Genomic DNA, 72,089 nt, shown 5'->3' with positions numbered 1-72,089 from the left:
GAGTGCCTTTTACCTTTCCTCCCCGGCAACGGCGCCAGAAAAGTGCTTGATGTCTACTTTCCCCCTCCTTTCCTGTAGACAGTGTTGGGCCTCCAAGAGCAGAGGTTTGTAGAACAGCAGCAAGTTTCCCTTAAGTGGATCACCCAAGGTTTATCGAACTCAGGGAGGAAGAGGTCAAAGATATCCCTCTCATGCAACCCTGCAACCACAAAGCAAGAAGTCTCTTGTGTCCCCAACACACCTAATAGGTGCACTAGTTCGGCGAAGAGATAGTGAAATACAGGTGGTATGAATATATATGAGCAGTAGCAACGGTACCAGAAAATAGCTTGCTGGCGTGTAGTTGATGGTGGTAGTATTGCAGCAGTAGTAACGCAAAGAAACAAGAAACAAGCAGCGATAGCAGTATTTAGGAACAAGGCCTAGGGATTACACTTTCACTAGTGGACACTCTCAACATTGATCACATAACAGAATAGATAAATGCATACTCTACACTCTTGTTGGATGATGAACACATTGCGTAGGATTACACGAACCCTCAATGCCGGAGTTAACAAGCTCCACAACTAATGTTCATATTTTAGTAACCTTATAGTGTAAGATAGATCAAAAGACTAAACCAAGTACTAACATAGCATGCACACTGTCACCTTCATGCATATGTAGGAGGAATAGATCACATCAATACTATCATAGCAATAGTTAACTTCGCAATCTACAAGAGATCATGATCATAGCATAAACCAAGTACTAACACGGATGCACACACTGTCACCATTACATCGTGCAGGAGGAATAAAACTACTTTAATAACATCACTAGAGTAGCACATAGATAAATTGTGATACAAAACTCATATGAATCTCAATCATGTAAAGCAGCTCATGAGATTATTGTATTGAGGTACATGGGAGAGATGAACCACATAGCTACCGGTACAGCCCCGAGCCTCGATGGAGAACTACTCCCTCCTCATGGGAGCAGCAGCGGTGATGAAGATGGCGGTGGAGATGGCAGCGGTGTCGATGGAGAAGCCTTCCGGGGGCACTTCCCCGTTCCGGCGGCGTGCCGGAACAGAGACTCCTGTCCCCCAGATCTTGGCTTCGCGATGGCGGCGGCTCGGGAAGGTTTCTCGTGGGTTTCGTCGAACGCATCGTGGTTTTCGTGACGGAGGCTTTAAATAGGCGAAGAGGCGGCGCAGAGGGTCGAAGGGGTGGCCACACCATATGGCGGCGCGGGGCCAGGGCGTGGCCGCGCTTGGCCTATGGTCCTGGGGCCCAAGGTTGCCCCCTCCTGGTCCTTCTCGTGTGTTCTGGATGCTTCCGGTGAAAATAGGAACCTGGGCGTTGATTTCGTCCAATTCCGAGAATATTTCGTTACTAGGATTTCTGAAACCAAAAACAGCAGAAAACAGGAACTGGCACTTCGGCATCTTGTTAATAGGTTAGTTCCAGAAAATGCACGAATATGACATAAAGTGTGCATAAAACATGTAGATAACATCAATAATGTGGCATGAAACATGAGAAATTATCGATACGTCGGAGACGTATCATGCACCTATACATCTGACAAGTGTATTAGGTGTGTTGGGGACACATGAGACTTCTTGTATCTTAATTGCAGGGTTGCTTGAGAGGGATATCTCTGACCTCTACCTCCCTGAGTTCGATAAACCTTGGGTGATTCACTTAAGGGAAACTTGCTGCTGTTCTACAAACCTCTGCTCTTGGAGACCCAACACTGTCTACAGGAATAGAAGCGTGCGTAGACATCAGTATGATCCCAGTTATGCTTGCAGGAGAGGCAAGAACAATTAGGACAGCCTATCACATGGCTATCCTAAAAGCTACCACTAAGATACGCGAGCATAAGACGAAAGATCTTATTGGCTCCGAATTTGCCCATATTCCACATATGGAGGAGGATGATGATCCTACCCTAAACCACTTCAAGTTTGCCAAGAGGAAACCTGCAGAAGCCACAAAATACATGGACAACTGTAGGAACCTTCTAACTTTGTTTATTTCAGTTGAATCGCCACTTGGCGGGAGCAATTGATACAATGTTAGATGAGTTCACAGAGCCTAAAGAAGAGTCAAAAGGTAAGGAGCCTATGGAGAGCGAGCCACATACACCAGTATATTCTACTGGTGATTACATAGACATAGATGCACCTGAACCACAAACAACACCACTAACACCTAGGTACTTTCCTAGTATCTCCTATGGAGGCTATGAGGGAGGAGAAGAATCTGGAAACACACCTCGCTCAGTTACCCCGATAGAGAACTCCACTAGATGGCGTACTGAGCCATTCATGGGTACTTATGCTGATCCGATGAGATGTGACCCGGAGATAGATCAAGATGTTGTAGATCAATACCATAATTTTCACTATGGTATGGGAGATTACCAGGAGAACCCTATAGTGATTGAGTCAGACTCCGAAGGAGGGATGGCACGTAAGGTGGCCAAGGGGGAGTACACCCCAGGGGAGGACTATGCATCGTTAAATAATCATTTCTTGATGACAAATTTCTCCTTGGGATCATCCTAAGACTCGGATTACCAGCCTACTGGGAAGCCATATGTTCCAGACACTATCAGGAGGACGACACGTTCGACCGGATGGATGCCTGGAATGTACCAGGAATAAAGCAACAAGTAGTGACCACCAACGGAGGCGATGATGCAATACTAATGTACCATATGTGTTGTAGTGTGTACTAGTTTGATAAGCTTGTAATTTTCATACAATAAGTGAGTTTGCATACTCACACTACTTATGGGTATTGTAATAAACCGCTTATGTATGTATATACATGGTATATGTTTTGTATGATTTGGACTTGCTTCTTGATTTCCATTGCGTGACTAGTTCTGTGCACAAAGTTGAGCTTAGAAAACTTGCGCATGGAGTAACTATGAGTACCACTTTGTGTTACAGAGCTAGGGGGTGATGTCGGGATCGACGGGAGAGGAGAGCGAAGCTCAGCGCCGTGAGCACGAGGCAAGGCAGAAGGAGGAAGCAGATGCCGCAGCAGCAGCATGAAATTAGTTTCCACCACCACCACATCCGATGACGCAACAGAATTTCCTGCAGTATATGCAGATGCTGGAGGAAAGGCATCGTACAACAATGGAGCAGTAGAACAAGTTCTTTCAAGAACTGCTACAGCAGAACAGGGTAGAGAGGTCCAAAAATCAAGGAGTTACCTTGTCAGACTTCCAGAACACCAAGCCAACGGATGCGAAGGATTGGCTGATGGACACTGAGAGAAAGCTCAAGACAGTTGGATGCACTGATGAGGAGAAAGTAAGATATGCGACCCATTTGTTGTGTGGACTCGCCGCATCCTGGTGGGATAATATAGTGGCAGTACACCCAGCCAGAAAGGTATTCACATGGGAGGAGTTCAAGCAGAAGTTCAGGGAATCAAGTGTTCCTGAAAGTGTGATGGAGCAGAAGCGTCGGGAGCTTGAGAACCTAGAACATAAGGATAAAGCAATCTTGACATATGTTAGAGAGTTCTCAGGGTTATCCCGATACGCATCGGATGAAGTGAGTACCGAGGACAAGAGGAAGAAAAGATTCGTGAGAGGATTGAATCCGTCTTTCAAGATGCAACTCAGGATGTTGAGGGCAACAGAATTCCAAGAGTTGGTTGACGCAGCAATCACTCTGGAGGATGATTTCAAGCAAGTTCAAGAGGAGAAGCGCAAGAAGGCAAAGTTTGAACCAAAGAAGTTTGTTAGCAACAAACCCAACACCAACTTGACCTTCAAGCCTAGATACAACCCCAATAACAACAGGAGGACTCTAGGATCCCAGTTTATGACCAACATCGTTTGCCGTAACTGTGGATTTAAAGGACATTACTTGAAGGATTGCCGGAAGCCAAAAGTGATTTGCTTTGGTTGTCGCCAGGAAGGGCATATGATGAAAGATTGCCCTAACAAAAATAATAGAGGAGGAAAGTCAGGAGGAGGAGGGAGTCGGAATTGAAACTTTGGAGGGAGCTGGAAGAACAAGAAGCCCTTCGGAAAGCTGAATTGTACCAGCCTGGAGGAGGTGATTAACTCGGACAAGGCTATCACAGGTACGCTTCAGATACTTACTCATCCTGGCAAAGTACTTTTTGATACTGGTGCAACCACATCGTTCATTTCTCAACAATTCATCATCAAACATGGGATAAATTGCACTAAGCTAGAAACACCCATTACCATATTATCTGCGGGGGGAACAATATTAGTTACCCACGTTAAGCAAGAGCAGGTCATTATGATCCGCAGATGTGCGTTTGACGCAGACTTGTTTCTCCTACCCATGAAGGATATAGATGTCATTCTTGGTATGAACTGGTTAGAGGAGAATGGAGCCTTGATAGATTGTGCAGATAAGACAGTGTCTTTGAAAAGTCCCGATGGAGGAAGGATCATATATCAAGGAGACAAGCATACCCAGATCGAGGTTGAGTTACAGCTTAATAGTATGAAGGAGGTAAAGCTAGAGGACATACCAATAGTCAATGAATTCCAAGATGTTTTCCCAAAGGAATTACCTGGAATGCCACCAAACAGAGAGATAGAGTTTACCATAGACCTCATTCCAGGAACAACCCCAATTGCCAAAGCACCATATAAGATGGGACCGAAGGAGCTTAAGGAACTCAAAGAGCAATAGGATGATTTGGAACAGAAAGGATTCATACAAGAAAGTATATCACCTTGGGGATCACTAGTTATATTTGTGGATAAAAGAGATGGAGGCCGTAGGATGTGCGGAGATTATCGAAACCTCAACAACGTTACCATCAAGAACAAGTTTCCACTACCCAGAATCCAAGATTTGTTTGATCAAATCAGAGGAGCAGGAGTCTTTTCCAAGATAGTTCTGAGATCGGGTTATCACTAGATAAAGATCAAGAAAGAAGATGTTCCAAAGACTGCCTTTGTTTCAAGGTATGGACATCATGAGTACCTAGTAGTACCTTTTGGGTTGACAAATGCCCCAGCAATATTCATGAACCTCATGAATAAGATATTCATGCCCTACTTTGACAAGTTCGTCATCGTGTTCATCGATGATATCTTGATATATTCCAAGGATAAGGCTAAACATGCAGAGTATCTCAAGATAGTGTTACAAACACTAAGAGAACATCAGCTCTATGCCAAATTCAGCAAGTGTGAGTTTTGGCTAGACCAAGTGGAATTTCTTGGCCATGTGATTAGTAAAGATGGAATAGCAGTAAACCCAAGCAAAGTAGCAGCAGTTTTGGAGTGGGAAGTACCTAAGAATGTCAAGGAAATAAGAGGATTCTTGGGAATGGCAGGATACTACCGGAGATGCATCGAAGGATTCTCCAAAATCGCTGGACCAATGACCAAGTTGTTAAGGAAAAGTACACCTTTTGTGTGGTCAGATGAGTGTGAACATAGTTTTCAAACTTTGAAGGTGAAGTTAACCACAGTATCTGTGTTAGCAGTACCAGGAACTGGTAAGAAGTATACAGTATATTGTGATGCATCCAAGCATGGATTGGGATGTGTACTTATGCAAGATCGAAAAGTGATATCTTATGGATCAAGACAACTAAGACCTCATGAAGTCAATTACCCCACGCATGACTTAGAGTTAGCAGCTGTAGTGTTTGCACTGAAAAGTTGGAGACATTTTCTTTATGGAGCCAAGTGTGAACTTTATACGGACCACAAAAGTCTCAAATACTTCTTTACTCAGAAGGAACTGAACATGAGACAGAAAAGATGGCTTGAATTGATCAAAGATTATGGTTTGACCATCAATTATACACCAGGAAAGGCTAATGTTGTAGCCGATGCTTTAAGTCGGAAGAGTACAGGAGGAGTAGAACAAGAGCTACCAACGGAGTTGAAGAAAGAAATAAGTCAAACACATATACAACTCTGGGAGAAGGACGCACATGAGGGATTATCAGCTTTACAAGTTGCAGAAGAGTTGAACATGAACCTGAAGAATGAGATTATAATGGGTCAGTTGGATGATCCATTTATCATGGAGAAATACGAAGGATCAAAGAAGGAAGACCATCAGAGTTCAACCTGGGCGAGTCTGGATCCTTATGGTTTCAAAAGAGGATTTGTGTTCCAGACATCGCTAAAACCAAGGAAGTAATCCTAAAAGAAGCCCATGAAACACCATATTCAATCCATCCTGGAAGTACTAAGATGTACATGGATTTAAAGGAGTTGTTTTGGTGGAATAACATGAAGAAGGAAATTGCCAAGTATGTGGAAGAATGTCATACTTGTCAAAGGGTGAAAGCTGAACATCAAAGTCCCGCAAGACCATTACAACCTTTACCAATTCCGGAGTGGAAGTGAGAAGAAATAGGAATGGATTTTATCACCGGACTACGCATGACTAATAAAAAGAAGGATATGATATGGGTAATCGTGGATCGGTTGACTAAGAGTGCACATTTCTTAGCGGTAAAGCAGAAGGATACATGTGAGAAGCTTATAGATATCTATATCAAGGAGATTGTGAGCAAACGCGGAGTTCCAAAGAAGATAGTATCAGATCGAGGATCTGTATTCACATCTGCCTTTTGGAAACAACTACACGAAGCTTTAGGATCCAAGCTAGATTATAGCACCGCCTATCATACACAGACGGGAGGACAGACGGAGAGGACAAACCAAATACTTGAGGACATGTTCAGAGCTTGTGCCCTAGATTTTGGAGGATCATGGGAAGAACACTTACCTTTAGCAGAGTTTTCCTACAACAATAGTTATCAAAGCAGTATCAAGATGGCACCATTTGAAGCTTTGTACGGAAGGAAGTGTAGACCGCCCATATGTTGGTATGAGGCAGGATCAAGCAAGGAGTTTGACCTAGACTATGTGAAGGAGAAACAACAAATCATTGATGTGATTAGGGACAAACTCAAGATAGCTCAAAGCCGCCAGAAAAGTTATGCAAATCAGAAGAGGAGGACATGGGAACCAAAGGTTGGAGACATGGTATACCTAAAGGTTAGTCCAATGAAAGGTCTCCAGAGATCGGAGTTAAGGGGAAACTTGGTCCAAGATACATCGGACCTTTCAAGATACTGAGTCAGAACCGAGGGTTAGTCTTTGAATTGGAACTACCGGGAAAGTTAGCCCTGGTACACAATGTATTTCATGTTTCACAACTTTGAAAATGTTTGAAGACACCAGATGAGCCAGTATCCCATGAAGACCTAAATCTTCAGCCAGATTTAACCTACATTGAGAAACCAGCCAAGATTCTAGAAGAAAACTGGAAGCAACTCCGAAACAGAGCTATCAAGTATTGCAAGATACAGTGGAAACCACATCCTAAGAGGGAAGCCACCTGGGTGAAAGAAGAAGATCTAAGAAAAGTATATCCAAAACTGTTCAGGTATTACCAACCACAACTTCGGGACGAAGTTTTCTTTAAGGGGGAACGGTTGTAATATCCCAGGATTTGAGACGATTGCGGGGTAGAATTAGAAAAGGGTTGTGCATTGCATCGCAAAACTAGGGCAAATTTCGCGCTTAATTGCATAAAACCTAAGAGGTAACAAGTTTCTCTCTCGACACCAGCTAGGGTTAGGGTTTCGAGTGTGCGACAAACTTGGACATGATCTCTGAAATTAGGGTTTTGAGAAGAGGGAAACAATTGCATCTCATATTTTGAGTTGTATGATTTAATTTGAAACAAGTTTGAATTGGAAATTCAAACTCAAACAACACTAAGAAAATATTTAATTTAAACAATTAATAATTCATATAATAATAGTATAATTGGATTGTATGAATAAGAAAAGAATACAAAAACAACACAAAAAGCTCATTAGAGAAAACTTGAGCTTTATTGATCATCACACAATAAATACATTGTCTTTAAAATATTCAAATGAAATAATTATTACATAACACATTTCAGAAATTGATAAATGAAAAAGAAAAGGAAAATTACGAAGTATAAAAGAACTAGCTGAACTAGAATTCTTCAACTTCTTGATCTTCATCATCAACAAGTTGAGGGAGTCATCCTTGATCATCTTGAACCATGCATAAACCAAAAACAAAACAGAAAACACCACATTATGCCAAGCGGCAAAGCCACTTGGGAGATCAGTAAGGAAATTGGTAAATAGAGGATAATATCAACCAGGCCGAGCTGATCCTCAGCTCACACAAGTACCAACCATGAGCAGTGCAAGCAGCTCACAAGGTGAGGTGCATGCTCACCAACACACACACACAGGGGGGAGTCACCACAACACAACACGTTGTTGTCGATCAAGGAAGTAACCAAGGGGTGGTATATAACCTTTTCAGCCACCAAAACCCTAGAATCCATCGACACAAGCACCAACAAGGTAAGAACTGTAAGAACAACAAGAACAGGAAGAACACATAGTAGCCAAAACCAACCAGCATCCATTCCACCAGGAATAGATATTTATTGATCAAGAAAATGGTGTAGAAGCTCACAGTTGATCACTGGCCAGAGGAGGAGAAGGGCAAGCACATCACTAAGAGCACATAGCTGAAGCAAAACCTCTACAGCAACACAAATTCTAGCAGCTGGAGTGAGGTATACCCCAAATCCATGAGCAAGCACTGGTTTTGCTCATTATACAAGCATGTGCATCACACACACAAGCCATAGGGTAAGGTTACTTTGTTTGAATCATAATTTGGTGCTAAACCATGTGATGCTGGCAAAATATGGGATAAGCCAGTAGAAATCAATCGTAGGGAATATTGGTCAAGCCAAGTGAATCACCACTAAATCAACCAAATGAATCCAGCAAGGATTTGATCCACAACTAGCCTAGCCAAACTCACCTAGCAACAGATGGTTAGTTAAACCATCAGATAGATAGACAATCTACTGTCTATTTGATTTCAACATCAAAAACTGCTGGCAATCAAATTTGATCACCCAGCAAGCATCTATCCATCCACAGCAAGCCAACAGAGATGGGAGCTACCAAAACAGCAGATAATTACTGCTAAGGTCACCTCAACCACAAAACCATCAAGCCAAATACTTGTATCATCAACCAGGAGGGTTCAAAGAGGAGCTAGGGTACCCAACAACAGTTGGCATCCCTCTAGCTCAATCATTTAACTCATAAGATTCGTCACTGCAAGCAGTTCATCTCATTTATCCAACAAATAGATGATAAGCTATTCAGATAAATGAAGTAAGCAAGCAACCAGAAACAGAAACACTTGCAAATGATCCAGTAGATCACTTCAAGCATAAGCTTGTGCTTTATCAAGCACTAGCAACCACCAGCACATGGTGAGGTACTACACAAGCACATGATCATCACCAGCAAAGCATAAACAGGAGTACAATAAGCAACCATCAAGCAACTGATGATCACATGATCATCAGAGCTTGCTAGAGCCTGCTAGCGCCAAGCATATCATCAGTAACTCATGCTAGTTAATGAATTAATGTAACCAAGCCATAACTGAATAAGCAGATATAAAGTATATAACTTTATAATTGTATCCAAAAGCACATCAAGGAAATGATGTACCACCGAATCAAACCACACAAGGAGGGCACAACAACAGCTAGCACACATCCCTGGCACTTGCACATGCAAGGATTTCTCAAGGAAATCAAGCCAGAGAGGTAAAACCTAGATACACATGTAGATATAGTAATACAGCAGCAATTGGAGCAACATGGCATGGCCATCACAGCATGCTCATGAGCATGAGCATCTCAGTAGTAACACTAGAATAGCAAGGACAAGAGTATTACAGTAGCAGTAAGAGCATAGCATGAACATCAGCAGTAGGTCAAGAACTAGAGCAAGTATAGCAGTACCAGTCTAGCATGAACATCAGCAGTGGGACAAGCACTAGAGTACCTACACAACATCAGCACAAGAGCAGTAGCCATGGCACAACACAAGCACAGGAACAGCATGGCCAGGCCAACACCTCAGTGAGGGAAGCAGGGCCAGTAGCTAGACCTAGGAGAAGAGAAGGAGTAGGGAGAGGAGTAGAGCAGGATGACCTACCTGGAGCAGAAGCACCACGGCGTCACCGTGGCGGCAGGGCGGCACAGCCTGGCCACAGAAACGCCAAGCCGCGGCGAAGCCAGGTGTTCACCGGGCACGGGAGCTCTAGCATCGCACCAGAGAGGCGCACGACAACACCACGACGTCCAGGAACGCCGGCGTGCAGCAACTCGCCGCCCGCACCGCGCAAACCCTAGGAGTAGAAGGTTTGGGGGCGAGCGGAGGAGGCCGCCAAGATCGACGCAGACCAACGGGTGCGCCGTCGAGAGGCGAGACGAATTCGATCGATCTCATCGCCGGAGACCGCCGGAGATGGCCGGAGTAAATCGGCGACGGCAATGGCGACCATAGCGTCGCGGGAGAGAGAGAGAGAGAGAGAGGTTAGGGTTAGACGTGAGCAAGGGAAGTGGGTGCGTGTGACCGAGTGGGCCGGACCAGGCCGAGCTGGTCCGACCTAACCCTCTGGGTGCACCTGACAGGTGGGCCCAAGGGCAAAATGGTGTTTTCACAACTTAATTTAAACAACAACTTTGACATAAATCCATAAATTTTAAATGACTCTAAAAAATAGATTAAAATATGAAGATCACTTAAAATTTGATTCTCTATCATAAATAAATATTGAATAGAATATTTGAACCAAGTGAATATTAATCATTATTAAATCCAAAGAATATTGCATTAATAAAAGCCACTAAAATAAACTTCATTTTTTACAATTAAACAAGTCCATAAATTATTTTGGACTAAAATAAATCTTGGAGTTATTCCAAGAAATTTATTTTCACTCTTAAGGAGTATAATTAATTGTTCTTATTCGACACCTCCGACATTAAATAATTAAGCATCGGGAAGGGGGGAAACAAACCCTAAAATTCAAAAACATGCATATTTGAATCTTTAAACATTGCCCTTATCGGACAATGATGCTATCTTTCAGAAACAGAGGACCAGGGTCAGTCCAAACAATCCAACTGCACTACCTTGCAGTCACCAGGCAAGTTCATCGCTTGCTCATGTCAATTTGAGTATTTTTACCAAATTACTTGCAAAGTACTATACTTATCACTCTTGCATGAAAAGCAAAAATGCTACTTTCATAACTATGAATATGACCATGTGGTGGGCAATGGAACCATGGTATGAGTATGGTGGAGGTTCCATTGCAAACGGTTTGTATCCATCTAGGATTAACAATAAATGTAGTCTAGTGATTCTTGTGCCGTAATACCCGTGTTAACCATAAGATCTGGAGTGGGATGGAGTAGTCAGCTGTATTTCTTCCTCTCGTACATCAATGGATGCGCTTACCATAGCAGTTGTGTCTTGCGAGAACAATCGGTGGGTGGGGATCCCATTCTAATTCCCTACGGTAATGCGGTCTATGAGGGGTTGCAACGACCGGTGAAGGTATCAAGGTCGCGAAACCTGATAGTAGTCGAGGTCGGATGGTATCCAATGGATACGCTGACCGGCGAGGACCCAAGGTCGGAATTGCAACAAAGGGTGGGTGTGCGAGGTCGTGGAGGAATGAAATATTGGACTAGGACCTTATACCGGGCCTCACACAACAGAAGTGTGGACTGGAAAGCTGCCCGGTTGGCACCAAGGTTAAGATCTCTTATGGGTAAAGCAACACACCTCTGCAGAGTGTAATGAATCGTGACCTGTCACTCCCTGTTCCGGGTTTTGGAACTGCGAACGCGGCCGGAAAGGAACTCCATGAAGTTCTAGACACCCGGTGAAGGCTGACGGACATAGCTCTTCGGAATAAAAGCAACCTTTTAAAGAAATGCTTATGAAAACCTGCATTGGTATTAGACTTCCTGGTCTAATACCGTAGTTAGTGCATTAAACACCTCTTTCCTATAATGAACTTGTTGAGTACGCTCGTACTCATACCTCTTATAATCCCATGCTTAGATTGTCTGAATTACCTGGAGGAGGCCACTGAAGGACAAAAAGGAGCAGATGGGATCTGCTATGAAGAACCATACCTTTCTGGAGGAGTAGAGGGGGCTGATTACCTGATCGTGTACGGAACCGGGGAGGTTCCAGAAGAAGACCACGCTTAAGCAACACGAGTAGTAGTAGTAGTCGAGCAGCACGAACTCTATATCATTTAGCTGCTCGAGTAGAATGGTGTTAAGCCTTCTAAGACTTATATGGTGTAAGTTAAGTAGGGTTCACCTAGAACCTAGGAGTGATCCTCTATGGACCCAGGAGGAGCTCCAATGTGATGTATATATATGGTTTGTAATCTTATGTGACTGAAATAAAGACCAGCTATGCTTCTGTTGTACTACTCTGAGGGATGTAATATTTGTGGATTGATACTTCGCATATGTTATGTCAACGACTGGCATACTACAACATGTAGTGGTATGCAGGGTCACCACATCACCGCTCACTCACCTCCACGCACCACGCCTGCACGAGGAGCACATACCGACAACACCACGCCCACCAGTTGGGCCTGCGCCAAATCTTAAGGAGAGGCATTGCACTGGAGAAGAGAGGTGGCACCATGCAGCTACAATGGAAGGCAGGAGGCGGGGGACACCGGCGGAACACAAGTATAGGGGATCGCTGAAATCTTCGATGGAAAATATTACCCAAATTTAGAGTTCGACTCAAGGGGAACACAAGAATACCAATAAGATTTTAGCAATTGAGACGTCACTCTCAACCACACCTGTATATCAATAAACTCACAAAGTAAGTGGTGATTTGCAGAAGTTAATTCAAATAGTAAAAAACAAATAGTAAAAAGTAACAACAGATTTCAAGTTTTCACCGGAAGTAGTATTTGTGTAACTTTCAGTGGCTAAAGCGTAGGCATGCGGCAGTAGTGGGGTGTTGTATGAACGATATTGATCATATAATGTAATCCAACTAACATAGCATCCATCTCTAATTCAGTTGTGTAGGTGCGTGTTCCAAATATAGCTATGCATACTAACAAAGAGAATTTGCGTAACATCTTTTATCCTGCTTGCCCATTTTACCAAGGCCAACTTGGAACTACAAGTAATTAAGGTCTATCCTTTCGAATAGCCCGGAACAAAACATTAAGATTCATGAGCACACAATATCCTCGAAATATCACATATCCCTTGTTTTTTCCTATCTGTCAACTTAGGGATTCGCAGGGTCAACATAATAATAAGCAATACACCTTGCAAATAGATACCAACCTCTATATATGATAGATAAATATAGGTTCAGTACTGAAATCATGTCACTCGGCCCTGGTAACAAGCATTAAACATAGCAAAGGTGTACCAACACTCATACATGAATATCTTCAAGACAAACACCTTAAATCTCGACACATATGGATGATTACATGATCAATCTCATCCAAACCCCTCACTCATGGTGATGGAGAGTGAGCCCATGGTTGTTGGTGATGACGTTGGTGGCGGTGATGATGAAGAAGCCCTCGAAATCCCTCTCTTCGGGGTGTAGAGCAGGATCAATCCGCCCCCCGAAACGAAGAGTGTGGTCTCGGCGGCGCTCTGTTTCGCGAAACATTTCGTGTTTTCAGAGGGGTCAGTTTTTTAGGGTATATAAAGCACCACGCGAAAGGGGGAGACGAGGCGACGGCCGAGGGCCAAAAGGCCCTAGGTGGCGCGCCCTAAGGTACTGGGTGCGCCACCTGGTACCTTTTGGGCCTCGTGGCTCCCCTCTTGTGATCCAAAGCTCCAGGCCCTCTATTTCGATGAAAAACTTCCCTGGTAATTTTCCCGATTTTATTTCCTGCGAAAACAGACAGCACCGATACTTTGCTAAAAACAACGTCACATTCAGCAGTTTCTATCCAAGTATAGTGAGATTCCGAAGCAAATCATTGAGCAAAGTGCTTGAAAAAGTAGATACATTTGAGATGTATCATATACATAGTGGTAAGACAATGGTATGCTCTTGATCGTGACACAATATTGCCGAGGGGATGTTCTTGAATCAATGTGATCATGCCTTGTCTTGCTAATTCATGGAACTGCATTACCCGAATCTAAAATACCCATGTCCCGACCATTGCAATAATTTCCCAATTACCCAATTTGGGGAGTGCAATCATTTGAGAGTCTGGCATTTGCACCGTCTAAATTGAGAAATCTAGAATACACATGTATCACCTCGAGAATCTAACCTACAAACGCATGTATTTCAGCCCTAACGACCTCTAGATGCTGCCGAAAGAAAGCTAAATTGATGGTGGCTACCACCGGTAACAAACCCTAACCGCTGCTGAAATCTAGGAGATTAGGGACTTACCGTGGAGAAATCGGGCGCTCCTGTCGGCAGAGGAATGCTCCAGACCTGGACCGAGCCACCGGAGTCTGGGAAGAAGAGGAGCGAGTGTTGGAGGTTACCGCCAGAGTTGGTGAAAAAACCCCTAACAAATCAGCGAGGGCAGGACATGCAGACGTAGGTGCCTTGCCAGATCCGATGTGCTTCTTGTTCTCTGGTGACCGGGGACTACTGCTGATGACGATCCTCCGGTCAGATCCGTGACCTCTAAGGCGGCCGCCGTGGTCGCCACCCTCGTCATGCGCGGCCTCGAACAAATCGAGGACGACCGCTTCAGTGCGGCTGCGAGGCCGCTAGCTGGTCGACTTGGCACGCCGCCCACACTTCCTAGGCGGACATCTTCCTGATGGTGGGGAGGCCGCCGAGCGGAGGGGGAGCAGGAGGAGCAGCGGCCATGGAGAAATCGAGGGAGGTTAGAATGCCAATTGGGCGTTGAGAGGAGTGGAGTGTGGAGTCAAGCGATACGTCTCATCTCCCATGCTTCCCAATGCGTGCAAAACAGTACACACACGGCGCTCGGTAGGGCCTGTCCCTGGAAAACGCCGAATCGGCCCTTCCTCTCGGGCCAAGTTTTGGTCTGCTTTAGACATCGTACTGTGCAAAATTTCCATGTGACTTGTTCTTCCAAACGGCCATTTTTGGCCCACTGGATACGAGAAAAGCCTTTGTTAACAACCAAACGCGCCGTTGGAGAAGACTGAAACAATACTTGTCTTTGGGACTACGAGTGGTCGCGGTTTTTCTTACCGCCGCCCCCTAAAGCATTTGGGGCATCCTTTATGGGACGCGACTAGTGATGCCCCGAGTCTTGTGTCGCTCAATTCAGGCCGACGTCCGCGCACCCTGAGTCAGCTCGAAACCATGCATCTTCTCCTAGTACTAGATTATGATGTGCGCCTTGGCGCACGACCCCGTAAAATTTGAACCGAGCCACAGATTTCTTGAAGTGCTGCATAAAACAGTACTATTTTCAACGCTTGATAGATCATTTCTTTATGACAGATAAGCATAGGATATGAGAAAAGAGACAACAACCACACTGGTAAACGATTTGTATTACACAAATTTATTTTTTATACAAATCAGCGATAATCAGTTAACAAATAAGTAAATGCGAAGATTGTAAGAAAAAAAATATATACTGGCACTTTAATTTAAAGCCATACATAAGGTTACATTCATGAGTCTCCAGGGTAGATAGTTCTTTCGCTCTAATATTTACAAACCACCAGAATGTCAAATATATATTGCGAAAACATGGAAGTATAGAGCATACGCACTATGGTAAGAACAAACAGTAAAGTACATATACTATTATGAAGACAAAGCTTAACAACTGGTAGGTATGGTAGGCAAACCAAGGCACGTCAGCATGACTACCTACATGTATAGATAGTCTTCTGAGCACCGGTTATCACAGCCATAGCTTCTCATCATCCCGAGAGAGCACTTCATGTTATGTGGCGGGTACCCGGTAATAACCAGGGAACTGATTACCTCATGTAAATTATTTTGATCACACATGCATTCACTAACATAGACATATCTCTTCTTCATTTTCTTGAGCTGTAGCCAGCACCAGTGTTGCTTCACACGGCCCCCTGCACCACCTCTCCTTCACTCGTTACCGGAGAGTCCGAAAAAAGAGATATAATAGTACGGTTGTTAAGACCGAGCACTTGAGCACCTGGGAAAACATGCATAAAATAGAAAATCAAAATTTAAATAGAAAATCATTGATACATACTGTGGCACTCAACACCAAAAAATGGAACATATATAGTGGATGTAAAACTGGGATACATTTCTCTCATGTTACTCCAGTATCCATTCTTAACATAGTATGAGAAATTTAGAATTATATATTGTGTGAAAATGGATTCGATCTGCCATGCTTCCTTTTGTTCACATAGATGCAAATGCTCAGGTCACTGGAAAGAATCTGGGATTCTCCAAGCAACCAAGATCTGTTCGGCCTCACAAAGCATGAGGGGAGGGGTGAATGAGTTCTGCTGCGTACCTAGAGTCAGTTGAAAAATTGCCTCTCGCACCCCCTAGCTGAAACCCATGTAGTGCAGTCCGTTCAGCCGCACTAATTTGCCGCACAATGCATGAGGGGAAGGGGAAGAAATCTATTTGAAATTGCCTCTCGCTGAAAAATGATTGTTTCAATCAGTAACCATAACATAAAAAATATCAAAGAAGCAAAGAAAATAAATCTGAAAACTGTTTAAGTCAAATAACACATCTTCAGTAGCAAGCGCGCGGTGAGTGGGCACCACCTCTCCTTGGCTCTGTGATCTCGTCCATCTCTTTAGCAACTCTGAAAAAAAATCACAAGAATGATCTTAAATATTTTTTTTTATAGAAAATCTAGAGTCTGAACCTGAGCCATTTGTATACAAAGGATGAATCTCTACAAAATTGAGTGCAGCAAGGTATCCAAATCCGAGAACTATTATCTGATATGTGAGTCTCAAACAATCTAGCACAAATGTATTTTCCTATGAATGAGTCATCCATTTAGCGATAAATAGCAAGCACAACTGATTAACATAATGAAGTGAGGCAATTTTTTTCTACAGATTGATAGGAAAACATTGAACCAGGAAGCTCTTTGTTGGTTGACTGTAGCTAAATTTCAGAAAAAATGAAGCTATATTGAGTAGAATGAATATTACATGGATTAATATTTCAATGCAACCTGCTTGCCTTTTCATCAAACACCTTCAATTCGAGACTCAGTGCTTGCTTTGAGATCATGGTGCCTTCGACTACAACAACAAGCCAATCTTTCAATAAGTGGTGGAAACCTATACTGGACATATACGAACGGATATAAAGGAGCTGCTGGTGGCATCATAACATACATCATTTACGGTGCTTGGAAAGAAAGGAATGAGAGAGTTTTCCGAAATTAGGCTCTTTCTTTGATTCATAGTGCGGCTTATGCATTTGTAAAATACATACCGAAAACGAACACTATCCTTATTTAATGATTACTTGATCGAGTAATATAATTACTTCATTATTATATATATTTGAGTTCACAATCCTAAAATCATACCATTACAGAAAGTTGTGACCGGACCAAAAATATCTTTAATCTTACCAGTGCATAACCTTGATTTTTATTCATTCTGTAGAAAAACCAGACAATACTATTTTTCTTAAGTAGCAAAGGGGGGACCATAGCAATATAGTGTATATGAGATGGTTGGTTACTCTGCATCCGTTTTGCAGAAGTCATTGTTACTATGTAATGGCATGAATATATTAGTTCTCATGGTTTTTCTAAAAGAACTATTCCAGATAAGTAGCTATTTCAACGTTTCCGAGAATATATATAACATAAATACAAACAAGCTCTTATCCAATCTGATGGCAATGTAACACTAATATCGAACATGATCCAGAATAATGTTCAGAGATAGTGCCAACAGCGATCAACCAAAAACTGAAGGTCAAGTAACAAAGGCAAGCAACAAATATTAGTATAGCAATTTGTCCATTTGAGCAGCTAATGGATTTATGCATGCCTGTCTTGTAACTCCATCTTAATAATTGCATCAAGGAGATCTCAGCGAGAATCTCAAGGCCTGACAAAGATCTCTCATGATAAATTAAAACTATTATGGCCTGAGGAAACTTCACCAGTTCACATGCCCAAAATCTAGTCAGAACGGAAGATATTATCTCCAGAATATATCTGAACCAATGAGAGAAGAGGATACATTTACTTTGTAGACAGTGTTAAAAATCATGCATGTTTTTTTCTAGTAAATGTCTGAGATACATAGAGGAAGGCACAAATTAGTTTTTGCATCGTCTTTCTATATTTAAAAATAACCGAGCCCTCAACAAGAAGACAACATAGAGAAAAACAAATTTATATTTTAGATAGTAGATGTAAAAACCATGAGCACAGTTGCAGATTGTTACTCCAGGATATAACAAAAATCTCAAGAACTAAAGGTTGTTAGTATGGCTCACATTTAGCCGTATTTGAAGACAACAAATCTGCAAAGGTTAGATTATCAAACACCGGAAGGTCCAGCCAGCGGTGGCGACATCTAATGGATCATGATAACAACGAAATCCAAGTCGGTTAGGTCGCACCTGTGGTAGTCTTATATGCAATTCCTTCCAACTCCCAATACAACAATGCAAAAATGGAACGATTGCACGAAATCCACAATCATAGCCCAGAAATTATAGAACTAAAAAGTAAACCTTATAGGTATATATTATAAATATCATGAGAAGGACAATTCACACATATATCATATCAGCATCAAATTCATTTGGAGCTAAAATAATTGGTGCACCCCAATGGGATCAGAAACCTAAAGATGATAATAATTTTTTTTTTTTGAGATGAGATGATAATAAAATTCAATGGCATTGTACTGCAGGGTACCACTATAGACTACGCAGTGAGAAAAGGAAAACCATTGTTGCAACAATATTTATGATGCAAGGATGTTAAGTTACACAGAGCAAATAGGAACACCATACATACAAGAGAAGACGGAAAATTTACATATGCCAGGATATATGGCAACATTTACACGAATAATTTGATTTTATAGCAATAATATAGTAGATATTATGCTAGTGGTAGAAAAAACCAAGTAGACAGATTGGAGCCGAATGGAATGATCTTACTGTGGATCAAGGTTGTTGTCTGGATGTGGTGAGATGCCTTGACATTGCCACCACAATACCCATGAGAGCAACACCAAACGCCTCCGCCACAACACCCTCATGTGCCTTCTCCAACGGCAAGCGTGCGGTGAGTACAAAAGTAAAACACCTGTTATCCAGTACCTGTTGGGATATTTACTTTAGCAGATGAGAAGTGTTCCTTCAAAAAGCAAAGAAACAGGTACGGTATCACTAACAACAAATGCCGTGTACACAACAAAAGCTACCAAGGTAGGAAATAAAAATCTCAATCTATTCACTGGCCATGTTTAAATAATTAACAAATTTAAATTATATTTTCTGAAGTCACTAAAGAAAACATAGATGAAAGGTGTCATTGCCGGGAAGAATATGAATTTATAGAACAAAGAGCAATGGTTTGATAAACCATCTAAAGCAGCAAAATGGAATCTTGAGCTGCAGTCTATTAGCTCAGTAAATCAATGTGGATCATGTAAAATACTAAATATAAAAATGGACAATAACAGCTACACCAAAGAGGCTTGAAGTAGCAAACATTCTTAGGTCTCTCGAGATGGAAAAGAATATAACCGGTTGCAAAATATTGACACGAGCAGGAGAAAAAGAAAGTACCTGAGAAAAGAACCTTACATCTACACCAGAGTCATTTGACGAAGCAATTAACCTGCGGTGTGCCAACCTATTCATAAGACAAACTGTTATGTTAGCTCAACTGGTAGAGTCTGCAAAACTTTGCAAGGATACAAATTATTATACAGTCAGAGAAGCTAAAACACATATAAGAAATTTAGATATGGCGCATATTTGTTGCACTCACCTAAAATGAGTAACTTCACTATGATGCTTTTCTGAGGTACACAATCATCAAGCTCCAGTTTTCTTGGATGTAGAAAATTCCAAGTGGGATAGCACCGTCCATTCATAATTCCAAGAGGAAAAAAACAGTAATTTCAGCACCACCCATGAAGTCCTCTTGCAGATCCTTTAAATGAATTTCAAGGTGCAGCTCTCCAGCTCCATCAATAATATGCTCAGCACTCCTCCATGGAGCACATGACCATAGGATCAGAATTTGCCAGACGTTTCAAACCTTGCAAAGGGCTTGGGAAATGAACAACGGCTCGCCTTGGATTAAGTAAAGCATAGGGTCAGAATGCAAGGCAACCTTGCACTGAAAGGCAACCTATAATTAGAGAAACCATTGAAGCATCAATAAATTAAGTAAAGCACATAATAATATGAACAGGAAAAAACTACAGCGAATCGACAACGGCTCACCTGGGGTTAGCGAATTCCGACGCCGACCGTGGTGTACGGCGGAAGCGCAGGATCCGGACATGCATCTCTCCAATAACCTCCACCGCGTTCAGGTTATACCAGCAGTTGTTGCTCCAGTCTGTTTCACGACATTATATAATCAAGAAAAAGAGTATCTCAGATTAACCAAACTTAAATCATTGAAAGTGCTATTACCATGAACAAATAAACAAGGCAGAAATGACTAATGATGTGAGAAATTCTCACACCTTGTGTTAGGATTACACGGAGAACTACAAAAATAAAATTCATATCCTCCGTTCTCTTGGATTTTCTATTTCTTTGGTTTCTAAATTTCCTCAAGCTTGGTACACAAGTTGCAATTGGACCAGAACTGTTTTTTTTGGCAAACATTAGAAGATAAATAACCCGCCATACAAAGTTCGCATCTTGGTTCTCACTGCAGGTGTAGCTATAGGATTTGTAAACACAACAACAAATGATAAATCTAAAAAAATTAGGTTTCTAACCAAATAAACGATAAATCTATGTACAAAGCATGCACACACAAATCTCTTTTACAATAACCTGTTGTGTAAAAGCATGAAGATTGTAGGTACACCAATAGAAGGCTACAAATCAATTAACTGTTAATAATATATGTAAGGTAACCACATATGTAAAGCAAGGATTCATATTTAGAGGATTAACTGGCCTTGTAAGCATGTCCCTTATGAACTCGAATTTTTTCCTCCTCTTGTAGAAACGGATCTGCAAAAGGCAAAACGTAATGTTCAGGAGGCTAAATCAAGAAAAAGAGTCTCCTTCCACTTTTAGTTCAGCCTATAGAAGAGCATGAACCCATGTAGAAACGGATCTGCACAAACCAAAAAAAAATGTCCAGGGGACTAAATCAAAACCAGAGAAATCTGCTTCCACGTTTAGTTCAGTACTTGAGCCTATAGGAGAGCGTATTTGAGAGAGAGAGAGAGAGAACGAATCTGAAAAATAAGAGGCAAAGTGGGCTCTAACTACTCAACCTGTCCCGCGCCGGAGCTCCCTTTGCCAAAACTCGCCTGAGCTCAACTGAGCTAGCCGGAGCTCGCCCTGCCGGAGTTCGGCCGCGCCACCATGGAGGAGCTCACCCGCGCCGCCCCTGCTGGCCATCCTTCTACACTCCTCAGCAGCCGCGCCATCCTCGCCGGAGTAACGGAGTTCGCCCACGCCGCCCTGCTGCGCCGGCCCCTGTTGAGGTCGCCCGCGCTGCCTCTATGGAGGCCGCCGGCGCGAGGTCGAGTCCGCCATCACCATCAAGGGCGGAGCTCCAGCAGCCCCTCCTGCTTGCCTGCGGCGGTGCGCTGCTCCTTCTGGCCGGTAGACGTCCAGGGAGGCAGAGCGGCGCGGGGCTGGGGGTTGGGGGTTGGAGATGTGGCGTGGAAGAAGGAGAAGGCTGGGAGACAGGGAGGCGGAGCAGCGCCGCCATACGCGACGAGAGGGGATTGGGGAGGAGCTGGGTGCGAGGCGATTGGGTGAGCTAGGGTTTCGGCTCGCGGAGAAGATATTTTGCACGGCCGGCGCGAGGAGATCGGAAGCCAAAACGACCCGCAGCGACTGTCGCGCGGACCCGACCGACCGTAGGGCCCAAACGCAGCCAGACGCGGGTAGAAAATGGCCATTGCATGGCTTTCGCTAGCCCTCAGGATGGACAGTACCAACCACTGCTGCCATAGAACGGACGGCTGGGATCGAATTTCGGCCAGACACTGTAAAAATCGGACGGTGCACATGCTCAGAGCGCTGTGAAGCCCCCTATGGGGGGCATCGTTTACACCTTTAGATTTAGTTTCCTCTTTTGTTTCTTTCCTTTTCCTTTTTGTAATTTTGTTTTTATTATTTTATTTTTTCTTTTTCACTTTTCCCCCAAAATAAATATATTTTGAATCCCCTTTATATAGATACATGGAAATATTCTACACATATAGACACATTATTTCGGATATCAACATTTTTTACATATTACGAGTAAACATTAATTTGTAAGTATGTAACTATTATTTTTTATGTATACAAACATTAATATAGGAATATATTAATACATGTTATATGTAAACAAATTATTTAGATATTATATTTTATATGCATTACTCCCTCTGTCCCAAATTAGATGTCATATATTTTTCTAGATTCATATATATTTATACACTAGAATATGTCAAGATACATGCACATCTAGATAAATATGCAGTCTACGTCGAGATTTTTATATTTACGAAACAATTATTGGTATAGCAATTCCGTTGGCCGGATGGCCCTATTGCTTGCACGCTAAGAGCATCTTCATGAGAATACAAAAAAATAGTTTCTCAAATGCGATATGGGTATAACCGTATAAGAGAGATAGAGAGAGTATTTGGGTACTAAAAAAAAAAACTGATTTTGTACACACACCAGGATACCCGTAATTTGAGTTTCAAGTTCTCACATCTATTTGTACTGAAACGGTACTAAATCACGGACGCTTATGGTTATTATAGATAGATCAAATCAAAGGGAGTAAATAGCATAAACATAGACATTTCACCCGTTCAGGCTGACACTGGGCGCTGTCCCAGGCCCATGTCGTCATCCCGGTAAGCCCATATTCGCTGGTGTGTTTCCTTTGCCCTGCTCTCTGGCCTGTTCAACCGAGGTGCTTCTTCTTCCCCCAATCCAACCGACGGCGGCGACAACGGAGCTAGCCATGAGCGGGAGCAATGGTACTACAGTACAAGATTTAATCCCGGCGCCGAGAATGATACGCGGCCGTGCTGTTGGCCGGGCACCGGGTGCAGGTAGTGCTCGCGTTCTTCACCCTGTTGCCTCTGCAATTGTTTTCTGAACTTCCAGTACTTCACTTTGTCTGGAGTGATGTGTACGAATCTCATCACGGATTGATTGAAGGAATGGTTTGTTATGATTGCAGTTAAAAACAATGACTCCCCATATTTTAGTGCTGCACAACAGTGTAATTCTTTTGTTTTGCGAAAAGCACAACAGTGTAATTCTTGGCTGGACCTGTCACTGCCAGCCATCATTTTCGTCCTTATCTCACAAGTTGTCAATTGTGCGGTCTTCTCTGTTTGGTCTTCTGAAACCGCACTCACTTCTAAATTTGGACGTACTTTAGCCTGGTAGGTGGTGGAATCCACTCTCATCTTTAGCATCTCGTGCGTACTTTAGCGTCTCTTTTGCCTCTCTCTTCATTTCTAGCTACGCAGCCCTAGCCTGGTAGGTGGTGGAATCCAGTCTCATCTTCTTCTCGGCCTCTCTGCGCAGGCAGCTGCATCTCTGCGGATTTTCCAGGTTAGTGCTCCAGTTCCTAATTTGTTGAATGCGTTCTTCTCTATCCTGTCTAGACACTGTCAGATCTGAAAAGTAAATGAAACGTTGACTTGTTATCTTGTATAGATCACACATAGTTGTTTGTTTTGGTAGATATAAGGGACCGTGCATATAGTGAATTGTTTGTACTAACATAGAGCGTTGTACGGCGAGTAAGGGATGCCAAGGAAGTATGAATTTTAGACAAAAATAATGCACTACTTATATTTTTTTGTTGGGATCAGTTGCTCCTAAAAGGTGCCTTTGATATGCATTTAATTTGATAAAAGAAACTTTCCGTGGATTTTTTGAACTTGTAATTATATTACTAGATACAACCAAATTTCGATGGCCTCGGGGCATACAAATTGGCTGAAAAATTATGATTCAGAAATCTAGACTGGTCAAATTCATTCTCTTTTCTTCTTTCAACGAAATGAAACGAAATGCTTTATGCGTTTTCTCGAAAAAAAATCATTGTCCTCTTTGGAATGCTTGCTGGCATCACCGTTGAGAATATTATTGTAAAAAATAGAGTTTAAATAAAAACGATTTATTTCAATATCTAAGGGCATCTACAATGGAGACGCTTGTTTAGGGGCGCCAGGAATTTTTACCCGGCCAATCGGCAGTTGTTAGACGTAATCCCTGTTGATGGGCGCTTATATTCAGGCGCTGATGCTAAAGTTTGCGCCGACGCTTCCTCAGTTTTGGGCTTGTGCGGCGTAAAACGTGGACTGAGTCTGTTAGAGAAATAAGCGCTCTCAGATTGACTGCCATTGGAGATCTTAGCTGTTGACCTGACGCTAGGATTAATAGCCTGCCTTTTTTCCACTTAAGCGCCTAAACAAGCGCCTACCATTGAAGATGCCCTAAGAGATCAGTAGCATACTTAGAATAGTGTTGCCATATATTATTTATCACAGAAGTTTTACTGTAGACATATGTGTTGTACAATTGTGATGCTGTGGGGAAAAGACTGGTCTGGTCATTGTGTCTGTTCTCCCTTGCAACTGTGTTCTTGTACAATGCTCAATGCTTAAAGTGTACAGGATTGGACAACAGACAGATGGAGTCTGATATTCTGGTGCATATACTTGATGGAAGAGAGAAACCAACGAATCTGCCATTTTCACTTTTGAAGAATATCACAGGGAATTTTTCTGAAGATCGAGTAGTTGGTCAGGGTGGATTTGCAATAGTTTATAAGGTAACATTTACTTGTAAAATAAGGAACATGCATGTTTGGGCACGCCTACTTTCTACTCTCTCTCATAATGAAAAGGTTTTGTTCTTAATCAATGCTCACTAAAGAAGTTAAACAGGGCGTCCTTCCAAACGGGAGTGTTGCTGTAAAGAGGATAAGGAACAACCATTCCATTGACGAGAAGCTATTTTATCGTGAAGTTGATAGCCTGTTGACGATTAATCATCAAAATGTAGTACGGTTTCTTGGATTCTGTGCTAGCACAGAACATACAGCAATAAAAATTGAAGGATCAAGCCAACATATTTACGCTGAGATAAGAGAAAGATTGCTCTGTTTTGAGTATATCAGCAATGGAAGCCTAAAAAATCATATTACTGGTATATCACTCATGCATGTGTAGTAGTTCTTATGGTTATTTATCTTCTTTTCTTTCTCATCTATCCTTTCTGTCACCATATACAAATACAAATGTTGCTATACATCCTTTAGTGCTATCGTGAACATAGGAACATTTCATGCTTCCATACTATATAATACTCCTTTTTTCTGCAGATGAGTTAAGGGGACTAGAATGGAATACACGTTACCAAATAATCATGGGTATCTGCGAAGGGTTGCATCATCTGCACAAGGAAAAACACATATATCATATGGATTTGAAACCTGCCAATATACTTTTAGATAATCAAATGAGGCCAAAAATTACGGATTTTGGTCTATCAAGGCTCGATGAAAAATCAGAAACCATGAGTGAAGGCCGTTGTGGATCACTGTAAGCTATACACCAAAAGAACCCACTGTTTTTCCTGGCATTTAAAGTCTTACATTCACTTACGCCATAATCAATCAATCTATCAAATTCATATGCAGAGGATATTGTGCTCCAGAATACCTATGGAATGGCAAGATGTCATTCAAATCAGATATGTTTAGTTTGGGCATTGTAATCATTGAACTGTTGACTGGAGAGAAGGGTATCCCTGATAATAATAAGAACAATGTAAGCGTGCTTTTATCTCACTCCGCCTTTGCATATTGTTACAATTTTCTCGGTACTACTTAATTTTCATACTCAGTATTATACGGCATATTTTGTTAAGATACTGGAAGAAAAATAAACCTTGTGATTGTCTGCACTCGTATCTCTCACTACACCACAAAGAGATATTGTCATTAATGTGACTGATGACATGGCAGTATTTTATTACGCACCCACATACATGCACATTGTGTTGATGTTATGAATCTAGCACCTCTTCTAACTTCTTTGTGGTACATGTCACCATCACCTCCCTTACCACATGATCAGAATTCGGAGGCACCAATGGGCTGTGTACAAGATAAACTGGATGAGCATTCACCTTGATATTTTTAGTTAACATTTTGACTTATTCTATGTCACATAATGTGGAACAATAGGTACTTAGAAAATGGAGGCACAGATGGAAAAAAACAGGGAATGAAACGCCATTGATTTACCAACAAGTAGCAAAATGCATGGAAATTGGGTTGCTCTGCCAGGAAATTGACCCGTCCAAACGGCCTTTTGTATGGGATATGATACATGATATAAGAGAAATGGAAGGTGCTAATGGTAAATTCAGTGATGCCTGTGGATATACATTTGGGCAGGTAAGCTCGTGTCTCCATGTATCCTCAAGAGCCCTATTAATTAGCTGTAGACCAGTTTCCTCTGCTGCTTTCTTCTGTTTTTGTTTGTAAAACACCTGTTCTTCATTATGTTGTTCTCATGGTCTTCTGCACGTGGTATTATTATTTACCATTTATAGTTCCTTGAAGATATTAAAAGAATGAAACACTATGAAAGAATTCTTTAGAAGGTTGATGATCAAAGCTTTACAAGTTTGAAAGTAAAGAGTCTAAAACATCTGAGAAGGAAGAAAATGGTAGCAAGTATTTTGGCTGAGGCAAAAAGTAGTTAGGAAGGGAATATGTATACTATATTCATGGACTCATGGTTCGTAATATTTAGATCGTTGTTTCTTGCAGATAAGCCCTTACTCAGAGGATGATATGCTTGGGGTTGAACCACTCAAGCTACATTTTCCTTTTGAGATTAACAAGCAGATATCATGCTCACTTAAGCTAACTAACCAGACTGATGCTTACATTGCCTTCAACATTCAAAAGATGAGTCCCCTTCCGTACTGCATGCAGCCGAACAAAGGCATTGTGCCGCCACAATCTAAGTGTAGCGTTGACGTAACATTGCATCCACAGGACATGGCACCACGGGATATGCAGCGTGCTGATGAGTTCATTGTGTGGAGCACCAAAGTGAATAGTCTTTCAGCTGAGGATATAACTATAAACATGTTCAATAAAGAGAGTGGTGTGGTTGATGCGATGAACTTGGATGTTGTTTTTCATACAGAAGAGAGCACCATAGTAAGCAAGGAACTCATACTGCACAGTATCACTGAAGACATGTCCAACATTAAGATAGATGGTACAGTGGGGGATGTGAAGAAATCGCAGGAGTATTTGTTGCCAACAGCCTTGTGGATGTCAAGCACAGGCAGTCATGATCATCGAGAGGCAGAAAAGGAGTCCAGTGAGCCACACGAAACAAGTGAAAAAACCAGTGAGGTAAGTTGATTAAGAGTAGTAACTTGCAAAACTATATGTATTTTGCCAGTGGTTAGCGCAAATAATCTTTGATTGTAGATGAGTGTCATATAACTAAAAAACATCCTGATTGAGTTCCACTATCGTACATATTTGTTGAGATCCAGAATGTGCGACAGTCCAGTCAGTTTGAGATAAAATCCAACCTGTGTTTTTTTCTTAAATTTCTTTCTTGAAATGATGAAATATTGAATTCAACAAGATGCGATGTTAATGTAATGTTAGATGGATTAGATCTGCTTCATGGTTGCAGAGCTTACTGCTGATACTTTTTTTTTTACAGAATTTTGAAGTTGCCTTTTGTGCAATCTTAGGTGTTGCAGGAGAAAGTTAAGGAGTCACAGTACCAGATTACCCCATGGCAAACTGAATTGCCAAATAAGACCAGTCTTCCTGTTGGAAAAGCATTGGTGACTTTGCAATATCTCTATACTTTTTTTATTACTCTTGCGACAAATACTTTCTCTAACTCTTTATTTTCTCAGAGCAAAAACAGTCTTGATATCGTGCCCCAGGCACCATATCCTCATGTACAATCTCCAATGTCTTCCCCTGTTCAATGTAGAGGTGATTGGAGTGTATTAGCAAACAAAAACGGTCAAGTAATTCCAAGTGAGGACCCTGCAAGAAATACTGATCATGATTACAGAGAAAGAACATCTCTTTCAAGCAGGTTGTGCCTATCATTCTGGAGCTTAACAGTTTACCTTCCTAAGTTACCTTTTTCTCTTTAACAGTGTTATTTTGCATCCTTAAGTTAGCCATTTTTGTGGCTATAAATTTGGGGGCAACCAAAGGGGGCAAAGAAGCAAAAAAGGGACATAAAAGAATGACAGAAAGAAAGAAGGCGAGGGCTAAGAACCAGCATCAGCTCAGTAAATTGGCTGGTTATTCACGACTTTACGATAAGCAACCATGAACGAATAGAAAAATGAAAAATTTAAAAGGCTGGATAAAAAAACAGACATAAACACTTCTGATTTCTTTTTTTTATCAATGGTGTTTTGATATTTTTTTAAAGATAGACTAGTTTGGAAGGGCCATCTCATAATTGTTTCATTTTCTTGGATAAGTTATAAACGTTAACTTCATGAATGTTTGCACATTTTGCTTTCTCATTTCTATTACTGTTTCATTATTTTGTGTATACTTAAACTGTTGGCATTGAAGGTTTAGCAAAGTATGTCTGTTAGTCTGTAAGTGTTCATATTATATTTACTTATTTAGGCATAACTAGAGTACTAAACATTACTATGACTTCATGTTTGCAGCAACCAATTTAGGAACGACGTTTCTACTCAAGCATCTCAACATGATTCTCATACTGTCCAATTTGATTTGGATACCCAGAGCCAAAACCCACCATTCAAGGGCCTTAGTAGAAGCGATGTCTTGGATGGTTCTGTGGGTGCGGAAGCCCAACATGTGCGAGAAACTTCTGCTCAATGGGGTCCTGGAGACTCACCTAATTTAGCATCTGTCCTCGAGGAAGTTTCATCTCACCTAATTTCATATCCCTATCTTCCTACTATTCCCGAGGAGCCTGGTTCCCCTTTCTCTTACGGTAGTTAATATGGGATTAAGTTCCTATAATCATATTTTTTAAACATTTTATTTAATCTCAAATTGGATGCCATTTTGTGAATATGCAGCTGCAGAGGATGATCCATTGCCAGGCATAATAGGCCTTCGAATTACGGGCGAAGGTTTTCCTGGGCGAGAACTACAAGCAAGTGGATACTCCATTTATGGAACAACAACCTGTTTTTTTAAGGTGCGCTTGATAGTTCTTGTAGATACATATTTTAAATAAAAATACTTTTCTACCACAGTATATCTGTTTAGTTCAGATTTTCAGTTTTACAATTCTTTTTGCATGTTCAGTGGGCACGGCATTTAGAAGATGGCTCTGTAATATTCATAGAAGGTACTATTTTTTGTGTGTGATGCATAATAAATGAGTTTGAAGTTTTTGCCCTTGTTACTCATATCATGATGTCACAACTAAGTCCAGGATTTTTATTGGCATAGGAGCAACCCAACCTAACTATTTAGTTACTGCCGATGATGTGGACACTTTACTAGTAGTTGAAGTCCATCCCCTAGATGACAGAAACAGACAGGTAATAAGTTATCCGTGTGATGATCTCCAATTCTCCATGCTATACTGCTGTATTTTTCTAACACTTTGGGGAATCCTGGGGCTATGTATTTTTGTATTCCTTTTGAAATGGCACACCATAGGTTTTTTAATGATGAATTATCATTTCACTTTTCTGATTTCTTAGATCTCAGATCGGATGCTAGATAACTAGATACTTACCATTAAATACTATAAACACTCTTCTTTATTTTCGTACATATTTGTAGAGATTCAGAATGTCCAGACAGTCAGTTTGATACAAAATCCAACATGTGTTTTTTCTTATATAAGCTCTTTCTTCAAATGATGAAATATTGAAATCAACATCATACGATGTTAGTGTAATGTTATATGGATGAGATATGCTACATTGTTAAATTTCTCTCTGGGAAATGATTTGCTAGTTGTTACTATTACTTCGAGTGTTAAAATGTTTGGTTTTGTTTTGAAGCCCTCCTGTTTCCTATTGTAGGGTGATGTTGTCAAGGTTTATGCTAACAACCAAGCAAAAATTACCTGCGGTTAGTACTAAAATTGTTAACATGCTCTTCCACTTTCACTCTTTTTGTTCTAATTTTTTATTGGTTCTAAGTGTATCTAAAAGAGCTGATAACGGACCAGTTTACACGTGGAGGTCAGCATATTCCTAAATTCAGAACACGAACAGTATACGTACAAATCAAATTAGTTCAGAAAATAGGAACCGTGGAATGCTAAATCAACATAGGCTAATGTCAAGTCCAAAGCCACCTGCGTGGTGATCCTAATCGTTATTACATGTCGCTACTTTAAACTTTATACCACCTTTCACTTATGACCCTCATAGTTTGTATAGAATGTGTTGTTAGTTGTTACTAGCTTCGCAGAAGAGTGATATATCGCGAGGGAACTTTCAAAGATAAAGTTCTAGTTAACTGTTGCTGAGGATCAGTGATATTAGAACACAATTGGAATAAACGTACAAACCTGCTGTGGAGAGCTTATGTGTATCGAGCCAGTATACTAATACAGTTTTTTTCTCGATAAAGCGCGCTTTATTACTTATTAAAGAGTTTTAAGCTTTACACCCAGCCTCTGCATAACCAGGATACACACAGCCATCCAAAAGGTTCAAAGAGAAACTAAAACAACGAACAAATCCAAAACATATTATCCAGATCCGGTAGAAGATAACTAGACATTGGAGGCAGCAATCCTGCGGTTATGCATCCACCCATGTTGGGTAATAAACATGGGTATAACAAGCTCATACAGTTTATCTGCATTAAATTTGTATAACAAGCTAACATTATATTGGCCAGTACGTAAAGTGGAAGGCCTGTACTATAGCAAGTGTTTAGGATGGCTTATCCAAAATCACTCTGATGATGGGTCCTATGATGTATCCCACTATGATAGGTTCACTGTGGTAAAGTAATGACATGTTGAAAGCAAATCAAGTATGGCAACACTGCACCACAATGTGCAATGAATAATCCAGCAGCCCGCAAAAAAAAAGAATAATCCAGCAGAACAAGCTGAACCAGCTTCAAATCTGGTGCTACGTGGAGTAATTTTTAAGTATGGTTCAATATTTCTATATTTGACCTCTCTACATATCCTTAACTCCCCAAAGGCCAAAACCTTGGTATTTCTGTTGTTTTGGTGCAAGGCAAGACATGTGAATATTTGACTGCGCTTCTTGTACTGTAGAACAGCGTCGCACAATTTGTAACATTCATAAATTGAGCAACTATGGTTATTGGCTTATTGCAGATCCTGAAACAAAGGAACTTATTAAGAGAACTCTTGAGGCTCGGCATGTGTCTTATCAAGTCCAACTACCTGTATGTTCTCTGTACTTTACAACTATCTATCAATAGCATTCTTAGTACTTCCTTCCTTCTGATACCACCCAACTATTTGAAATGTTTAATCTTGTAACAACAGGTGAGATACATGTGGGAACCAGCTGTTCTAGCAATAAATAGGGAAGGTTACGGTATTAAATGTAACGGGCGACGTGGCGTTGTTTGTACGGAGAACTTCCTTCAAGCAAGAGCGGTATGTCCCTACTCTTTAGTGGTATTTTTTTCCAGAAAGTGGATCTAAATACTTCCTCTGTTCAAAATTATATGACGTTTTGGTAGGCTATTTTAGCCTACTAAAACATCTTACAATTTGAAACGGAGGTAGTATAAAATTGCAATGGATTCTGTTAGTTCATTCAGTACCTGAGTAGCATGTTCATTCACTGAGCTGGACTGAAGAAAAGCCGGTGGTTTCTAGGCGTCACCAGTAATTAATTACTTTGAAATAAGTCTGGTTTGTACACAGGGATGTGTTATTATCTAAGATAGGTTTGATGGGAAGTAGTATAAGTTCCCTAGTCGTGACAACTGATGTGTTTTAAAAACCCTCCCGCAGCACTTCTTTCTATACAAAATTATGTTTTTTTTTTCGAAAAGGGGATATAACCCCAGCCTCTGCATCGTGATGATGCACACAGCCTTTATTATAACTTCATCATCCAGTAGTAATATTTAATACAAAATCATGGATCACTCATGGTTGAAACATAAATCAACCATCGAAACATCAACTCTTGAAAACTAAGCCAACTAAGCATCTGTAGTCGACTAGTGTGACACCAACCAGCCTGGGACGATATGGGTGCATCCAGTATCCATAAACACTCACTGGTCCTGAGGAAGAAGTAGCGCCCATTGTTGCACCCAATGAACAACCATATGAATAAGATGCAAAATATTGAAAGAATTTGATTTGTCAAAAACAATATTATTTCAGCACCTCCATATTGACCAGCACAAGGCCGACACACCAATGCGTATGCGGTCTTTTGCTTTTTTTTGTCAACACCATTCAACCAATTACCAAACAAATTGGTAATATTAGTCGGAGGTGGGAGATTAAAAGCGAAGTATACCATGCGCCAAACTAGTTTTGCAAAAGGACAAGCGAAAAAAAGGAGTTCAACAGATTATTGTGCACCACAAAAACAACACTTCGTACACCCTTTCCACTTCCTTTTCGTCAGATTATCTTTAGTTAATAATACTTTGTTATTAAGAAACCATATAAATTTTTTTATCTCGAGGGAGATTTTTAACTTCCATATATATTTCCTCAAGAAAGGCGTATGACTTTCATTAATTCTTCATACATAGATTTCACAGTAAACGATCCTGAGGTTGTAAGATTCCAAACAAACTTATCAGGTTCATCATCAAGATGAACATTCATCAGACGTCTACATAAATGCAGCCATGCTATCCACTTATTTCCAGTCAATGTTCCCCTAAATTGTATGTTTAGAGGCACCTGAGCTAATATATCCGCAACCTCTCCCATGGCGACCAGATCTGATCTTCAATGGAGGGGCTCCTTCACTGGGATTTCTCGCCTGATTTGGCGGTTGAGGCACAGGTTCATCGACGGTTTGGATCTGATGTTCACTTTTCTCCCTCCTCTTCTTCGATGGAATTCTTTTTGGTGGTCACGTTCTCTTCGGCCTCTTTTGCTCTCTCTGAGGAATCTGTGGGAATTGCTTTGCAATGTTGCATTGGAGGCGATCGTCTGGGGTTTAGGGTTTGCCAAACCAGTGATCGTCGTTTTCGGTTCTTGGTGGCATCTAAGAAAGTGGGGCATTACATCTGTGGTCTTCAAGATAGAGTTTGGCCTGATTTTGTTTGTCATTTCTCCCTCTATCGAGGAGTACAATCTCATGTTAAAGGTTTTATGATGCCCACATTTGAGGCTTGGTCTTCCCATGATCATATTGTGGAAGTGCTTGGTTCCTCAGATTTTGAATTGGCCAAATTTGGGCTCTCTTTTCGTCCGAATGAAGATATTGGAGCAATTGCGAAGGGAAAGGTGCAGCATTCTAAGTCTAATCACATTGAATCTGCCAACATTTCTATTGGTCAGTTCTGTTTTAATCTCCCTCTAGATCAAGGGAAGGGTCCATCATCATCATTGGATCCAAATTTTTTCATGCAATTGCCCAAGGTTTTTGGTCAACAGGCTAGGGTTCCGAAGATTCAAATTCCAAATGAGGCAGTTCCACCAATCAAGGGTTTTGCGAAGAAAACGGTAACAACCTCCAAGGTGGATCAATCCACGTATGCATGGTGTTATTCTGTGCCTGGGTCCACTCTGCAGCACTTAGAGGATTTACGTGTAGCAAAATATTATGATCAAGATATATTGGAAATTTTAAATGTACCATCTATTCCTCCTATGAATTTGGTTTTTAATATCTTGGGTTATTGTTCTAGATGCAATTTGCTTGATCATCAACTACAGAATTGTCCTGGCCCTTGTGATTCTTGTGCTTTTTTGGGAAAGGTTTGCGTGACTTGTGCTGCCAATCGAATTATTCCAAAACCAGATTGTGCCAAATGTCTTGGGGTTGGTCACCCTTCTTTTAAATGCCGAATGGGCTGGCGATGTCGCAAATGTCTCCAATTGGGCCATTGGGCCAAGGCTTGTACGGTAAAACCCAGGGTTTTTTGGAGGGTTAAACAGTGCAAAGATACCATGGAGAAGAGCAGCAGCCCTATGAAGCAAATATGGGTTAAAAAGGTAATTTCCTCACAGCAACCGTCTATTCAAAGCAACTTGCACACATTTATGGCAGGGGGAATATCTGGGAGTTATTGAAACCTGTCAACACGAGTCTTTACTCGACCCTACCTGCGCCGCCTCGCCTTCGTTCTCCTACCCATCTGCTGCTCCGCCTGAATCGCCGACGACAATGGCGACGTTCCCGGTCAATCCTTTGGCATTTCTCCCAGAAGGCATGACGGTGGATCATGGGCTGGCGGATAGGAAGATCCGCACGGACCTCGTCGTGCCATCCTTCGCACCTCTGCAGAACGACAAGGTCATCATCGCCGAAACTAGCAGGTTCGTTCCGATTCAGCTCAGGGAGGAGATGAGAGTAGCTGTCCAAGGTATGATCCAAGAAGCAGGGTTTGTTGTCAGAGCTGTAGACGATCATCCGTTTTGGCTAGGAATTTTTACTCTGTCAGATACGCTAGCTGCAGACTGACGTTTGAAGTGGATGAGGAGATTACTGTGACGTTTGTTAGGCATGATGAGGCCAAGAACATGCGGCTGACTGGCTTTGGTCGTGGTACATGGATTATGTTTTTAGCCTTTCCACTTGATTTCCAGACAACCTATTATATTGAAAGTGATGTAGAAGATTTTGGTCTGTTGTCAGTTTGGCATAACCCTAGCGATAACAATAAATATGTGCTGGTCAAAGTGAAGATTGTAGATCCTAAGTTTGTTCCTAAGAGTTTGGTTATGCATCAGCTAGGTGGAGCTAGACATAGTTGGACTGTTCCTGTTATTATGCTACGTAGCTCTGACTGGAATGCACATGCTCATGACCTGCCACCTCCACCTGAAGACCCTGCACCTGAGGATGGTAATCCTCATCCATTATATGGTCCCTATGTTACAGCAGAGCAGGTTTATCGGCAACAACTGCAGGCTTGGTTTCAGCAGAATGCAACACCATGGCATCACTATGGACATCACCATGGGATGCAGCAAGAAGTGCAGCTTGGTCCTCAGCAGCAGCAACAGCTGGATCAGGAGGAGCCCCAAGACATATAGGTTGATATGCAGCCACCTCTATTTAATTTTTAGACCTTGCTAGCTGAGCAAGGAGTGCCCTTTTATGCTGGTCTGCCTCTTCCTAGGAATAACACTATTGATAGTCCTTTGCAAGCATGGACTGATTCTGTTGCAGTTACTACTTCCTCTGATGCACAATACATGGATGAGGAGGATTCTGAATCTTCTGCTCTTATTGTTAATTGATGTGCTTTGGAGCAGCAACTGTTATATAATGCCAATGCATCTGCTCTTATTGCCTTCTCTGTTGCAAGTAAAGTCTGCTCTGTCCTTTTGGCACCTAGGCTGAACTTGGATAATAGCTTCTTCTTTGAAGTGCCACAAACTATGACTAAGTCCATGATGTTTGAAATGATTGATGAGCACTTGGCAGTGGTGCAGAATAAAGCTAGGAAAACCTCTATTGGACTTGGTCCATCTGCTGCTAGGATTACTGTCAAAAGCATTGCAGAAGAAGGTTCTATTTCTGCTATTCAGTGCATAGCTTATGATATTATTCCTTTTGAAGGACTTGCAGCTGGGCAGAAGAGGAAGATGAAGACCGATCAATATCCGAACGGAACGGATTCGAACTTCTCCAGAACAAATATGATGGATTTAAGGTGCATTTGGTCTCTGATTCTAAAGTGGTTAAGTCTAAGGTCATGCCAAGGAAGGTACCTGCCATTAAGTTCTCTGTCAAGGAAAAAGGGAAAACAGTTCTGCAGAAGGAAGAGGATTATGCTCCAACACATGTACCTGTCTTACAGTCTATTGGTGTCAACCTCTGTGGTTTCCATCCATCTGATGTCTCCTCCCAGAAGCTTCTTGCTGAAGAAGAGGAAGAGGAAGTTACTCTTCAGTAGTATTCATTATGTATAAGTTTAAAAAGTGGTCTGTTTTGTGCTGGAATATTCGTGGCTTAAATCGTCGTGATAAACATTTAGCTCTTCGAAATGCTATCACTACCAGTGGTTGTTCAGTTATCTGTTTGCAAGAAACTAAGAAAATGCATTTTGACCAGGCTTTTATTAAGCAATGTTGCCCATCTAATTTTGATGAGTTTGTGTATGTCCCTTCTTCTGGTGCATCTAGTGGATCAATTATTATTTGGCAAAGCACAATGTTTTCTGGCATGGTTATGCATTGTACTTCCTTTGCCTTATATGTGTACTTCACCTCTACACATAATGCACATTCTCTCACAATTATGAATAATTATGGGCCATGTGATGGGGAAAATCGAGATAATTTTGTCAAGTGGTTATTTGAGCTGAATATACCTGATGATGAGGATTGGTTGATTATGGGAGACTTTAATTTTATTAGATCTCCAACTAACAGAAATAAATCAGGTGGCAATGTAAATGATATGTTGATATTCAATGATTTCATTAGAGAGCAGCATCTTACTGAAATTCCTATCAAAGGGAGGAAGTTTACTTGGAGTAACACGCAAGATAATCCTTTACTGGAACAATTAGACCGGTTCTTCAACTCAATGCATTGGACCTTGAGTTATCAAGCTACAGTGGTTCTACCACAAGGAAAGCCCACCTCTGACCATGTTCCCTTGCTAGTTTCAATCCAATCATCAATTCCTAGCAGTAAACTCTTTAGATTTGAGAATTTCTGGATTGCTCATCCTGGTTTCTTGGAGGTAGTAGCAAAAACTTGGAATAAACCTACACATAAGCTTTCTAGAGCTGCAAATTTGAATGAAAAATTCAAAAGGATGAGATATGATCTGAAAAAATGGAGCAAATCAATTTCTAAGCTTTCTATTTGTATTGAAAATTGTAATAAAGCTTTACTTCGATTAGACCAATTGGAGGATATGAAAGGCTTGACTGTGCCAGAGAGTAATTTTTGGAAAATCCTAAAGAAGCATTTGCTCTGTTTGCTGGATTATCAACAACAATATTGGAAGAAGAGATGCGCTGTTAGATGGACCAAGTTTGGAGATGAAAATACAAAAAATTTCCAAGCCATGGCCACAGAGAGGTACAGAAAGAATTCCATTTCTCAGTTAACATTGCCTGATGGAACTATTGCTAGTGAGCATAAAGAAAAGGAAAAGTTAATTTTTGATACCTACAAGCAAAGGCTTGGTACCTCTCACTCTCCTGAGATGTTATTTGAATTAAAACATACAATTCAACCTGTACCAGGGTTAGAGGAGTTATCATTACCCTTCACCAAGGAGGAAATTGACTTGGTAGTCAAACATATGCCTGTGGATAAAGCTCCTAGTCCTGATGGTTTTAATGGGCAATTTATCAAAACTTGCTGGCATATTATTAAGAAGATATTTATCAACTCTGCTTTGATTTTTATGAAGGGAAACTAAATATTAAAAGTATTAATATGGGATATATTACTCTCATTCCAAAAGTAGCTTCCCCTGAGTCTGTTAATGATTTCAGACCAATCACACTTTTGAATTGTTGTCTCAAAATTATCACAAAAATATTGGCAAACAGATTACAAAAGGCGGTGTTGAGAATTGTGCACAAGAATCAGTATAGTTTCCTCAAGGGCAAAACTATCCAAGATTGTATTGCTTGGGCTTTTGAATTCATTCATCAATGCTCTGTACCCAAAAAGGAGATAATTTTGCTTAAACTGGATTTTGCAAAAGCATTTGATACTATTGATCATGGAGCAATGGTTAAAATAATGAGGCAAATGGGGTTTGAGGAGAAATGGATTCAATGGATATCTATTATTTTTGAATCTGGCAAATCTGCTTTGTTGTTAAATGGAATCCCTGGAAATCAATTCTTCTGTAGGAGGGGAGTCAGACAAGGAGATCCACTCTCCCCCCTTATCTTTGTCCTAGCTTCTGACTTGCTGCAGTCTGCTATCAATAAAGCTAGCTTTTTTTGGATCAAACACTTGCTGCTCCTTTTCTTCCTGATTTTGGAATGGACTACCCTGTGATTCAATATGTAGATGACACTCTCATTATTATGCCAGCATGTAATCAGCAAGTGATAATTATGAAAGATATCTTGAATAAATATGCAGCTTCAACTGGGTTACATATTAATTACAACAAATCAGTTGTTATACCAATTAATTTATCAGATGAGACTGCTGTAAGTATGGCCCAGAGTTTTGGTTGTTCAATTGGACAGATGCCATTTACATATTTGGGCTTACCTTTAGGTACCACTAGGCCTACAGTGATGGATTTAATGCCACTAGTGGACAGGATTGAGAGGAAAATGTCAGCCACTTACATGATGATGTATTATAGTGGAAGGGTGACAGTCATAAATTCTCTGCTTACTTCTATTGCAATGTTTGCAATGTGTTCCATTCAGATTCCTCCAAAAATCCTTGAACATATAGAAAGCTAAGAAGACATTGCCTTTGGAACAAAAAAACAGAAGAAGGGGAGAAATGTTTCTCTGTTATTGCATGGGATAAAGTTTGTAGGCCTAAGAAGAAAGGAGGAGTAGGAGTGTTAAATCTTAAATTGCAAAATGAAGCTCTTCTTCTTAAGCATTTACATAAATTCTATAATAAAGAAGATATACCCTGGGTTACCCTTCTATGGAAGTCATATTATCAAGATATACCCTGGGTTATTCTGGAAGGATGTTTGGATGGGACACATAGCATCTGAACAATTTCCTAGGGCCTTCTCTTTCACCCATGATGAAGATAAATCAGTTCAGAATTTTATTACTGCTCCTAGATTTGCAGATAATTTCTGGCTGCCTGTCTTTTCTCAAGCAATGGAGGAAATTAGGGAACTTCAAACAATATCCAGAGACTTGGTATTAGACTCAAATGAGAAGGATAAATGAGTTTATGATTGGGGGGCCACAATCTATACATCCCAAAAATACTATCAATATTGCTTCAGAGATATTACAGTTCATGCTGCATATGGGTGGTTATGGAAGGCCAAATGCACTCCAAAAATGAAAATTTTCTGTTGGTTTCTCATCTAGGGTAGATTAAATACAAGGAATATGTTGAGAAGGAGAAATATGAGCTTGAACACTGGGTTTAACTGTATGTTATGTCATAATCCTCCCGAGGAGACAGTGGAACATCTCATTTTCCATTGTAGTTTTGCTAGTCAATGCTGGAGTTGCCTTAACCTTTGTTGGAATGCAACAGGAGGCAAATTGCAAATCATCACACAGGGAAAGAAAGATTGGAAAAAACCAATGTTCATGGAAATTTTTATGGTGGCAGCTTGGAACATTTGGAAGATCAGAAACAATTTGCATTTCAAAGGGATTGTGCTAGATTTGAGAGACTGGGTAACTAGCTTTAAAGAAGACTTCAATCTGTTGGTTCATAGGACTAAGCAGGAGCTCCATCCTTTTATTACTTCTGTAGTTAACTCTTTTTAAGCCTTTTTAGTTAGAGCTTCTTCTTCTTCTTCTGCCATGTACATATGTAACAGTGTTACCCCAGTTTAATGCATTAAGTTAGTAGGGTTTCTCACCCTACTGTCCAAAGTTAAAAAAAAATCCGCAACCACAACGTTTCTATGTTGCACAATATGATATAAAGATGGATATTGCTGCGCTAATGTCTTATCACCCAACCAAACATCCTCCCAAAATCTAGTATTTGAACCATCACCCACCTTAAAATGGCCTCGTGCAAAGAAATCATCTTTCACATGCATAAGCCCCTTCCAAAAAGGTGAATCAGATGGTTTCACTTGAACTTGAGATAATGTTTTTTGTGATAGATACTTATTTTGGAGTAACTCCTGCCATACCCCTTCCTCATTCAACAACTTAAAAAGCCATTTACTAAGAAGACATTTATTTTTTAAATCTAGCACCTCAATACCAAGCCCCCCTTGATCTTTTGGCCTACATATTATATTCCACCTAGTTAGTCTATATTTCCGTTTTTCTTCATCTCCTTGCCAAAAGAACCTCGATTGATAAAAATCAAGTCTCTTTAGAACCCCCTTTTGAATCTCCAGGAAGGATAACATAAACATTGGCAAACTTGTCAAGCCATAATTGATCAAAACAAGTCTATCCCCATAAGATAAGAGCTTGCCTTTCCAGCATCCCAATTTGCTCTTAAATCGGGTTTCTACCGGATACCATTCTGAATTTCTAAGCGTTTTATAATGAATATGGATTCCAAGATATCTAAACGGCAAGGATCCCGCCTCACAACCAAAAATATGTTTATATTGCTGCTCCTCTTCCTTTGATTTTCCGAAACAAAATAATTCGCTCTTATGGAAGTTAATTTTCAATCCCGACAACTGTTTAAAGATGCACATAATTAATTTCATATTTAATGCCTTTTGGAGATCATGCTCCATAAACAAGATCGTATCATCCACATATTGGTTACTATTTAGCAAGTATCTATTACCAATGTTTGTAATTTCATATTTAATTTCATACAGAATTATGTATGTAGACCAAGTATCTATTACCATTGTTTGTTTACTATTTAGCAAATTATTTTTGTTCTGTAATCATGCTTTTGTTTACACTGCGTTCCAGATCAATATTCCTTCTGGGTACGACCGTGCAACAGAGTTTGTGATTGTGTCTGCCAGTGGTGAAGAATATCATCTCCAGCCAGCAGAAAACACACCGTAAGTACCAAATCGACCTGCTATTAGCTTCATTACAGATTAGGTGCAAAGTTATAACACCCTCGTATATTTTAGCAGCATGGACTATGACTGATTGCCCTTAAACGATGGTAGAGGAATCTACCTGTCTATACAGTCAAAAGCATGTAGTTTCATGACCAAATTCCTTTATTAAGCTATCTGGAAATTTATACTGAACTTGAACTGAATACCCCATGCCTGGCTTTGAGAATACACTCCATTGTGTTTGTTTCTTTTTTTTGAAATTACCGACGAGTTTATACACTGTCATACTAAACATATACAACCTACATTTAGTAGCACCTTAGGATGGCATAGCCTTAACGTTAATGGCGAGGGAATGGTGTTTTGGCACCCGGGAGCATATGCTCCCGGTTGTTAAACTTCAATTTAAATACACTTTCAAAATGTTGAAAAATTCAAACATAAAATTTAGTGGGTACATTTCGAAATTCTACACGTTCACAAAGTGGTTTCACAGAAAACCGACATTTTGAGTGTCATTTGTAAAAAAGACAAATTTTGATGTAGGAAAAGGTTGTGTACGAGACGTTTTGTTTCTCTTTTTCATACAAGTCACAAAAAATGTCGGTTTTTCGTAAAACTTGATGTGCGCACGTAAAATGTCGATACGTAAGCGAGAAATTTTTTGTACGAATTTTTTCGACATTTCAAAATTGTTTTTCGGGTGGCAGGAGCATATGCTCCCATGTGCCGAATTGAATTTCTGCGGTTATCTTATTATGTATTCCAATTTTGCAGACCACGGGATACGATTGTTCTAGTATTAAGATTGTTCAGAAGTATGGTATGATCTCTTTATCTCTTGTAAAAGCACTGTATATCAGTATCCCTTTCACTATCCAATATTTCCATGACAATATCAAATGGGGCATCATGATTCATGAAGTGATGGCCCCAATTTTCCCTTAGTTCATAACTGGGCACTATATGATTTTTATCATGTTTTATGGGCCACATTAGCACATTTTTTTTATCTTAGTATTGTTGTAAAGCTCTTGGTTCTTCCCAATGATAGTAGCAGATCTAATCCATCTAACATCATGATTCATGAAGTGATGGCCCCACTTTTCTCTTAGTAACTGAGGGACAGGGTGTTTCTGCACCCGGGTGCATAAGCACCCTTTATTTGAAATGCATTTTAAACATATTTAAAAATGTCTAAAAAATAAAAAAAATGTATGTTGTATATCTTAACATGTTACATGCCCACAAAGTCGTTTCAGCAAAAACCGCCATCTTTTGTGCCCTCTGTAAAAAAGACAAATTGACAAATTTTGTCTTTTTTATAGAGGGCACAAAAAATGTCGGTTTTATGTGAAACTTTATGTGCGCACATGGAACATGTCCCTCTACATGAGAATTTATTTTCCTATTTTTTTTAAACTTTTTAAAATATGTTTTATACATACCGGGTGCATATGCACCCGGGAACAGATTTGGTTTTCCGGTAACTGAGCATTATATGATTTTTAGCATGTTTTATGGGCCACATTAGCACATTGTTAATTTTAATTTTATGGTAAAGCTCTTGGTTCTACCCACTGCTAGTCTTAGCACCTTTTCATTTCAAGTTAAATGTAAAGCTCTTGGTTCTTCCAATTGATAGTGTGTGTGTCACTGTGATTGACTCCTACTTTGCGAGTGCCATTACATAAACAGTGCCGATCTTCAACATGGTTAGGTTCAAGTTAAGCTTGGTTACCAAATTCATGGTTAGGTTGAAGCTAAGACCGGATTCGAAGAAAGTGTGATTTTAGTTGCCAGAAATTGGTTGAAGGAACACAATGTTGTCAATACTGTCCCTATGCTCTGTTCCTTGAACCCTAATGTGGAGCATCTGCATTTTGCAGGCTGTGAAGAAGAAGAGAGGATGGAGAAAGGGCCTCGTCTTCCAGTAGATCAAATTAGCTAATGTATATTCATTTGTATCTATTCTTCTTCAGAGTGCGCATATCATCATCATTTCGATAGCCTGATAGGTGTGCCATACTATTTGCTGGTGTGTTTCCTGTAGAGGTCCGCTCACCATTTTGCTGTAATCGAATACGGAAGAAACCCGATGCGGTGGGAGTTGTAACAAAGAGCGTCCTGTCATTGCAAATGCATGCAGTTTAGTAGAAATGAAGTTAACTATTTAGCTCTACTATGATGGACCAACTTAATTATACAAGGAGAAACCCTATACTATGCTCCACATGTTGAGAAAGAAAATTTCTTCATACAGATTACGCTTGTGTCATGTGTGCTTAAGGTCATCTGGAAGAAATTACCTGTTCATCCACTGTGCTCCTGCAAAATTACGTTGGTAATACACTTGCCCCCAGCCTGACTCAACACATAGATATGCAGATATATATCAGACATTATGCTCCGCAGAACTGGCTGCGTTTGTAGGCACTAGGCAGGGATTTACTTCACGGGCGATCGATCGAGGTCCTTGCCTGGTTGGTTCAAGCCTGAGCAAGTTGCAAGGGATGCATGCAACCCTAGCATAGGTGATGGGCAGTATTTGGCAAATGGCGAGGTGGTCCTGTGTACTACTCCAGCACTTATTTGGATAACGATTGGGAGATGATCTATTGTATATATGCACAGAGCTGTTACAGCAGGGGGCGCAGAGCGTCAACGTGCTACTATGTGCATCGTATCCTCTGCGTGTAGCGTGGCATTCTCTGACGGGAGCAGTCTGGCGTCCTGTTCAGTGAAACACAGAGTGGCTAGGATACACTGGTGGAAAAACAGGCTTCGGGTGAGCCCCATAAGTCGCGATGCTGCAGGATCCGCGACAAATGGTACCTTTAGTCGCGGTTCGGGAGGAGAACCGCGACCAAAGGCCTGGGCCCAGGGCGCTCGGTGGCCAGCCGGTGCACGTGGGGGGTCTTTAGTCGCGGTTGGCCAGGCCAACCGCGACTAAAGGTGCCCGAAGGCCTTTAGTCGCGGTTGGCCAGGCCAACCCACTAAAGCCCTCCCCTATATATACCCATCCAGCAGCCAACACTTAGCCATTTGGTGCCATTCTCTTCACAAGCTCACAAGTGGGTGTTAGGTTTGCTTTTGGTTCCTCTTATGCACATAAGGTGTTTGATGAAATGCCCCAAGAGCATGAAACAAACATGATATGAAGTGTTGGAGCCACACTTGAGCTTTCTCATTTATTTTTTCCTCCTCGATCGCGGTTAGCAACTTGAACCTTTGATGTGTCGTTGATAAAATGTGCATGTGTGTGTAGTTCATTGTTTAATTTATATTGTTTGTAGCTAGTTAGTTTAACAAATGCATGATGGTTAATTATATATTTTATATTATAATAATGCAGATGAATCGACAATGGATGTACGGTAACCGACTCTCCGGCGAGTTCAGTGCGGGTTTGAAAGATTTCCTCGTAGTGGCTAATGCGAACAAGCAGGAGGGTTTTGTTATCTGTCCATGTGTTAAATGTAAGAATCGAAGGGTTACTCTTCCTCAAGAGATGTTCACATGCACCGCTTCGGCACGGTTTCATGCCAAGCTATAATTGTTGGACCAAGCATGGAGAAAGAGGGGTTATAATGGAAGAAGATGAAGAAGGGGATGATTTCATCGATGAAAGCTATCTTGCTCATTTCGGTGATACTTTCATGGAGGATGCTGAAGGTGAAGGGGAAGGTGAAGGGGAAGGTGAAGAAGAGGCACGTGATGATCCCGTTGATGATCTTGGTCGGACCATTGTCGATGCACGGAGACGCTGCGAAACTGAAAAAGAGAGGGAGAATTTGGATCGCATGTTAGAGGATCACAGAAGGCGCCTGTACCCGGATGCGATGATGGTCTGAAAAGCTGGGCCTGCACACCTGGATTTGCCGAGATGGAAGGCACAGCAGGTGTAGCTGACTCGGCATTTGAAAACTTGCCGAATATGTTGAAGATTCTGTTTCAAAATAATAACGAGTTGCCCGCCACTACGTACGAAGCAAAGAAGGTTGTCTGCCCTCTAGGTTTAGAGGTTCGAAGATACATGCATGCATCAACGATCGCATCCTCTACCGCGGTGAATACGAGAATTTGAATGAATGCCCGGTATGCACCGCATTGCGTTATAAGATCGCAGGCGATGACCCCGGTGACGATGTTGAGGGCCGTAAACCCGGGAAGAGGGTTCCCGCCAAGGTGATGTGGTATGCTCCTATAATACCACGGTTGAAACGTCTGTTCGGGAACAAAGAGCATGCCAAGTTGTTGCGATGGCACAAAGAGGACCGTAAGTCGGACGGGGAGTTGAGACACCCCGCAGATGGAACGCAATGGAGAAAGATCGACGAGAGAGTTCAAAGATTTTGCAGCTGACGCAAGGAACATAAGATTTGGTCTAAGTACGGATGGCATGAATCCTTTTGGCGAGCAGAGCTCCAGCCATAGTACCTGGCCCGTGACTCTATGCATCTACAACCTTCCTCCTTGGTTGTGCATGAAGCGGAAGTTCATTATGATGCCAGTGCTCATCCAAGGTCCGAAGCAACCCGGCAACGACATCGATGTGTACCTAAGGCCATTAGTTGATGAACTTTTACAGCTGTGGGGCAGACCTGGTGTCCGTGTGTGGGATGAGCACAAAGAAGAGGAATTTGACCTACGAGCGTTGCTTTTCGTAACCATCAACGATTGGCCTGCTCTTAGTAACCTTTCGGGACTGTCAAATAAGGGATACAATGCATGCACGCACCGCTTACATGAGACCGAAAGTGTACATTTGCCAAATTGTAAGAAGAACGTGTACCTTGGGCATCGTCGATTTCTTCCGAAAGGTCATCCAGTAAGAAAGAAAGGCAAGCATTACAACGGCAAGGCAGATCACCGGCCGAAGCCTGCGGAACACACTGGTGCCGAGGTATTTGATATGGTCAAGGGTTTGAAAGTCATCTTTGGAAAGGGTCCTGGCGGACAATCGATTCGAAGGGAGCCGACGGGCACGTAGCCATGTGGAAGAAGAAATCTATATTCGGGAGCTAGAATATTGGAAAGTCCTAGAAGTCCGCTCTGCAATCGACGTGATGCACGTTACGAAGAATATTTGCGTGAACATCCTAAGCTTCTTGGGCGTGTATGGGAAGTCAAATGATACAAAGGAAGCACGGCGGGACCAGCAAAGTTTGAAAGACCCTGATGACCGGCATCCGGAACGGTTTCAAGGTCGTGCCAGCTACGCTCTGACCAAAGAAGAGAAGGTCATCTTTTTTGAATGCCCGAGCAGTATGAAGGTCCCGTCAGATTCTCGTCCAATATAAAGGGAATAATAAACATGGCGGAGAAAAAGTTCCAAAACCTGAAGTCTCACGACCGCCACGTGATTATGACGCAATTGCTTCCGATTGCTTTGAGGGGCTCCTGCCGGAAAATGTTCGATCGCCCATTGTGAAGCTATGTGCATTCCTCAATGCAATCTCTCGAAGGTAATCAATCCGTAAGTTCTACCACGATTCTGAACGATGTGATCCAATGTCTTGTCGCTTTCGAGTTGGTGTTCCCGCCATCCTTCTTCAATATTATGACGCACCTCCTGGTTCACCTAGGCGATGAGATTTCCATTCTCGGTCCCGTATTTCTACACAATATGTTCCCCTTCGAGAGGTTCATGGGAGTATTAAAGAAATATGTTCGTAACCGTGCTAGGCCGTAAGGAAGCATCGCCAAGGGCTATGGAAATGAGGAGGTAATTGAGTTTTGTGTTGACTTTGTTCGACCTTAAGCCGATTGGTCTTCCTCAATCGCGGCACGAGGGGAGACTAAGTGGAAAAGGCACGATCGGAAGGAAATCAATGATATGTATGGACGGCCATTCTCTCGATCGAAGCACACCACACGCTTCGACCAATTCCAGCTTGGTTGCTCCGTACTTTGAGAAACACAAGAATATTTTACGCTCGGACAACCCTGGGAAGCCCGAATCCTGGATTAGGAAGGCCCACATGGAGACTTTCGGCGGTTGGTTGAGAAAACATTTAATGAGTGACAATAAGGTTGTAGATCATTGTACATGTTGGCCAAGACACCATCTTCGACTATAACGACTTTCCAAGGGTACGAGATAAATGGGAATACATTTTACACGATCGCCCAAGATAAAAAGAGCACCAACCAAAACAGTGGTGTCCGCTTTGATGCAGCAACCGAGAATGGGCAAAAGGTCACATATTATGGTTACATAGAGGAGATATGGGAACTTGACTATGGACCCTCCTTTAGGGTCCCTTTGTTCCGTGCAAATGGTTCAAGCTAACAGAGGTGGGGTAAAGGTGGACCAGCAATACGGAATGACAATGGTGGATTTCAACAATCTTGGTTATCTTGACGAACCATTCGTCCTAGCGAAAGATGTCGCTCAGGTTTTCTATGTGAAGGACATGAGTAGCAAATCGAGGAAACGGAAAGATAAGAAAACGATCGGTACATCATGCGATGATCCAAAGCGCCACATTGTTCTTTCAGTGGAAAAGAAACATCGTGGGAGTGGAGGACAAGACAGACATGTCAGAAGATTATAATATGTTTGCTGAAATTCCGCCCTTCAAAGTGAACACCGACCCAAGCATTAAGTTAAATGATGAGGATGCTCCATGGATACGGCACAATCGTAAGCAAGCAGGGACACAAGGGAAGAAATGATGTGTAATAATTTATTGTACCAAACTTTGTTGAATGAATCATGTGAATTATATTACCCGTGATGTGTTTGGTGTCCATTTTCGAATGATTCAATTGACTCGAGATAGCACTGATGATACATGAAATTTGGAGTGACTAAGTCATACTCTCGCATGCATACATGAAATTTGGAGTGACTAAGTCATACTCCTTCATACAGAAATTTGGAGTGACTAAGTCATACTCCCGCATACATGAAATTTGGAGTGATTTAGTCATACTCCTGCCTAGGCGTATAATATGCATACTCGTAGTCTTCATAGCCGCCGCCGTTGTACCGGTAGTCGTCGCCTTCTAAGTTGCCGGCATCGTCGTCGCTGCTTGTCGTCGGCGCTGTCGTCGGGCGGCGCTCGTGGCTCAAATCGAGGGTAGCGCAGCGGGGATATCGCCGGCCGTGATGTAGTCCATGACGCTCTGCGAGTCCGGCCGTACCACCATAGCCGACGGCCGGCCTCGTGGAAGTTTCCAGAGGCGGACCGTCCTCCTCATACTCGGCGAGCGCCCTCTCACGCCGATTGATGAAGAAGGCGTCCCAAGTATGCTGGTTATCGGGATGCCAACGGGGATTCATCCGCTGCTCCGGCGTGAGGTCGAGGTAGTAGTGGTTCGTAATGGCCGCCCGGCGCGCGCACTCGAGGGACGGGAGGGACCGGCACGCCGCCGGCGCTAGGCTCCGGTAGCAGGGACGCGGTAGCCCCGAGGGCAAGGGTAGTTCGAGGCGCAAAGCTCCTCCACCCGCCGGTAGGTTAGAGTGGGTGCGGTGGAAGCCATGAGAGAGTGATGAGAGATTGTAGAGATGTGATGTCGGCCAAGGCGGGCTACCTATATGTACCGACAAATGGCGGGAAAAATGGGAGCGGGAAGACAGACGCGGGAAGAAAGAGGCGGGAGAAAGTGGCGGGAAGAAATTGGCGGGAAAAAATTGGCGGGAAGAAAGAGGCCGAAAGAAATTGGCGGGAAACAATTGGCGGGAAGAAAGAGGCGGGAAGACAGGAAGAAATGGCGGGAAGACGAGGAGGGAAGAGGGGTCGGCGGAAAGAGGCGGGAAGAGGGGGTTTTAAAATTTTGAATTGAATTAGTTTTATTTTTCTGAATTTTTTGATATATTATTTGTATTTTAAGATTTTGAATTGAATTAGTTTTATTTTTATGAATTTTTTGATATATTATTTGTATTTTTAAGATTTTGAATTGAATTAGTTTTATTTTTATGAATTTTTTGATATATTATATGTATTTTAAACATTTTGAATTGAATTAGTTTTATTTTTCTTAGTTTTTTGATATATTATTTGTATTTTTAACATATTGAAATGAATTAGTTTTATTTGAATTAGTTTTTTTTTTCTGAATTTATTGATATATTATTTGTATTTTTAACATTTTGAATTGAATTAGTTTTATTTTTCTGAATTTATTGATATATTATATGTATTTTTAAAATTTTGAATTGAATTAGTTTTATTTTTATGAATTTTTTGATATATTATATGTATTTTTAAAATTTTGAATTGAATTAGTTTTATTTTTATGAATTTTTTGATATATTATATGTATTCTAAACATTTCTGAAATGAAATAATTTCGAAAAAGCCTTTAGTCGCGGTTGGCCGGGCCAACCGCGACTAAAGGTCATTTTCCGCGGAACCTCAAATGGGCGAAAAAAGGCTTTAGTCGCGGTTGGGGTCACCAACCGCGACTAAAGGGTAGCTTAGTCGCGGTTGGTGACCCCAACCGCGACTAAAGGTCATCCGCTATAAATATCGCGCGGCCGAACGGCCGCGCGCTTCCTTCTTCCTCCGCCCGTTCGTGTCTTGAGACGATCTCTCGCGCGCGCTCGGACGACGCCGCCGACGCCTCGACGCAGACGCCGCGCGCCATCGACCGCCGCCACCCGCCGCGCACCATCGACCGCCGCCACCGCGCGCCATCGACCGCCGCCACCGGCTCGCCGTAGCCCGTGGGATCCAAACCGCCCGCCGCCGCCGCCGCGCCGCGCGCGCCAGTGTCGCGCCGCCGCCGCCGCGCACGTACCCCGGCGCGCCGCCAGAGAGAGGCGCGGGCCCCCGCGCGCCACCGCCAGAGAGGCGCGCCGCCGGCCGAGAGAGGCGCGCCGGCCACAGAGCGCCGCGCGCGCGGCGCATACTGGCGGCCCGGCCAATTTTTTTTTTTTTTCTTTTTTTTTAGTTTTAGTTTTTGTTAATTTCGAAATTAAAATTAACTAAAAATTGAGACTTATAATTTGAGACTTAAAAAACTACAAGAAGACATAAAATTTGAGACTTAAAAATTTGAGACTTAAAATTTTAGACTTAAAATTTGAGACTTAAAATTAACTAAATAATTGAGAGTTAAAATTTTGAGACTTAAAAAACTAAAAGAAGACTTGTAATTTGAGACTTAAAATTTTGACTTTTTTTGACTTAATAATTTTGACTTAAAATCTTGACTTAATAAAACGTACTAGATCTAGGGGAGACGGAGGCCCGAAGGCCGGCGGGGCGCGCGCCACACACACTCATTAGTACGGCGTGACACACACACGCACTAGGTCGCCTAGGACACATAACATAACCACCGCGCGAGGGTTATGTGTCATCTTCACCTCCAACGCCCTTTCGCCACCGCCCAATCACCACCGCCACCTCGCGCGAATACCGAGGGGAGCGAGCCCTCGTCGCCCCCTCCGCATACGCCTCCCTCTCCGTGACGCCGTCGTCTACCGCCCCGTCTCGCGCTCTTCCGCGACACCCTCTCCCAACCCCTTCCAGCTCGCCGGCCCCCTCCTTTTTGCCACCGCCCTTTTGCCACCGCCACCACCCCTTCTTCACTTAATTAATTTGTTTTGACTACATGTTTTCAGGATCGACATATGGCGGACGATAGAGCTGACCCGATTCTCGGGACAACTATGATCCTGACGCCGAAGACCATATGTTCGGCATCATAAAAGGCGATATTCCATATGTGCCGACCGGGAGAAGAAGAAGATGATATCTCTTCTTATCGAACCTTGAGTGTGAAGATGAAGGGCGCCGTCGGCAAAGCGGATGATGCCGAAGAAACGTCGATAAACGACGATCTTCAATTGGAAGTAGCAACCACCTCCGGCGCCGAGGTATATATATATATATACATATTGAGCGTGCGGTGATACAACTAACTGATTTGAATAAATGTGTGTGTACTAACGCGCGCGACTCTCTTTCTTATTTTAGCCCTCGCCGGATCGTCGAAAAATCGAGTACGTCGTCAAAGCGTGGCGCAACCAAGACGATGAAAGCAGGAGAAACATGCACCATCGATGTTGTCGACGAAGAAACCGGCAGCCGCCGGAGCCCAGCAAGAACGCCACCAAGTTTGTCGGCCAATGCGGAGCCGTTGTTAGAGACAACGTCTCGATCACCCGCCAGAGTGGAATGAGCCAAAGAAGGCACGTGTTGGTTTCACTTTTGTCGATAAGAGAGAAAAAAGATTGCTTCAACAAGCTTATGGAACATTTCGTTCTACCTCCGAATACCGCAAATACGATGAGGAGGGTAACAAGATTGCGGAAAACAAGAAGAGGCGCAAGCTAGTCAAACAGTTCGCTCTTTCTAGGATGGCCAACGCATTCCGGAAATACAAGCAAAATCTAGCCCATGACTTTGTCAACCAGGGCAAGACTCCGGATTTCAAAGGACAATATGAGAAACGCAACATGATTGGCCAGAATTTGTGAAGCAAAAGAAATCGGAGCAGTTCCTTGAACTATCGAAAAAAAATAAGGAAAATGCGGCCAAGAAGGAGTACAATCATAAAATGGGGCCAGGAGGGTATCGCTTTTGGCAGCCTAAGTGGGAGAAGATGGAGAACGAGCTGAGGGCGCGAGGAATCCGTCCAGGTACGGAGGGATGGGACCCAAGGGCCAAAAGCTGGTGGTACGGGCATGGGGGATCGCTGAACCCGGAGACAGGGGAGTGTGTTTATCAGGGCAAAATAATTACACCCACCCAAAAGCTTATTGAGGCAATGAGGGAGGCTCAAGAGGGAGGATCAGGTTCAACAGAGAGAACGACGCCCTGACAAAAGCCCTCGGGAATCCTGAACACGGAGGACGTATACGAGGCATGGGGCCCATTCCGTGGAAAATAGGGTTCCCCCGGAACGATGACCCGTACGGTTACAGAAGCCGTAAGAGAAAGATGGATCGGGATGCAGATGTTGTGGCGAAGTTGGTAACGGAAATGGATGTGATGAAGAAAACCGTGAGTGTACTAGTCGCCGAAAGAGATGCAGCTCGGGCGCAGATGCTGAAGATCATCCAATGGATCTCGGAAGCCAGCAGAGAAGAAGCAGCGTGGCTTCCACGGAGGCCTCACCGCTGGTGCACCGACGATAGAAATTACTGCACCGGAGCCTGCGGTGGTCGAAATTACTGCACCGGAGCCTCCTCGCTACCCCGTGGACGATATAAAGGAGATGAAAGCATGTCATCTGTATTATCCTATCGGGAACATGTCCATGAAGGTAGCCATCGCAGTGCTTTACCACTGGAGCACTCCACCACAACAACCCCATTCAAGATGGCTATGCTCGTGTGAAGTTGGAGGTGATAGTCCAAGTGTTTGAGAACCGGACATTGACATTGCTACACCCGAAGGGGTGAAAAGACTTGGAGATGTCAAGCGCCGAGTTCATTCTATGGCGGAAGAAATTTATCAAGTTTCCGGGCGAGGCGTCAACAAGTCCACCCCGTACGGTGATGGTGGTGGCGGTGGCGGTGACGGTGGCGGTGGCGGGGGCGGTGACGCTGGCGGTGGCGGTGACGGTGGCGGTGGTGCTTCACCTAAGCCACCTCAGTCACGTCAGCCCACGCCGCCGCCCCCTCCTCGTCCGGCGGGTGATCGGACACCGGTACCGCCCCAATCCACCTCCGGCGAAGAAGCGAAGCAGTCCCGGGTTATTAACCCGGACCCTTACGTACCTAAGAAAACAAAGGTACCGGAGGTATCATCGAAGCCTCTCCCCACGAGGCCTTGGGAAAGTAGTGCCGAGGAAGTCGAGGCGGGCGCGGCTGCTGATTTAGAGAAATGGAAGGCGAGCGTCAAGAGGAAAATAGAGGGCGAGCCCAAGCCGTATATTCGACAAGGAAAAGCAGTGGGCTAAGTCATTTTTGAACACACCGTCCCAAGCCGCGAAGAATCTGCGACGACTATTTACGTGAACTTCGTAGGCAAGCACTCGCGTTCAAGAACAGGAAAGAGTTGGCGGAGAAGAAAGCCGTGAAGGACGAGGCCGAGTCAAAATTAGAAAGGGGGAAAGAAGTTGCCCAGCTCGGGGAACAAAGTAAACAATCGATCGCCCCGCTCATAGTGCAAGCCGCCGATCCGGATGCCCCGATATCGTAGCAGCTGCGGCAGCACATGGATTGACCGTAACGAGTGCCGAGAGAACAAGCGGCCGAGTTAGGTATCACTCTTCGTGCACTGCTAGGCCTTGATGAGGCGCCAATGAAGGACGTAGTATTTACATATGTGAAGAATGGCCCTCTCGTCGAGCTGCGCAGAAGGGGATCTACCTCGACAAATGCTAGGTCTGCTAAATTGGTACAAGGGTTACATAAAACATAAAAACGCCAAAGACTATATCTATGCGGAAGTTAGATATGAGCATCACTTCAAACATTCTTGGGTACAAATTCCTCTCGAGTGAATTGTTCCACTGTTCAATCTGCGCGACCTCGACAAATCTATCATCGATTTGCTACGTTACGTAAGTGATTTATTAATTTCTACCCCATCTCGTTCATTGCCTGCACCGTCCTAACTATCTTGTTGTGTACGCTATTATGCGAGAATGAAGAAGCGGGAAATGCGAATAAGGAACATCCATGATGTTGGGTTCATTGACCCACACATCGTTAATTCACATGTGTTAGAACACCACCCCGCCGACGTGGAGGATGACCTGTGGCGGTTTATTAGAAAACAGCAACAGAAAAGTGATATTCTATTTCCTTACCATTTTGGGTGAGTGTTTCTGTCTTGAGCACATTCTCTTTTGTTTACTCCATGCATGGTATGTGGCTAATCGATGAGTTATGCATGATCGTGCATGTATCGTGTCCGCAGGTTCCACTGGATTCTTATGGTAATTAAAGTTCAGACCTCCTCGGTTCTCGTCCACGACTCTCTCGAATATGGATCCGGCGCTTTGGGCGACATGAGAAAAATGTTGCAAAAGTAATTATTTTCATTCATTTGCGCTCTATATCGATCGGCCTATTTCGTTCATCATTTCCTAATATCAAGTAACTAATTAATAACTCTCTTGTTTATTTAATTTTCTTTGCCTCGTAGGGTTTGGAGACGGTTCGTAGATACCAAGGTCGGTGAATTCAAAAAAGAGCTATCTTTTAAAATGGCAGTGCGGACGACTGGGGATACTCAGCCACCGGGGACCAATCTATGTGGATACTATGTTTGTGAGAGGATCCGGAGATACTGCAATGAGCGGGACCAGACGTGTGAGAACAACATCCTGAGGAATAACCTCCGGAAGACGCTTAGTCCGTAAGCTCGCTTCCGACCACTTCAAGAGGAACTAGCTGGATGGTTGGCGAGGAAGTCATCGATCCTAGAGGAGAACACTATTACGATGACGTAGAACTTTATATGCACCAGAATTTGTAACTAACTTGTTCAAAATTGTATATGGTCATCCGATATTGAATATATATTGTATATGGTGATCCGATATTGAATATATATTGTATATTCCTCTTGAATTCTTTTTGGTTCTAATTTCAAATTTGTTTGAAATTGTACATTCATATGCATGTATGTATACAGTACCGTAGAATATGTGAAACTCCTTCAAAATTAAAACCCAAAAGAAATAAAATAATACAAATTAAAAAGAAACCAGATTTAGGGGGAGGGGGGCTAAAACCCTAAACCCTGCGGAGGCCTTTAGTCGCGGTTGGCCTAAATATGTGAAACTCCTTCAGAATTAAAACCCAAAAGAAATAAAATAATACAAATTAAAAAGAAACCAGATTTAGGGGAGGGGGCTAAAACCCTAAACCTGCGGAGGCCTTTAGTCGCGGCTGGCCGTAAGAACCGCGACTAAAGGTCCTCCGCCCTGGCGCCGCCTCGCGGCCCACGTGGACGGGCCTTTAGTCGCGGTTCGTAAGGAACCGCGACTAAAGGGGGGGGCCTTTAGTCGCGCAGCTTTGGTCGCGGTTGCGCCACCGCGACTAATGGCAGTTGCCAACCGCGACCAAAGCCCTTTTTTCCACCAGTGATAACTGCTTGTGGAGGCATTTGCCACGAGCTAAAACGGAAAGCCTCACAGTATAACAACATACTTACACAATGCCCACGGCCTCAATAAATTCTCAGGTATGAACTGATTCCATTGAACGTAGGAGTATGAAAAGGCTTTTCAAGTCTGTACGCCATTTGCCCCAAAAGTCTACGTGAAGAGGATAAATGTGGTCAAAAGGTGTTGCATGGCATTTTCAGACCTGGCTCGCCGTGTGCCAGTGAACTTGTGGAGCTGCACGAACGACGGCTGCAACTTGGTTCACATAGTATGCCAATATTAGAATAGCGTCTATCCTCTCCAGCCTCAGAAAAATGAACTAACTTTTCTAATGACATATGTTTGCAAAGCTAATTTAATTCTTTGCACTAAAAAGGATAAAAGGTACCCTAATATTGACCCATTTGCATCTCTAATATATATACCATGGCCCCTCGTCATTTCGAAGAAGACACTAAAACACAATTTTAAAAAGGGTGTGTCTATGTCTAAGTTGACTGAAATTTTCTTAAGTCTCAGTCAACTCAGAAAAGTGCAACTACAGTTTAAAGAAAAGTGCAACTCGGTTCAGTTTCACATTTCTGTCAGAAAAGTGCAATTGCACTTTTTTAACAGAAAAGTGCAACTCAAAGCACATTTTTGTAAGTGACTTAGACTTAAGAAAATCTCAGTTGACTGAGACATAGAAAAACCATTTTAAAAAAGAACGAGAATCCTCCGGTCTGTGAGGGGTTGTGGGCCGCCACACCTCTAAGGCTCCAATGCCATCGGAAGCGGAGCAAACCGACAGTGTCGCGGCGAGGGGATGAAACCCTAGACGGGTTCCATAGTTGCCTCTCTCCTGGAGTCCCCTGACGCTCTGGTTGGTATGACATGCCCCTTGACTTTGTAGAAGCGCAAAAAAGAACTGATGGTACGCGATATCCACCACCATGACACCTTTTTCTTATCCTTTGGCAATAGTAGAAATAAATTTATTGCAAGAATTGTAATTATTATATATATCCCTGCTTGAGGTGGTCAACATATATCTACTACTAGGTATGTACATATTCCCTTGTTGTCTATACATCTTACGTTGGTAGCAAAACTATTGATAGACATTACACATATGCATGCAAGAGGAAAAATACGATGGTTATTTCTCGCAATTGTCTTCTCCTAAAAATAACATTCCTGGAATTGTCTACAAATATCTCCCAGTGACTGAAAATTCTGTTTGTACGCACACATGCAACCAAATGCCTACCGGACCACACAAAGATAGGCGGGCAGATAGCTATAAGCCCACATTCACTTGATTGGATTGAGCATGGTCCTTACCTTGTGCAGTGTATTCGCTGCAGCATGCAGACCGATGCTGCATTGGTAGTTAGCGTTGTCTTTGTTTGTACGTATAACTGTGCGCTGGCTAGCATGCATGCTTGAGGTGGTCAATCTGGAGTCTGGACTGGACTGCATGCATGCGCTACCCGGGCCCTGTCTGGATTTGTGAGATCGAAAACCCTAGAGACTATGCGCACCTGTCGGTAGGACATAAGTCTGTCCATCTGAAATTCTGAATCATCCGCTAGCTAGCTTCCACAAAAATCGACAGAGTTTTGGTTGCTTCTTTTGGCCATGCACCAACGAGATAGCATCTCGATACAAACCATGCATTAAGTGAACTTTCTTACCGCCAAATGCGCGCAGGGTTTAACAAGTTTCAAAACGTTTATTTTCTAAGTACACTCTGTATACAATTTCAAAGCAAAATTTCCACTTAATCCAATCCGAAGGTAAATTCTTTTGTTTCGATAACAATTATGGCATAGTGCTCTGTGTTGCGGTCACTCAGCACACCACTACATTTCGAAAAAATTTAATTCGACTCTCGGGTCCATATGCTCCCTCCACCCAAAAAAATATATTTAATTGTCAAAAAGTTTCAAAAAATTCTTTTATGGAACACCATTTCACAAATGTAACATGTCTGGTAGTATTGCGGATGCAAATATCAAACACTTATTATTACAAGCAAAAAATGTACATAGACTTTGAGATCCTCGCTCGTCCACAGAAGATATCCCGGTGACTCAACTCCGAGTATAAACAACCTGAGAACAACAGGAACTAGCAAACTAAAGTACCATTGAAGATCAACAACTTTTTAGTTAAGGTTCTATGCGCTATTGGCTCATCTACAACTACTCTAGCCCCTCTACTGCGCAGGCTCCTCCTCTACGCTGTAGTCTACGCCTACAACTCCTCCAAACATATGTTCCTCATACTATACCTCGTGGTTGCCTTCAGGTTCGTCTGTGGCTTCATCATTATGATCCTCAAAGTCTAAGAAAGGGGTATAAAATAAATGGACGAGTACGAGCGTACTTAACAAGCTCAAGTTAAACAGGAACATGTATTTCATGCACCAACTACAACCATGGACCAAATATTCATAGGCTAAATGTAAGTTTTTGTGAATATTTCTTCAAAATGTTGTTTTTATTATGAAAAACTATGTCTGTTAGCCTCACATGTTCATTAGAATTTTATGGATTTCCTTTTCTACCACGTTCACGCACTCTTGCCTGAACAAGGAGTGACAAGCCACAGTTAATACACTATAGATAGGTGAGTTGCTTTTCCCACAAGAGATTCTTATCCTTGTTGCACATCTGGGCGCACTTCCCCGTTGATAATCTCTTTGTTATGATGCCTAGTATAAGATCAAAGCCAATCGGTTCCCTTCGCTGCGACCCAGCATGCCCACCCTTTTGTAATGTCCAGGCCAACAATAGACTTCCCCCGAAATATACGGTTATCCCTTAGCCTCACCCGTACAATCTATCATAGACACTAATGCACCCTTATTCTAATATAGACGGGGAGATTAAGGCCTCCCAACCTGATATGGAACCACCGAACTCATCGCAAGGCTCTAGTCATCTGTTGATATGCGAAAGGAAGAAGTTCCAGCTAACTTCCTCAAAGCCATAGTGGATGCCATGGTTAACATATAATATACGACGCAAGAATCAGTAACCATATTGGTTCTTAGTCATATCTGAATATACTCAGTTGCAATGGAACCTCCACAATCAACATATATATACAGTGTTTTCATTGCCCACCACATAATCATAGTCACAATAGCATGAAAATAATACTTAATTTGCTTCTAAGCACATGAAGAATAGGAATAGTAATTCACAATTAATTTGATAATACACTTCAAAGCCATGAGCAAGTGTTGAACTTCCCTTGGAACTGTGAGTAGCGTAATTTAAAGTTTCTGTTTGACCTAGGACCTTGGGTTGTAAAAAGATAACATCATTATCCCGTAAGGCAATGTTAAAGATTGAATTCATGCTATTATGCATGGTAATGACACACATTTAGGTTGGTTTTACATTTAACCCCTGATTATATTTATTTAGGATTCTTAATGGATTCTTTCAATATTATTATTATTATTTGTGAATTTATGAATACTTAATTCATTTGAAATGGTGTTTCTTATTTTAAATGAACTGTTGATAATTTAATAATTAACTCAAGTATACCATTTTGTCTTATTTGGTTTTTTTGAATATTTAAATACTAAGAAAAACAAACACGATGTTTTGGCTCCCATGTACATATGCTCCATTTATTTGAAATGCATTTTGAACATATTTCAAAATATCAAAAAAACAATTTTTTATGTATATCTTCACATCCTACGTGCTCATTAAGTTGTTTCAGCGAAAATCGACCATTTGTGCGGTATGTGTAAAAATGACAAAATTCGGTGCTAAAATATTACATTTCTCGACGCCTTTTGTATTTTCACACAAGCCACTAAAATGTGTGTTTTGAGCGACACATTGTGTGCACATATACAATACCGAGATAGATATACATGCAAAAACAATTACCTAGTTTTTAACATTTTGAAAATTGCTTCTTAAAACGAAGGGATCATATGCACATGAGATCTCAAAAGCGCAATTCCGAAGAAAGCACCTTTTACATAATTTTTAAGTATATGGTTGCTTATTAAAAAATCATAAACTTATCTTTTAGTATTGTTTATTTTATGAAATTATGATTCTTTTAGATATTTTTACCTATTTTGTTATATTTATTTGTGGTTGTTTGATTTAATAGATATTTAAGCAAAAAAGAAAGACCAAAATTCTCCTTGGGCACACTAGCCAGACCAACCCACTAGGTTAGGCCGAACCGACCAGCTCTATCATATCGAATCTGTCAAGGGGACTGCACCATCCTCTCTTCACCTTCCTCACATGCTACCGCGACTCCACGGCATCGCCTCCGTCGCCCCTTGATTCTGTTCTACTCCAGCCATCTTGGCTACCGCCATGCATCGCAGTTGACGCACCCTACTTTGTTGGTTCTTCCTATCCAACTAGATCCTCCTCTAGCCCTTTCTCGCGGTCATGCGCAACCCCTACCGAAACTAGGGTATTGGTCAGTGTTGCTCTGTTGTGCTCCGGTCGTTTGTATTGTCGTGTCATGCCATCCTGGTGGTCATGGAGGTGCTGCTCGAGCCGGTATAGCTCAGCATGGAATGGAGAGTTGTGGTGCTCTCTGTGTTGCGATGCCACTAATGAATGTCGATGTTTTCAACAGGTTTTCATCGCCGTGGCTGCATGGGCACTGTTCCACCATACCATGGCGATAGTTTCTAGGTTTCAGATATGGTGTTCATCCTTTCCCCTCACTTGCTTCTCTTTCTCTACGTTCCTTTCTCTATCCACGAGTAGTTGCATTGGTCAATGATTTCTAGGGTTCCGTTTATTCCGATGAACTGCCACTAGTTCATATGCTTGAATATTATTCTCTAATACTGTGGCTATAACTGGTTCATCTCCCGGCTGAAAGGACACAGATGTCGCCTAGAGGGGGGGTGAATAGGCGATTTAAATTTTTTACGAGATGGGCTTAACAAATGCGGAATAAAACTAGCGTTTACTTTGTCAAGCCCAAAGCCTATATACTATTGTTCACCTATGTGCACCAACAACTTATTCTAAGCAATGGTTCACCTATGTGCACCAACAACTTATGCTAAGCAATACAAGCAAGTATGTGATAGCAAGATATATATAACTTCAAGCACGATGGCTATCACAAGGTAAAGTGCATAAGTAAAGAGCTCGGGTATAGAGATAACCGAGGCACGCGGGAGACGATGATTTATCCCGGAGTTCACACTCTTGCGAGTGCTAATCTCCGGTGGAGAGGTGCGGTTGCTTAGTGCTCCCGAACGCCACCAGAGGCTCACCTTGAGGTGTGGTTGCTCGATGCACACCAACGCCACAAAGGCCTCACCCCAAGATGCGGTACTCACACCACACACCGAACGCCACGAAGGCGCCTCACCTAAATCTCCGGTGACCCTCGCCACAAAGGCCTAGGTCACGGTTCCACTAAGGGATTTCCTTCGAGGCGGAAACCGGGCCTTACACAAAGATTGGGGCACACATCCACAACTTAATTGGAGGCTCCCAACAAATCGCCACAAAGGCGTAGAATCCGTCTAGGGTTCCAAGAACCCAAGAGTAACAATCTTCTTGCTTTCACCACCACGAATCACCGTGGAGAACTCAAACCGATGCACCAAATGCAATGGCAAGAACACCACAAAGATGCTCAAGTCCTTCTCTCTCAAATTCCAACAAAGCTACAAAAGCTATTGGGGGAATAGGAGAGGAAGAACAAAGAGGAGAACACAAAATTCTCCAAGATCTAGATCCCAAAGATTCACTCACAAAGAGATGATTTGGTTTGGTCAAAGTGTGGATCTAGATCTCCTCTCTCTTTTCCCTCAAAATGGGGCAAGAATCATGGAGGGATAGAGAGAAAGGGCAAGCTTCTCAAGAACAACAATGGAGGAGAGAGAGAGTAGAAGAAGCAACAGCCCAAGGAGGAAGAAGGGGGTATTTATACCCCCCAAGAAAATCGAGCCGTTGGGCAAAACCAGGGCCGGATAATCCGGCCTAAGTAAGGGCCGGATAATCCGCCCCCCGGATAATCCGGCCTCTGGGACAAAACCTGGTCAAAATCCGGGCAAATGTCCGGCCCCTATACTGAGCAGCAATTCCTGAGGTCCTTAGCCGATTTCGAGGGGGCCGGATATTTCCGAAATATCCGGCCCGGATAATCCGGCCCGGATATTTCGGAAATATCCGGCCTAAGCAAACTGCAGAAACACCAAAACTAAAACGGGCATAACTTTTGCATCCGGACTCCGATTTCGTTGATCTTGGGCTCGTTGAAATCACAACAACGAGCTCTACAACAATATGCATAGAAACATCATAGTCCAGCAAAGGAGGATAGAAACAAATGATGAAAGGTTTGACCTATCTCAAAAAGACATACCGGTAAAACCTCCAATCTTGAAAATGCAACAAGTTGCCCATGGAAAAACCATTCTCAATGAACTAGAGCTTGTCATGAGAATAAGCACAAGCTCTAAAGCATCACATGGATAAGATCTAAATAAAACCAAGTAAGATGATGAACCAAACTCGAAAACGCAACAAGTGATCTATGCGAAATCCGTTTTCGATGAACTAGAGCTTGTCATGAGAATAAGCACAAACTCTAAAACATCACATGGATAAGGTCCAAATAACAACCAAGAAAGATGATGTAAGGATGCAAAGGTTTGAGCTCTCTCCGAACGATACGATCGAGTTACTCACTCGAGAGCCCTCTTGATAGTACGGCAACTAAACTATAAACCGGTCTCCAACTACACTATGAGACCGGTGAGAAAGAAACCCTATCAAGAGCAAACCTTATACTTGCGCATTCCACTTGAGCTCAATGACGACGATCTTGACCTCAACAAGATGGAACGCCTTTCTTGCTTGTGCTTGCTTGACGAAGTCTTGTGGATTGCTCCCCCATAATCCACCATGGGAGAGCTTCTTCTTCGGCGCATCTTCACATAACCATGACCACCATGTGGATTGCTCCCCCATAATCCACCATGGGAGAGCTTCTTCTTCGGCGCATCTTCACATATCCATGATCACCATATGGATGGCAAGACTCAAGCAAATTATCTCTTCGAGATGGCTCATCTTGAACTTGCACTTCATTGTTCATTCTTCATCATATTGATGTCTTGAAGTAACTTGAGGGCTCACTTCATCTTCATCTTCAAGACATACTTGACACTTGATATCCTTCATCAATTTCTTCTTATTGCAACCTTGAAGCCAACAAATGGTTCAAGAATTGCCTATGGACAACTCCTACAAATATAACTCAATGCAAACATTAGTCCATAGGGATTGTCATTAATTACCAAAACCACACATGGGGGCTCCATGCACTTTCAATCTCCCCCATTTTGGTAATTGATGACAATCTCTTTGAGAGGGTTTATATAAGGAATTTAAGTAACAAATAAATTGAATATATAGAGCAAACTCCCCCATAATATATGCATGTGTGAATGATCTTGACTTTCATTGCATATATTGGCATTCAAAGCCTAGTGGAGTTTCCTCTAAATATTCAACTATGCAAAGCAACAAGATGCAATGCAATAAAGGCACATGCTTAAGCACAAAGCAAAGACATAACCAAATTCCCTTAAACCCTCCAAACTTCTCCCCCATTGGCGCCAATTGCCGAAATGGGTGAAAAATTGAGAAGGCCAATATAGTGAGAGTTCCTCCATAGCGTGTGCATTTCTCATAATTTGAGTGGAATCAAATGCACATATCCAATGACGAATATTCGGAAGGAATCACACTATAGATAGGATCAAAGATTGCAAAAAGATAACAAAGTCAAGAAGCTTCAACAAATGAAGCAAGCAACCAAATGAACCACAAGGAAGATACCAAAGGAAAGATAGATATTATGATAAGATCAAGAAGATTGCTCTAAATAATATGAGGAAGCTCCCCAAGGTTTGTGCACAAAACTAGACAATTTGCATTGGAGTATAAAGTGCACAAACATGGAATCATCACTCCCATGATATCATTCAAAAACAAAAGATACCAAGTGAATCAAACTCTAATGATCACCACAAGATAGTGTTCTAAATCAAATGAGGAAGCTCCCCAAGGTACATGCATAAATAAAAATGTTGCATTTGAATACAATATGCATAACATGGAATCCTCACTCCCTCATTACCATTTAAAACACAAACATTTGCAATAGATCATAGATAGAAAATTAAGCTTACCACTTGCAACAAACAAATGGCTGAGCAACAAGTAAGAGGCACCATAATAAAAGGCTCAACCAAGAGGATATGTGAAAGGCATGATAAAGCATATTATAAGACTATTACAAGGATGAGCAAAAAGCATCATCATAGTCTTCAATGAATTATATTGCTTAGCATGACCAATCAACACGCAACAAATAAATAAGATATCGAATGGAGATGTATCATCTCTTATGTGTATAAGTTTCTCTAAGTGAGCAATATCACAAAGATATTTATCCACAAAGAAACATGCACACACAAAATAGATACACAAGAAATATAGCATGATATCCAAGACAAAGTCATGCAATATACCAATAAGAATTTTGCTTAATAGCATGGCCAAAGGCTCAATTTTATCTTATTGTACATTCATGAACTTCAACCACAAACAACTAAAATACATCACAAATATCAACAAGGGATAGAAGATAGTTGGGATGCATTTGAGAAAGGCAACAAGTATCACAAACGGGGATACTAAAAGAAATAACTCAATTTGCACTTTCATCGATATTGCACATGTGAGAGGCTTGAGGAATTGATATGCAATAAAATTGCTAGATAGGCATAGATGGGATGGGTGAATCATGATCATGATTTTATATACTTCCCAACATATGTGCTCATCTCAAACTACTCACATTCGCAATAAAGAGGTTTCGTTAAGATTTTAGCAAGAAGCACAACATTTGCAAATCAAGAGATTCATGCCAAGATGCAACCACATGGTTGGATGCTAGAAAAATATGCATGAGAAGATACTTGTTACCGAGATAGCATTGGTGAGGATGTAGTAGATATGTGTTCGTTGACCATCCTAGCTTGCCTCAAGTTACCATTGAGTCACCACTTCTCCCCAAGAGTGAGACAAGCATCCAATGCATATCCATTGTACCTAACACAAAGGTAAGTACAAAAAGGTCCCCAAACTAATTGGGTTCAAAGTAGTTAGACACACTACAACATATAGGACAAACTCCACAATTCTATGTGCATATAGATATGAAATTGAATTTCATGCACATCTTAGCCAAATTAGGATTTGATGGAGTTTACCCTATATATTGGATCAAAGAAAGTGATACATGCCATAAGATATACATATATTAAATATGCATGCACAATACTTTCGAGAACCAAAGGAAGATACAATTTGGACAAAAACACCAAATAAACCAAGAGACAATGGTTGTCCAAATTATATCAAAGAATCAAATCAACACAAGATTGACTTCAAGGACTTATCTCATTATAAGAAGCTAATTAAACCTAAACACAAAGGAATGAGATAACCAACTCCCAAGAGAGCAAGGTTCCAACAAATAAACCAAACCCTCGACACTTTTTATGATGGCACAACGTACCAAAAAGAAAATTTTATGTCTCCCAAAACCAAATTTTTGATAATGATCAAGCGATGTTAAGCATTCTAATAAATATAGAAGAGCTCCCCCAATATTGGTGCATTATCTAGGATTTTTCATATGAATACAAAATGCACAAAACTAGGATCATCACGCTACCTTTATCTAGTAAAATGCTAAGAAAGTTTGAATAGACAAATTAGATCTATAAGATGCAAGGAAGACACATGGGAGTAAAAGCACAACACATTCATGGCAATAAATAATACAATTTAAACACAAGAGCCAATGTAAATATGATCAATAAATTTCTACCTCATAATAGATTGCCAATTGTCCTAGGACACAAGGTATTAGGAAATATTTCCCGGTGGTAGTTTGTAAGTATATGTAAGATCATATCTACACCAAATAAAGCATATGGTAAAAGATAAGAGTTAACCATCATGCAAAGAGAGTTTCTTGATAGCTTCAATTAGTCATACCATCATGCAAAGCAATTAATAGTATTCATACCAACATGCAAAGCAATTAATAGTATTCATACCAACATGCAAAGCAATTAATAGTATTCATACCAACATGCAAAGCAATTAATAGTATTCATACCAACATGCAAAGCAATTAATAGTATGACTTGAAGCATATGGTTTTCCAAAAATGTATTGAGGGACACATTGTGAAAAACCATGCTAAGGACCACTTTCACAAATAAGATCCACAAAGATATTAGCAATGAAGCCATTTAAGCAAATTGGAACTTGTTTGAGAAAACATGTCACATATGAGAGATAATTTACAATATCAATTCTATGTGACACAAACTCAAATGTTCATATTTCCTAGGCTTGTAATATGCACAAAGCTTATTACTCCCCCATAATGTGATAAGGAATTTATTTTCACAAGAGGCAAATAAGATCCAACTAGAGATATTAATGAACATTAGAATTTGAATTTCTCATGAAGATGACATACCACATAGAGACTAGATAATCTTGCAATATCAATTCTAAGTGATATTCCTCATGTACACACATTGTTAGGATTGTGAAATTCCTAAAGGCATATCACTCTCCCAAAATGTTATAGTCCATTAATCTCTCATAAGAGCCATATAAGATACAACAAGATGCAAAGAGGCTCCAACACAAGCACAAATACATGGTGTGCAACCTAACATACATAGACTTGATTTCTCAAGAAAAACAAGTAGGATGCACAACATATACAAACACATGTTAGAAACAAAACTAACACATGCAAAGGGGCGAGTAACTTTCAATATAAATGAGTTGAGCACATGTTACCGCAAGAAGGAACATTGGGTATATGATAGAAGTAAGATAACCAAAAGACTTGGCTTGAGATAATATAAATGATGAAGATCCCTTAATTCTTCATGATGTAGCCAAGTCTCCAATGCCCTCCAACAAGCACCTATTGATCAAGTTTTGGATTGTTGGTCCCCAACTAAGTTGGGTCCTAAGAGGTTAGTCACAATAGGCTTGGCAACCCAAATGGTTCTTTTCTTGACACCACTTTGAGCACCAACATATTTGGCAAACACATTGCCACCCTCATCCTTACGAAGAGAATAAACATCATCAATGGAGATAGAGTTGGATGAGGTACCAATAGTGCAAAAATAGGAGATGTGGCCCTTCTCACGGCATATGTAGCAAGTTCTTTTCTTCTCCTTCTTCTCACTAGATTTCTCCACAATGGGAGCATTGGCTTGATTCTTCTTGGGAAGTGGAATTTCTTCAACTTGAGGTTGAATATGAGTTTGAGCTTGAGGCCGCTTCCCTTTTTGCTTCTTCTTCAAAGGGCAAGATCTAACATGGTGCCCTTCAATTTTGCACTTGAAGCAAACAATCTTGGCCGGGTCTTTGACTTGTACTTGGCCCTTGTTGTTGTTGTTGTTGTTGTTGTTGTTGTTGTTCTTGGACTTGTTCTTGTTGTTGGATTTGAATCCAAGTCCACTCTTGTCATTGGGGGATTGTTGCACACTTAACATCGTGTCAAGTTTGCATTTCCCTTCATGACTCTTTACCAAGTCATTCTTCAAAGAAGTGACTTGAGCCTTAAGCTCTTTGATTTCCTCTACATGGTTAGTAACAACACAAGTACTAGAGGAAGTAGAACCTTCATTGTTAGAGCAAGAAGGCAAGGAAGATAATTCATCACAAGATTTAGCAATATTATGAGTGGATGAATTACTAGGACTAGCACATGGCAATATAACATTTTGAGTAGTAGTGCTAGTACCCACATGAGGCTCACAAGGTGTTGCCTTAGATATGATAGCCTCATGAGCTAACTTTAGCCTATCATGAGAGGCTAGAAGATCCTCATGGGAGCTAGCAAGCTTTCCATGATTTTCTTCCAATTTCCCATAATTGCTAGTTAGCAAATCAAGTTGAGCCCTTAGCTCAACATTCTCCTTCAAGATAGATGCTTCACAAGAAGTAGAGTTAGTAGCACAAGCATCATCACAAGACATATCAAGAAGAGAGGGTAACATAGCATGCTCTTTTAAATATGAAGCTTGTAGTTGCTCATATGACTTGGTGAGGATAGAGTGTTCGCTCTCCAAGGCCTTGTGGGCCTTGTCTAGATCATCTAGATCCTTAACAAGTTTACCAAGACCAACACCAACTTTGGACTTTTCATTTTTAAGCAATTTTAATTTAGCTTTAGCATGGTCTCTTTCTTTAGTGAGTTTAGCAAATATTTCATTTTGAGACACCTCAAGGGTTTCAAGTTGCTCCTCTAGAGAGGCTACGGTATCTTGTTCTTCTTCAAGATCAATCTTTAAGGATGCTACATCATTGGCATACTCTCTTTCAAGAGCACCCTTTTTATCAATGGTGTTCTCATGCATCCAAATAAGTTTTTGGCTCTCAATAGCGGTAGTCAAGATTTCAAAGAAGTGAGTGCTAGCAATTTTATCTTTGCAAATAACCTTGAATATGCTCTCACCCTTATCGCGTAGAGAGACAACCCAATCCTCTTCTTCATATTCATCCTCATCCTTATCACCACGAGACATATTAGGTTCCATGGTAGGAGGTTCCGTGGAACCCTTGGCCATAAGGCATATATGAGGACCGTGAGATAAAAATGAGGAGTTACTTGAGGCTCCTTTCAAGATCTTGTCTTGACCAATATAATCTTTGGTTTCCTCTACATTGTTAGACACACAACAACTAGAGGAAATAGAATCATTTTTATCATGGCCCCAAGACAAATCAAGCATATCATTATCAGATTTATTCAAGCAACTTACACATGATATGCAAGGACTATCAACACAAGCATGTAAATCATTTCTAGTGCTAGATGTGTTTAAGTCCAAAGATGAAGCATTGCAATGAGATAGAGATGAAGAATCATCAATAGTAAGCTCAATATCAACATTGCAATTTTCATCACCACTCACCATATCATTACCTTGTGTCTTACCACACTTTAGTGAAGTGGATGAAGATGAGAACTCATCACGGCCGGAAGTGGAAGCAATACAATCATCCTTAATAATATTGGACACATCATATTTGTCTTGAAGCTTTGTCCATAATTCCTGAGAGCTCCCAAAAGGCATGATTGACGAAGTAACTACATTGCTCACAACAATGGAAAACACATGAGAAGCAAGAGCATCGAGGCAAGAGTTTTTCTCCTCCTCAAGAGATAAATTTTGAGGATCCTTAGGAGAAGAAAAACCCATGTCAAGAAATCGCTCCATGTCCGGGGACATACGCCGCAAAATATTAAGCACATAAATTTTCCGTAGATCATAATTTGTGCCATCAAATATAACCAAGTTATTGTGCGCTAATCCCCTAACCGACATCTTTACTCTCAAGGCGGTGAAGCCTAAGAATGAGAGACCTTGCTCTGATACCAATTGAAAGGACACAGATGTCGCCTAGAGGGGGGGGGGGGGTGAATAGGCGATTTAAAAGTTTTACGAGATGGGCTTAACAAATGCGGAATAAAACTAGCGTTTACTTTGTCAAGCCCAAAGCCTATATACTATTGTTCACCTATGTGCACCAACAACTTATTCTAAGCAATGGTTCACCTATGTGCACCAACAACTTATGCTAAGCAATACAAGCAAGTATGTGATAGCAAGATATATATAACTTCAAGCACGATGGCTATCACAAGGTAAAGTGCATAAGTAAAGAGCTCGGGTATAGAGATAACCGAGGCACGCGGGAGACGATGATTTATCCCGGAGTTCACACTCTTGCGAGTGCTAATCTCCGGTGGAGAGGTGCGGTTGCTTAGTGCTCCCGAACGCCACAAGAGGCTCACCTTGAGGTGTGGTTGCTCGATGCACACCAACGCCACAAAGGCCTCACCCCAAGATGCGGTACTCACACCACACACCGAACGCCACGAAGACGCCTCACCTAAATCTCCGGTGACCCTCGCCACAAAGGCCTAGGTCACGGTTCCACTAAGGGATTTCCTTCGAGGCGGAAACCGGGCCTTACACAAAGATTGGGGCACACATCCACAACTTAATTGGAGGCTCCCAACAAATCGCCACAAAGGCGTAGAATCCGTCTAGGGTTCCAAGAACCCAAGAGTAACAATCTTCTTGCTTTCACCACCACGAATCACCGTGGAGAACTCAAACCGATGCACCAAATGCAATGGCAAGAACACCACAAAGATGCTCAAGTCCTTCTCTCTCAAATTCCAACAAAGCTACAAAAGCTATTGGGGGAATAGGAGAGGAAGAACAAAGAGGAGAACACAAAATTCTCCAAGATCTAGATCCCAAAGATTCACTCACAAAGAGATGATTTGGTTTGGTCAAAGTGTGGATCTAGACCTCCTCTCTCTTTTCCCTCAAAATGGGGCAAGAATCATGGAGGGATAGAGAGAAAGGGCAAGCTTCTCAAGAACAACAATGGAGGAGAGAGAGTAGAAGAAGCAACAGCCCAAGGAGGAAGAAGGGGGGTATTTATACCCCCCCAAGAAAATCGAGCCGTTGGGCAAAACCTGGGCCGGATAATCCGGCCTAAGTAAGGGCCGGATAATCCGGCCTCTGGGACAAAACCTGGTCAAAATCCGGGCAAATGTCCGGCCCCTATACTGAGCAGCAATTCCTGAGGTCCTTAGCCGATTTCGAGGGGGCCGGATATTTCCGAAATATCCGGCCTAAGCAAACTGCAGAAACACCAAAACTAAAACGGGCATAACTTTTGCATCCGGACTCCGATTTCGTTGATCTTGGGCTCGTTGAAATCACAACAACGAGCTCTACAACAATATGCATAGAAACATCATAGTACAGCAAAGGAGGATAGAAACAAATGATGAAAGGTTTGACCTATCTCAAAAAGACATACCGGTAAAACCTCCAATCTTGAAAATGCAACAAGTTGCCCATGGAAAAACCATTCTCAATGAACTAGAGCTTGTCATGAGAATAAGCACAAGCTCTAAAGCATCACATGGATAAGATCCAAATAAAACCAAGTAAGATGATGAACCAAACTCGAAAACGCAACAAGTGATCTATGCGAAATCCGTTTTCGATGAACTAGAGCTTGTCATGAGAATAAGCACAAGCTCTAAAACATCACATGGATAAGGTCCAAATAACAACCAAGAAAGATGATGTAAGGATGCAAAGGTTTGAGCTCTCTCCGAACGATACGATCGAGTTACTCACTCGAGAGCCTTCTTGATAGTACGGCAACTAAACTATAAACCGGTCTCCAACTACACTATGAGACCGGTGAGAAAGAAACCCTATCAAGAGCAAACCTTATACTTGCGCATTCCACTTGAGCTCGATGACGACGATCTTGACCTCAACAAGATGGAACGCCTTTCTTGCTTGTGCTTGCTTGACGAAGTCTTGTGGATAGCTCCCCCATAATCCACCATGGGAGAGCTTCTTCTTCGGCGCATCTTCACATAACCATGACCACCATGTGGATTGCTCCCCCATAATCCACCATGGGAGAGCTTCTTCTTCGGCGCATCTTCACATATCCATGATCACCATATGGATGGCAAGACTCAAGCAAAGGATCTCTTCGAGATGGCTCATCTTGAACTTGCACTTCATTGTTCATTCTTCATCATATTGATGTCTTGAAGTAACTTGAGGGCTCACTTCATCTTCATCTTCAAGACATACTTGACACTTGATATCCTTCATCAATTTCTTCTTATTGCAACCTTGAAGCCAACAAATGGTTCAAGAATTGCCTATGGACAACTCCTACAAATATAACTCAATGCAAACATTAGTCCATAGGGATTGTCATTAATTACCAAAACCACACATGGGGGCTCCATGCACTTTCACCGGCCCTCTCGCCAGTTAATTGTTCATGTCTATCTGGTATTATTTCCACATATACCTTTATGAGTGATCTAGTGTTACTAATTTTTCTCGCAGATAATCTTGCAGCATGTAGAGGTTATGAAACTATCAGCTAGCCATTGTTTGGGCTTTATATTGCATTATCTTATTACTTGTATAATCTATATTTTTTTAATTTTATTGTTTCTAAGTTTGAATTTGAATTTAAATTACGCCCCACCCCAAAAAAACCAAATAATCAACAAAGATCGTTTAAAAATTTATAACACTCAGTTGATGACCTAAGCCTAGTCATCATTGTAAGAAAAACTTTGATCCCTTCGTGTTTTGAAAACAAGCGCGGAAAATTTCCCCTCATTTTCGGATGTATGAATGCAGATGCACCATATTCTAAATCCACCCCTCGTTTGGTCCTAAACGCTGGGATGTTACATGTATTTTCGGGAAATGCAACAAAGAATATATATATGGTATACATTTCCAACATGTCACATCATTATATATATCCTACCATTTCCCATTGTTATGTTTGGAGGCCATACGAAACAACAAGACTTCAAACGTATAACCTCCGCTCAGACGCTCAGTAATATAAGATGTTTTGGATATATCTTAATGTGGACTAGAAAAAGTCTGAAATGACTAAATCTATATAAAATTATAGCACTGAGCTGATGACCTAAGCCCAGCCTTCAGTGTAAGAGAAACTTTGTTCCCTTTGTGTATGGAAAACAAGCGAGGAAAATTTCGCCTCATTTTCAGATATATAAATGCAGATGGACATATTTTAAATCTACCACTCGTTTGGTCCTAAATGCTGAGATGTTACGTACGTGTGATTTCGGGCAACACAACAAAGAATGTGTGGTATACATTTCCGTGGGATCCAAAACGTTGACCAACGGGGAAATAATCCCTTTCTTGGCTGTTAGGTAGGATGCGACTCTCTCGACGGATGGACGCTAGGATAATAACCCGGTTTAAAATTCACCCCTCCCTGCAAAATTATCGCGAGATAAAGATTTGAACCCGGGGGCTGACTGCGCACTCGCTTGGCTTACCACTGAGTTAGCTAGAACTCAGTTCTCATTTCCGTGGGATCCAACATGTCACGACATTGTATCCTACTCCCTTTTTTCCCATTGTTATGTTTGGAAGCCATACGAAAGAACAAG

At 41.8% G+C, this 72,089-nt stretch overlaps 1 protein-coding gene and 1 long non-coding RNA gene across 22 annotated transcripts; one reads left to right on the top strand and one right to left on the bottom strand.

The window, feature by feature from the left end:
- Positions 1 to 15,498: 15,498 nt before the first annotated feature.
- LOC127340674 (uncharacterized) lies at positions 15,499 to 21,891 on the bottom strand. Of its 9 annotated transcripts, none has more exons than XR_007874725.2 (10): positions 21,365 to 21,885; positions 21,040 to 21,095; positions 20,346 to 20,463; positions 19,885 to 20,250; positions 19,680 to 19,746; positions 19,047 to 19,208; positions 18,372 to 18,451; positions 17,060 to 17,152; positions 16,399 to 16,701; positions 15,499 to 16,065 (listed from the first exon to the last, which is right to left on the bottom strand). It is a non-coding gene; the product is annotated as an uncharacterized lncRNA (long non-coding RNA). The 9 variants fall into 9 exon arrangements; XR_011754766.1 differs by lacking the exon at positions 18,372 to 18,451 and having other exon boundaries at positions 16,399 to 16,530; positions 16,625 to 16,701; XR_011754767.1 differs by having other exon boundaries at positions 17,083 to 17,152; positions 18,372 to 19,208; positions 21,365 to 21,891.
- A 1,081-nt stretch (positions 21,892 to 22,972) lies between these two features.
- On the top strand, positions 22,973 to 43,104 carry LOC139829787 (uncharacterized). Of its 13 annotated transcripts, none has more exons than XM_051366411.2 (19): positions 22,976 to 23,155; positions 24,737 to 24,894; positions 25,010 to 25,271; positions 25,447 to 25,666; positions 25,765 to 25,894; positions 26,314 to 26,526; positions 26,905 to 27,504; positions 27,867 to 27,953; positions 28,029 to 28,216; positions 28,815 to 29,107; positions 29,196 to 29,317; positions 29,428 to 29,470; positions 29,575 to 29,666; positions 30,159 to 30,207; positions 31,442 to 31,512; positions 31,616 to 31,729; positions 40,822 to 40,916; positions 41,700 to 41,745; positions 42,812 to 43,104. In XM_051366411.2, the coding sequence occupies exons 1-19, from the start codon at positions 23,065 to 23,067 to the stop codon at positions 42,857 to 42,859; spliced, it is 2,922 nt and encodes a 973-aa protein (XP_051222371.1). In that variant the 5' UTR covers positions 22,976 to 23,064; the 3' UTR covers positions 42,860 to 43,104. The 13 variants fall into 13 exon arrangements, 10 of the variants coding, with proteins under 10 accessions (XP_051222373.1, XP_051222378.1, XP_051222371.1 ...); XM_051366412.2 differs by having other exon boundaries at positions 27,858 to 27,938; XM_051366410.2 differs by having other exon boundaries at positions 22,978 to 23,155; positions 27,858 to 27,953.
- Positions 43,105 to 72,089: the final 28,985 nt, after the last annotated feature.

This window comes from Lolium perenne, chromosome 3 (assembly GCF_019359855.2).
Source record: "Lolium perenne isolate Kyuss_39 chromosome 3, Kyuss_2.0, whole genome shotgun sequence".
NCBI classification, from domain to species: Eukaryota; Viridiplantae; Streptophyta; class Magnoliopsida; order Poales; family Poaceae; genus Lolium; species Lolium perenne.
The sequence above is the reverse complement of the archived record's forward strand: the minus strand, read 5'-3'. Positions and strand labels throughout refer to the sequence as shown.

Coding starts and splice junctions, on each gene's coding strand:
- LOC139829787 (XM_051366410.2), top strand. CDS start 23,065: ATGAGCGGGAGCAATGGTACTACAGTACAAGATTTAATCCCGGCGCCG. Junction 29,667..30,158: donor TAGATGACAGAAACAGACAG/GTAATAAGTTAT, acceptor TTCCTATTGTAG/GGTGATGTTGTCAAGGTTTA. Junction 31,513..31,615: donor CTTATCAAGTCCAACTACCT/GTATGTTCTCTG, acceptor TTGTAACAACAG/GTGAGATACATGTGGGAACC.